Source organism: Sorghum bicolor, chromosome 8, assembly GCF_000003195.3.
Source record: "Sorghum bicolor cultivar BTx623 chromosome 8, Sorghum_bicolor_NCBIv3, whole genome shotgun sequence".
NCBI classification, from domain to species: Eukaryota; Viridiplantae; Streptophyta; class Magnoliopsida; order Poales; family Poaceae; genus Sorghum; species Sorghum bicolor.
The window spans coordinates 37,950,958-38,005,039 of record NC_012877.2 but is presented as its reverse complement, the minus strand read 5'-3'; the positions used below and the strand labels follow the sequence as shown (position 1 = coordinate 38,005,039).

The window sequence follows — 54,082 nt, the reverse complement described above, 5'->3', positions numbered from 1 at the left end:
CTGGGTGTTTCTCTTTTTTAATCTCTTTTCTATAGCTTTTTGAGAAGAGTTTTAAATCCTGTTGTAGACAAAACAAAACACACAGGAGAATAAATAAATCTCAGCATGAATGCACAACCATGTTTATAAATTTATGGTGAATTTTAATTTCAACAAAAATTATTTATTTACTATATTAAATGCTCACAGAAGAAATACTCAATAAATCAGATTAATCCCTATTAATCGCAATCAAAATTTTTGGGTGTTACAATGGATAAGTGATAGATATTGTGTAGGCGAGGTGCCGAGACCGTATTTATCTGTGATTACCCCTTATAGTCTGGAGCTTGAGGTAGATCGTGGGAGTGAGAGTCATGTTGAGTCATTTGTATTCTTTCTCCCAAAGGATTGTAGAGCACCATTATTATGGGAAGTGATTGCTCTATTCATGACCTTTCTTGCTAATATCACTATGCATAGATATAACCTTTTCTAGTGATGACGCTAGGTGTACTTGCACTAATCAATGTATGCTTTGATAGTATAGTTAGAATACTTAGGATTTATTCTTGTAGACTGTCCTAATACCATGCTAGTGTTATAGACTTAGAGTACTCTAATTGAGATGATTTTCACGTTTATCTTATGGCTATGAATTCTTATTTATCATCTGTCACTTATTATTCGTATTCGTATATTTGTCTTATGTGACACTTACCATGAATGAGAGATAGATAAAGACATGGTTAAGGTCTTCATTGATTACTTGCAGTGCTCATTGCTCATTATCCATTGCAAGTCCCTTCCCAATGGTAAAAATATAAATAACGATACCTGCAATACTCTTGGTTATAATGCTACATCGGTATTATCTGTGCGCTTCTACATCATGTTACGAATGACAACCTAGCTTAAGTGATATTAAGTAATTTTGATGTTGTTGCTAGGAATAGGTTTAAAAGTCTATTTTTAGTAATTGTGTTAAGAAGTGTCAACAGCCACTCATCAAGAATCTCCGGATAGAGCTCTTTGATGTTTGAGGGATTGACAATATGGGGCCATTTCTGCCATCAAAGAAGTATGAGTATATCCTGGTGGCAGTGGATTATGTCTCCAAGTGGGTTGAAGCCATGCCATGCAGGAATGCTGACAGTATGCATTCAAGGAAGATGTTTGAAGAAATAATATTTCAAAGATTCAGAGTTCCAAGGATAGTGATAAGTGACAGAGGTTCTCACTTCATGGACAAGCGTTTTGAGCAATACTTGTCGAAGCATGGGATACATCACAATGTTGCTACTCCTTACCATACTCAAACAAGTGGTCAGGCAGAGACATCAAACAAGCAAATTAAGAATATTCTACAGAAGATAGTAAATGAGATGGGGACAGCCTGGAAGGACAAGCTTCATGATGCACTCTTGGTATACTAGACAACATATAAGACACCCATCGGGATGTCACCCTATCAACTTGTCTATGGAAAAAGTTGTCACTTACCAGTAGAGCTAGAACTCAAAGCTCACTGGGCTATCAAGAGATGGAATATGGACTTGGAAGCAGCTGGAGAGAAGAGGAAGATGCAACTCTCTAAGCTAGAAGAATGTAGAGAAAAAGCATATCAAAATGCCAAGATTTATAAAGATAGAGTAAAAAGATGGCATGACAAAAGGATCAAGAAGAATGAGTTCACCCCAGGCGATAAGGTATTACTTTTTCATTCTAGGGTAAAGCACTTCGGGCATGAAAAACTTTGAAGCAAATGGGAAGGACTATTCGAAGTGCTAAGCTCATTCTCGCATGGAGCCATCACGGATCGCAACAATGAAGGTACGTTATTCAAGGTAAATGGTCAATGCCTTAAATTATTTTTAGAGCCCAACAATGAATTAGAGGAAGTAGACATAATTACTTTCTTTCAATTAAAATATTTAGGCCTGACCCTTTTATTATTGAATTATTGGAGAAAATCAACTTTTTTCTGAATAAAAATATAATTAATAAAGTGTATGAAAAAGTAGAGGCAGAGGGGGCTCGAAGGTCGGCCGGCCGCCCAAAACCCTAGGGGCGTGTGCCCCTCCCCTGAGGCCATTCACCGCCACCTTTCTCCATTTACATCCTGAGACCTTCCTTATTGATAAAAAATGAATCTTTTGATTTTCTTCCCATCCGTCATTATTTCACTTCCAAAAATACTTTTCCAAACACCTATATAAGCAACCCATGCCTATGGTCTAATCTTATCCCATCATAGCTCTTCTCTCCTCTTGCTTAGAAGCTAGCAACGCCTCTCTACTCAGCAATGACTAAGAAGAATTTAGAGAGGAGAATGATCCCCTTTGGGATTGATCTCAACATCATCCCTAGAGAAGAGCCTGAGAGCAAAGCTATCATTCCCATAGATGAGCCTGTCTTGTTAGCCACCATACCAGCACAACCATGCTGCTATGGATAATTTTATTTTGCTCAGCCCACTCGCACCAAGCCTCTCCTCTTGGAAGGAGCTCCATCGAAGGGCCCCATCATTGCTCGGCCGACACAGACTAGCATCAACAGAAAGGTGGACGTCATCTGTGCTAAATACAACACCGGTGATCGTACTTACTTTGAGGGGGTTCCCGCTCATCCGTCAAAGGTTAAATTCATCCCCCCAAAGGAAGCTCTGAAGTCCACCATGGCTGCAGCCAAGACTCCACGAAAGTGCCGCAAGACGATGGCAGACTCGGAGAAGGAGCTAGCTGAGCAGTGCACAATAATAGCCTCTCTAGAAGCCTACCAACATGTCCAAAGTAGATGCATCACTTACAGCGATACGAGAATAGTAATGCTAGATCATGATTCCACCGCTCTAAAAGAGAGGATGAAGGCTTTAGAGAACCCTAAGAAGTAGGGTCTATTTATCTTAGCATCTAATATGGCGAGTGTTAGTTTTTTACAAGTGTGTTTGATTTTTTTTAAATTTTCTACTGTAATAATAAGCCCTGCATGAAGATGAATTAAATGATTATTATATATATGTCTTGTCTCTTTGTTGTCTCTCTTTTGTCCCCACCATGTTGTGAATGAAGGATAACATGAAACTAGTGTGGGGGAGACACCCGACGATCAAAACGAATGAATTTTCGCGAAATGATAACAATATTGGAAAAGACATAACCTGAAGACCATGCTCGACGAAGCTGAACCCGAAGGGCCACTGGCCAGGGGCGGCCGCCCCACTCATCCTTGGTCTCCCGCCCAAGTGAAGCCCCCTGGTCTCCGCTTTGAACCACGGTCAGGTATGATTTCTCTATGTTATAAATTGTTATTATTGATGTTGTTTCGATTTGGAATAAAATATCTTTAGTTAAATCACCCTATGCATAAATATTTAAAAGATGTTTTATTCATGACCACAAGATAGACTTGAACCATGATAATTCCTAGAATTCCTATTGTTGTTGGGAACTTTAATATAGAGACCCCATATTACTTAAGTTGTTGTGGAAAGAGAGATATTGTGAATATGAGAACTTGATTTCTGATGTCTAGTCATTTGGAGAATTTTACTTTCCAAAAAATCTTAAAATGATTAGCTATACTTCTCCTTTGTAGCAAGAATTAATGTCCTACTAGAGCCATGCATGATAGATATAAACTAGCTCATAAGCTACTTACTTTGTATTGAGTTTTGTCAAACCTTATTGACCTATGTCGAGAGGATTATCATGCTCCTAAGATCAAGATCACATACACCCACATGTATCTGTCATTCCTACACTAGGAATGCGCATAACATGCCTTTCTATCCACAAAAATGTTTTACTCCTACACTAGGAGAAAACACAAAAAGTGTCTTAGTAATAATTGCTCTAGGTTCTTTAAAAGTCTTTCTCAATATTTTCTGGTTACAGAAGGAGGTATGAGGCTATGCAAAGTAAAAGTATTAAAAAAGAGAGAAAAGAAAGAAGAGAAAAAGGACAAGTGTCCTAGAAAGAAAGAAGAATAAAAGATAGCCCATACCATCTTGTACAAAGACCATCAGTGCTTTAGAGAAAGAAAGACATTTTGAAAAGAGCAATGTAGAATTTGGATTAGCCACTATATATTCCACACACATGCACTTCTTGATCTAAGAGTATGCTATTCCCCTCCATGGATCTAAGTTTTGACTTAGCAAAATATGCAAGGTAAGTATGCTATTTCCTTGAATTACCATTAAGTCCATATAAACCCATATAGAGTAGGATATATATGATGCATATATCATACATGCTTTGGTGAGTTCCACAAATACCACATATAATAAGTGATTTGAGCATGCTACATGATGGAGAAGGGTAAGCTATGTTTTTCTTTGCAAGAATATTATAAAACTCCAAGTGACAGGGCTAATTCTATTTTGTACTGTTCCATCTGCAACATCCCAAAGTTTTATGGTAGACACTTTGAATTCCATAGTACAGGTATGACTTGGAAAAAATCTGGTGACGTCTTGTTTTGAGGTTATGATTAAAATAGTTTATCTATCCTTTTTCCTCAAGGACGAGTAAAAGATAAGTGTGGTGGAGTTTGTTGACGGTAGATAACTCCTAATTTTAACCGTCAACTTAACATGAAAAAGGACCTATTTGTACGCACTCAGTAGATATAGGGTTATCACTAACAGAACTCCAAGAGTTTTGGTAGTTGTCTATTTCTGCAGGTGGTTACCGGAATAATAACAAAAGAAGGTCCATATGTCAAATTTTCATAGAGAGAAGACCGGAACATCAACTCAGGAACAATCTAGAAGACTCCAGGAGCCACCACTTGAAATCTGGGCCCACATGCAAGCTACCCAAGGGTGAGCGCCCCTGCCAGGTAGGCCAGCCGCCTGTGGCTCTCCACCAATTGGAGCAAACCACGCGGATCCTACCTCCACCGACTTTGAGGATTAATCTTAAGTGCACGTTTAAGTTGGTTTGATCCAATGGCTGCGGTGATTCCTAGGGGGCTATAAATAAAGAACCCTGACCCCCCCTTGTATCTAACTGTAAAACCCTAATTCATATTTTTTTAGAGAGAGTTAGACACAGAGAGGTCCCTTGAATGGATCTGTCTCTTTAGGGTGATAGCAACAAGATAGATTGAGAGAGTATAGGGTGAAGATAGGAGTTGAGGAAGCCTGGCCTATCAGTGCCTTCTTCTTCGTATCTTTGGGATTAAGTCTCCTAACCTGAGGCTTAGTTATAGAATCATTCAGCAATTCAACTTCTGATACTAGTAAGTTGTTGTTCTTATTATTCTTTGGTTTACGAGTTTACTTTATTCGCTTTGCATAGGGAATAGAGTAATTACTCGTAGCGTAAGCGTGGTGCTTGGGCTAGCAATACTCATAGATACTCTATGTTTGGCCGGATTTATAGTAGCTTTGGGGGAAGTGACAATCCTCTCGGGTTTCTGTAATCCACGTCGAGGTACGGTAGCGTATATGGTACTAGGGTTAAGCACTCTCTGAGGTGTCTCTATTCCCTAGTTACTCCCCTTAGAATAATATCTACACACTTACCATAGGTTAGAAGAAGACTGAAGAAAGATTTCTCTCTTATAGGATCTCTAGAAGTAAGAGGCCTAGAGGGGGTGAGTCGGCCTGTAAAAAATTAACTCAAAACTCTGTTAGAACATAGGGCGGCACTGTCGGCTTTCTAGGGCGGCACTGCCGGCCTTCAAATAAAATAGCAAAGGTGGTAAAACTTTGCAGGAAGTTAACTTAGGTAGAGAAGAACACAATCCTGCAAAACAAAGATAAGATCCAGTACGAAGACTAGATACCACAGAAAAGTCTCTCAGGACTAGATCGAGCCACCAAACCCTAGAAGAGTATAACTTGAGAAATAATCTGCAAGAAGCACACAAGACTCAGAGATTAATCCCGTGGTTCAGCTCACCACAAAGGCTTGCCTAGGTCCACGTTGTTGAGGAAGCTAGGCTTAGGCTTGCCACAAAGGCTTGCCCTACCCTCATTCTCAAGTCAAGATAGTGAACTCTTGAAGTGAGGGGTAATTTCTTAGTTGCAAAAAACAAGTTTACAAACCTCCCAAGGCTGCCACACAAGAAGGCAAGCTCATGGGCGACGCCTAGCCGGCTAGGAGCAAGCTCCAAGAGTAACAAACCCTAGAGTTTCGATGAACCAAATGCTCTTAGACTTTGGGAAGCACTGGATCTACTCTCCAATCGAGTTTTGCTTCCTTTTTTCTCAAGGATTGACGGTTGGAATCAAAGATTGCTTGAGGGATGGAGAGCAACAATAGAGGAGAGAGAGAGAGAGCTCTGGTCTATCTGAGCAAGAGATAAGTCGTCTGAGGTCCTTAGTGACCGTTGTGAGGAGCGTCCAGTGGTATAGACCTCCCGTGGGTCCCAACGGTCAGAAGAGGGCGGCACTACCGCCCTGGCCAGAGCAGGTTAAGAAGGAAACTGTTTTGCGTGCTGCTTTGGCTGAGAAAAGAGGATGTTGTTTTGTGAAGATGAGCATCTGGTTGCACAGTTGACCAACAATTCTAAAATTCCCCTTTATAGTACGGCTTTTCCAAAACTCAAATAAAGAATACGAAACGACGTAACATGTCCTTGAGTTTGGATCATCTCAAACATGTTTTTAGAATACCAGCAACTTGTACATCATTTCCATAGTTTGGTCCCCTGCTCATTAACTCGATAAAACTTGTTAGTCCTCTAATTTTGTTGTCATTAACACCAAAACCCACAATAGGGCTTGATTGCACTTACATCTCTATATCGCTTATATATCACTATCTTGTCTTGCAACTCGTGGGTAGTAGGTAAGATAAAAGGTTAGTCATTTACACACTTTCTCCTAGTGGTAAAAAATTAAATACGATACTCTAGACTTATCTCCCGACTGAAGTGCTCAGCGATATCCATGCGCTTGTGGATTATTTCTCTTTGATTCTTTTGTGTGCGTAATTAATATCAACAGCTACTCAGAAGGTCAGAAAACATCAAGAACGCGTGTGATAGTGCTGCATCGGACACACCTCAGCATCTGATGCACACAGCCTAAAAACCTCGCTCGCAACCCTGCTGATGGCACGCTACACTGGACGCTAAAACAGTGATCACCCTGCGTTCAACGTGAACCCGTCAGCCACTTCGACGACCGGCATAGAAGAGCGACACTTAGCCACAATACACCGGATGCTGGGCTAGCGTTCGACGCGTCAGCAACTAGCGTCTGGTGGGTGACTCCTCCAAACTTTTTCCATCAGCACAATAGAAAATATGCATTTTATTTTCTTAAAAGCACTGATTCTCGCCTCGCAAGCTCGGTGGGAGGGAGAGAGAAACCCAACTCCTCTCACCTCTTCAACCCTTTCTCAAACACGCTAACCACCAAAAGTTTCACCTTGTGCACGCGTGTTAGCAAATTTTCATAAACATTTTCAAGGTTTAAGTTAGCACACTAGGTTCTAAATGTATGTACATGAGCAATGTCACCTCATGGCACTCGATAGACCGCTTAACCAAAGAATTACCTTTTTTGTAGTACGACTATCTATCCTAAATATGAACACACCTTTTATGGTGTCTTGATCACTAAAACCAAAGCAATAAGCAATACATTTGCCTTGATCTCCATAAGGTTTTATTTTTCTCTTTCTTCTTTTCTAAGTTGAGCACTTGATCACCATGTGGTCATCACCATCATCACCTTAATTATCTCTTGCTCCATTATTGGGCATGTACCAACCTCATCTAATCTTTGCACACTTAGCATAGAGGTTAAAATGTTGGGTTTCATCAATTATCTAAAAAAACTAGGTCTTTTATGTGGCCTTGTCCTCGTAGAAAGCAAGTCCTAATCGTACCCTCTATGTTTCCTATACAAGAATGGATCAAAAACTGATTTGATAAGTGACCAGGTCATACATGGGAAAACCAATCTAGCTAGGTCCCGTACTAGATAGGCCAATTTCATCAGTCCAAAAGAGCTAGCTGGCCAGGTGCAGTAGGAGAATTGGCCTGGCCGGGTCACAAACCGGCGAGGCAGGTTTTGTCGAGGACTAACTAGGGCGGCGACTAGTACATTGGGTAACCAATAATTGCCACAAAGCTCTTTTAACCCTTGGTCAATTTTAGTCATCAACAATATGGCAGGTCTACAAGTTGAAGAGGAGATTGAAATTGATGGGGAGACTGGTACGGAAATTTTTAACTTCACTTGTATTTTTTTTATAATTCCATTTATCCTAAATGTTTTTACTTATACGATTTTGTGCTTGAGCACATCTAGACGGTCAAAGTCTGGTGTGTGATCCATTTTAATGAAAGATATTACACTATTATCTATGTTATCGATTCTACGATACATATCCTCCACCATTGCTTTTAATCCTTAAACTAATGTTGTTATGAACGACGTATAGGAGTATGAAGTAAACGAAATCAATCATAGCAAAGACACACGATTTATGTGGAAAACCCCTTCAATGCGAAGGGGAAAACCACGGGCACCAGCCGACAACAATCTCACTATCTCAAGAGTTTTGGGTTACACGCCTATGGCGGCTTACAAGATAATCAAGTCTCCACGAAACCTTAGCAATGGCATATATACTGTCAGAAGCCCGGCCCAAGCCTCCGGCAACGGGCCTCCGCTTTGCTTCGTCAGAAGCCCGGCCAATACCCTGAAGTGAATTTGGAACAACTCCAACAAACTCCACCTTGAGACAACTTCATCTTGTATCATAAATCAACCCTTCAACCTGAACACAACAAAGATAGAAAACCACTGGTGCCAACAATAGTCTCTTGGACTATCTAATTAAACCAACTAAGCTTGAGCACAGCTCAAACTTATAAGAGGAACTAACTTTGTCATGATATCAGTAGGATTATCATGAGTACTAATCTTGCATACCTTTAGCTTACCATCTTCAATCACATCACGCACAAAATTATACTTGATATCTATGTGCTTAGTTCTCTCATGGAACATCTGATCTTTAGTGAGGTAAATTGCATTTTGACTGTCACAGTGAAAACTTATGCAAGATTCATCTCCACAATGTTCAGCGTACAAACCTTTCAGCCTTATTAATTCTTTGCACGCTTCACAAATAGCCATATATTCTGCTTCAGTAGTAGACAAAGCAACAACAGACTGTAAAGTAGCCCTCCAACTCATAGCACAACTGCCAACAGTAAACACATAACCAGTAAGTGATCTTCGCCTCTCCAGATTAGCAGCATAATCAAAATCCATGTAACCAATAAGGCCCTTATTAGTTCTTCCAAACTTTAAACAGGAATATGCTGTGCCTCTGAGGTACGTAAAAATCCACTGAACTACCCTCCAATGTTCTTTGCCAAGATTAGACATATATCTACTAACAAGACGCATAGCATATGAAAAATCTGGACGAGAGCAAACCATGGCATACATCAAAGACCCAACAGCACTAGAACAAGGAACCCTTGACATGTACTCAATCTCTACATCTCTACTAGGACACTGGGTGGCTGACAACTTAAAGTGAGGTGCAATAGGGGTACTAATAGCCTTAGCATTTTGCATGTTGAAATGCTGAAGAACATTCTTGATACAATTTTGTTGACTAAGAAATAGCAAACCAGATTTTCTGTCTCTACTAATTTCCATACCAAGAATTTTCTTAGCACTACCAAGATCTTTCATTTCAAACTCACTACTCAACAGCCTTTTTAACTTAGTGATTTCAATCTTACTCTTGGAAACAATCAGCATATGATCAACATATGACAGCAAATATATAGGTGATCTATTGACATGCTTGATGTAAACACAACTATCATATTTAGATCTTTTAAAACCGTGTGACAACATAAATGAATCAAACCTCTTGTTCCACTGACGAGGGGACTGTTTCAAACCATACAAGGAACGCTTCAACTTGCACACATATTTTTCCTTGCCATGCACTATGAACCCTTCCGGTTGGTCCATGTATATGTCCTCCACAAGCTCTCCATGCAAAAATGCAGTCTTCACATCTAACTGCTCAAGCTCAAGATCATGTGAAGCAACAATACTAAGGAAAGTACGAAACGAATTGTGTTTTACCACTAGAGAGAATACATCAGTATAGTCAACGCCTAGAATTTGACTGTAGCCTTTAGCAACTAACCTTGCCTTATACTTCGAAGGCTCACTTGGAGATAGACCATCCTTTCTCTTGAAGATCCATTTGTAGCTGATGGTCTTCTTTTGTTTAGGCAAAGGTACAATATCCCATGTGTTGTTCTTCTCAAGAGGCTGCATCTCCTCATGCATAGGAGAAATCCAATTCTCACTGTCACCACAACGAATAGCTTCTTTATAGGTTGCTGGCTCATGAACATTCTCCACCTGTTAGCACAACTCAAAGCATAGTAGGACAAATTACATTCTTCAATGAGACGTTTAGGAGGGACGACTGTCCTTGTTGACTTCCGTTGAGCAATAGGCAATTCCTCCTCTGGCTGCAAAATATGAGGAGTTTGCTGAACATCATCATGAGCATCATCATCAACAACATCATTAGTGTTGGGTATTTTAAATGCAAACAGAAAAATCTGCAAGCGCACGGATACCGATGTAGCCTTCACCCAGGAGAATTCCAGAGTATCGATTTTCCACAGGGAACGTGAGTGTACTAATTAGGATCCAAGATCGCCCAAGGATAACTATATAAATATTTTTGGTGGGAAGAGAGGAAGTTTCCTGAGAGTTCTCTAGTTGATCTAAGAATCAAGAATTACTTCAAGATTATTTATATCGGGACATCAGAGCACTAACCACAGAAAGAGATGAGAAGGGGGCTAGGAAGGTCTGACTACGGTCCTACAAACACCGATCCGAACGTGGTGGAATACGTCGACCGTTAGGGCTGTCACTACCCTAGGGCTACCACAACAATCCGTAGGATTGGGTGCAATTCCAGGTAATTGCAAGACTAAACACCACGTCTAATCTATTAATTACTACTCTAGCGTTATAAAGACTAGAGCACTTGATGCAAGCGGGAATCCAATAAATAACTTGAATGTAAATAAAAGTAATTAGAGAACTCAGGAATTATGAATTGAAGAACCTGGAGAACGATGAAGAACAAACCAGATGCTGCAAAAGTATAATGTTGAGGAAGATCCGACAGATCCGGCTCCTCCTTCTTTGCTCTCCTCTTCTCTCTCCCTATTTTCTAGATTACAACTAGAACTAACTAGAACTAGAACTAGAGGAACTAGAACTAGAACTAGATCTAGATGAACTAGAGGTAGAACTAGAAGAACTAGAGGGATCCTCTCTACTTGGATGAAGAATTGAAACCCTAGCTTTGATTCTGTAGAAGAGGTATGATCTCCAGGGGCCAGGGGGGTCTGGTTTTATAGTCCCTTCAAGTGAATCTGGGCCGTCGGATCAAACCGACATTGATCGTGTGGTTTTCCTTGAAGTATTAGGTCGGTGGAGCATGATCCCCGAACTTCACCCTGATTGGTGGAAAGAGGTGGGCGGGCGCCCTCAGGACTAGGGCGGGCGCCCAGTGCCTGAGCCCTCTCGGCCTCCGCTTCGGTCCCGTGGCTTCTGGAGTCTTCTAGATGGTAGATAATTGTGCGGTACGTTAATATCTCTATGTAAACCCGACGTGTGGGCCTTTCTTCCATAATTCCTAATAACCCCCTGCAGAAATAGACAAACACCAAAACTTGTGGAATTCTGTCAGATAAAACCCTAAGTCTAGATGTTGGTTGCATTTGGATCCTTTTCTATGATTAATTGATAGTTAATTGTGAGCATTAAGGACCGTCAACAAGCTCCCCCAAGCTTAATCTGTGCTCGTCCCTGAGCAAAGATGAACTCAAGAGTTTCTGCAGTGGTTTCATAACTTAAAGATACACATGCGTTTAAACAAGATCTCATTTCTGGTTAGAGTAAACTGTTAAGACTTAAAACTAACTCATTTACCTTTCACCATGGGACTTGTAACCGTCACTTCTGTCTTGAGTAGTTAAAAGATAGAACAGTCTAGTCATGCACCATGTCTCATGTTCTTCGATTAACTATAGCTCTGGAGTTTTTGCAGATTTTCAAATAAAACTCAGAGATTCCTTGTATGACTCTCTCTAGTCTCTCTTTTGTGGTATTTCTGGATCCTTACCAAGGCATTAATGGTGTATGCCTTCTCTCAAAGTATGTGGTATTTGTGGTATAAGGCATAGTGACATTGCCTTCTCTCTCACCCTACTCTAATAAGGCTTTTGATATCTGGAGCTCATAGGTGGGAGACAGCTAATACATACTTACAAGACATTTATTGTATAGTCAAACCAGGGATCCAGAAGAACAAGTCAATAAGTCAAATCAAGATGTACATGTGTGGCGAATGACTGGTGTATGGTTATGATGGTGATAACAATGGTGAAAGTCTAATTCTACTTTTACTCTTTTGAGGGGATACATACCTTCCTTGCTCTTTGAAACTTTTTGAGGAGAATGAGATGCTCTATATTTTCTTTTTCTTTTCTCTCACGTGGGTATCTTGTACCCCTAATTCTACTGTCGGACACTTGTCCATTTTTACCTCTCGTCTCACTTTTTTTTCTTTCGAGGTTCCGGGCACTTGCCCCTTTTTATTTCCTCGTATCTTCTTCTTTTTTTTCACTTCTTTTTTTTCTCTTTTTTTTAGAGCACTCATCTCCTGAAATAATATAGCAAGTGGTAGTAACCAAGATAACTTGAGCATTTATTTCACAGGGGAAAAACAGAAATATTTTTGGGTATTCTCTCCCGGATTAGGAGTAGAATATTTTTGGGTGGTTCTGGAGATGGAAATGGATGGATATATGTGGATGGTACTTCTGGAGTAGAAGTAGCATGTGTGAGTGAACGTGCAAGTGAATCTTGATTTAACCAAATGACAAGCTTCTAAGGGTCTACACAGCTTGACCACACTCAATGCTCATAAGCAGTAAAGTAAATGTGTGGTTCATAGTCTAGCAAGCATGTATATATGGCTGTGGTAGGAATTTACACTCTCATCATACAGGAACTCATCATGCAACATTTTAAAGATTCTTCAAAGATAAATTTCTCCAGAATTCTAGCATCTCTAGGAACAGTTAAACAGCAGCTCAACCTTCCCATATCATATCCGTTAACGACTTAGACTTTAGGTCAAGTACTCTCCCCACAAGTTCAGATTTAGAGCAAATCTTAATTAATAACAGTCATGCCTAGACTTGAGAGAGATTTCAATTTTTAGAACTAGTCATGGTAGAGCAACTATTCATCATTTCCATGTGAGATCTTATCATGAGGGTTCATAACAAACCTTATTTATTTATTTATCAAACTAAGCAAAGATATATATAAGCACAAAATCTTTATTTGGGTTTTTATGATTATGCATCTTTTTATTATTTGAGTAAAGTATAAACATGAGTAGAACACTTAGCTGGATAAATGGGGTGCTCTCCCCCAAGCTGGATTTTGATGTAATTTCTTCTGATGTAGCTAGCAGGTGGCGGAGGTGTATTTGAATGTCAGCAGCACCCTGGCAGCGATTAGGATGTCCTCCGTCTGCTAGTCTTCTTTGATCCTTAAATTCTGCGGAGCTCAAATAGACAACAAAGCTTTATGGAACTAGTTAAGTGTTAGCATAAATATCTAGCCTTTATCATGTTGAGCCTCCTCAATAAATGTTACACTCTTTAGTGGGATCATAAATTTATTTTTATAATTTTATTTTTATAGGACAAGAATATATTTATTTCATTTTTACGCCACCACAGTGAATGTACTTATGGGTTTTATGCCATGAGCATAATCACATGGGGCTCACTATTTTTAACATTCTTATTTTCTTTTCAAGATGATATGAACCAGATTAACTAAGCAAACTATTTTAAGATAATTGAAAAGAAAAGGATAACTACCAAGTTTACCTCTTGGCAAGGCGTTCGGTGTTTTTAAGTCCTCCGAACGGGACTCTCCGTTTTCTCAGTCGTCCTGGGATTCGCTGGATGGCGTAGTCGGTGGTTCCGGTGGAGCCTGCATCTTCATGTATAACTATCTTCTTTCTCTACACCTGACTCGGTGCTACGGTCTCCTCAGGGCAGTTCTGTTCAAGTTGTATGTCTTCAGACCTTACAACTTCTCCTTCATAGTCTACCCATCCGTCCTTGATGATTTGCCTCTCTGGTTGCGGTTGCGTCGTCTTCTTCTTGTCCTGACCTGCTTAGAGTCTTCAACTATATGGTTAGGTTCAGTGAAATAGCAGCGTACCTTCTCAGAGGGGAAATGCATGTGGACTCCGCCGGTTCCAATGTAGATGATTGCTTTAATGGTGCTGAGGAACGGTCTTCCAATGGTGATGGGTGGATTGTACTCGTCTTCTCCCATGTCAATAACCTTAAAATCATGTGGAGCTGAATGTATGTTGGTTGTAGGGATATGGTTCCATACAGGAGCTGATAAGTGACTGCGGCCATTATGTTGACGTTAGATCCGGTGTCGTAGAGTGTCTTCTGAAAAGAATATCCATTGATTGTGCACTCGATGCTTGGGACACCAGGGTCGTCCTTCTTGATCAAGAAAGGTGACTAGAGTTGACGATCTTGACCTCCTTGAGCTATAGTGACCATCTTGGCTGACTCAGTCCACATTTGCTTTTTCCTGTTCCTCTTGTTGGTCCTCTTCCTTGGTTCATGTTGGGATCGCTCTAGGATTTGTGTAGTCTTGTTCTTGAAGGAAAACGTCTCCTTCCTCCCCTTGATGTAGAAATTGATCTTGGCAGCACTAGTGTAGATGACAGCTCCTGAGGTGTTCAGGAATGGCCTCCCTAGGATGATGGGTGCCCTCTCATCAGTACCAGTCTCTATCACCACGAAGTCTGTTGGGGCGTACAAGATACCAACTCGGACGTAGAGGTTCTTCAATATTCCCTTTGGGAAACTTAGTGTCTGATCTGCAGGCTGCAAACACATGGTTGTTTCTAATAAAGGATGTGTAAAGAATTTTTCATAGAGTACCCTAGGCATAATGTTGACACTGGAGCCAAAGTCGCAGAGTGCTTTTCGGAAGTCCACCATGCCGATGGAGATCGGGATGACGGTGCATCCTGGATTGCCTCTCTTGATCGGCAGAAGGTCAGTAATTACTTCCACAACAGGGTTACTCCACTAGTTACGTCCTCAAGCATCTCAGGGCAGTGATTGCCTGAGTGTCCAGTATCTCCAGTGTGTTTGTGCTCGTAGATCTAGGTACTTCACTTGGTGGAGTCTGGGAGTTGTAAAAGTCCTTCATATTTTACTCGAAGTGTACCTGCTCATAAAGACAAGGCAGAGATCAAGTGCATGGGCCCTGTTGGTGGAAAACACCAACAGAACCAAAAGTGTATTTGCTCTTCTCTATCCTTAAGCATAGTGAGCAAGACACAATTGATGGATAATAAGATCATGAGTGTAGCATTTAAAACATTCGTCAGATCAGATCACTCAACCTAATGGAAAGATAATCTATCTATACTTATGTTGTTGTTTTTTTATAAAATATATCTTCCAAAGATTGAGTGTGCAACATTTTAGCTAATATGATTAGGAGTGTGGAATCACAAAGGTGGAAGGACTAAACATGTAGAATCGATTGGGTTGGTTAATCTAGAGTTGTAAATCATACATGTTTGTCTCTTTTATTCATGTGAACGCCAGAACAAAGGAGAAGCTTATAGAAGTGATAGTCAAGTACCTTAAGATGTTACCTTACTTAAAGAGTGATGGTACAGTATCACCTTATAGAAGGTTTCCTTTCTTAGCGGTTGTGCATCGTGATTGTGGCACCCTCCATGGATCATCTCTTGTGAGCTATGCCTTCCTTGTGTAAATTGTTAAACTTCATGTGTCTCAGTCTTTGTCTTCAATGTGAGTTTATCTCAGGACTTCCCAGGTCAATATTGAAAGTTTTCCTGCAGGGGTTAGTCCAACAAAATATCCAATATCTACTATAGCATACTATCGGCTCAAAGATCAACCTAGACACCATGTCTAATTTGATTTAGGAGGGCATTTTAACCTAAGCATCATACTTAATTTAAACTCCCTTGGAAGTAAGATCATCAGCCCTAAACTAAGCACCATACTTAATTAAGAGATAAATGAAACTACTCCAAACCTAGACATATACTAAAGCAAATAAAGGTAGCATGAGAGCATTTATAGAGATCTACTCAAGTGGAGATGAAGTAGTGTGATTAGTATTTAACAAATTGAGCATGTCTCAAAGGTAGGGACAACCAACATAGCAACATGGCAAAGGATGTTTTTATGTAAAGTACTCCCCCAAGCTTGAATTTTGCAAAATTCAAGTTTGGATGAATTTAATTCAATGTTGTATGATGATTGGTTGGACATACCTTGTGCTTGTCATTCATCCGATCTTCTTGCTCCAATCCTGGAAAGGTTAGTGACAAGAATACCCAAAGGAATATTTTTACAATTATCCTTATATGCTCAACACACAAGTTAATGTTGCAAATAATTAAAAGCTCATGTTACAATCTGATCAGTGCTTGTTTTAGGACACTAAGCTTGTCCTTGGGAAACCATCAATTTATGTCAGTGAAGTGGTTTCCCCTCCAACGCTGACCTATATCAAGATCAACTCAACGAGATCTGCAAAATTTATTATAGACATATGCATCGACAACCGCCCTTTTAAAGTTTTTATAAATAGAAAGGATGAGGGGGTTGGAGATCTCGAATGTGGTGATGTTGGAGAGACCAATGGATTGTGAAGATGTTGCATATGAGCATGGAGTAAATAAAGTGGCTATGAAATAAATTCCATGCTCATTAATGCTTAGAGTGAAATCCATGTGGTATGGTGAAAATGATAAGGTGAGTGTGGTAAAAAAGAAAAGAAAAAGGATACACGGACGACTTGGTTCGAAACTAGCACAGCTACCGTTCCCCGGCAACGGCGCCAGAAAGCTTGTTTGGTATTTTAAACGCAAACAGAAAAATCCGCAAGCGCACGGATACCGATGTAGCCTTCACCCGGGAGTATTCCAGAGTATCGATTTTCCACAGGGAACGTGAGTGTACTAATTAAGATCCAAGATCGCCCAAGGATAACTATATAACTATTTTTGGTGGGAAGAGAGGAAGTTTTCTGAGAGTTCTCTACTTGATCTAAGAATCAAGAATTACTTCAAGATTATTTATATCGGGACATCAGAGCACTAACCACAGAAAGAGATGAGAAGGGGGCTAGGAAGGTCTGACTACGGTCCTACAAACACCGATCCGAACGTGGTGGAATACGTCGACCGTTAGGGCTGTCACTACCCTAGGGCTACCACAACAATCCGTAGGATTGGGTGCAATTCCAGGTAATTGCAAGACTAAACACCACGTCTAATCTATTAATTACTACTCTAGCGTTATAAAGACTAGAGCACTTGATGCAAGCGGGAATCCAATCAATAACTTGAATGTAAATAAAAGTAATTAGAGAACTCAGGAATTATGAATTGAAGAACCTGGAGAACGATGAAGAACGAACCAGATGCTGCAAAAGTATAATGTTGAGGAAGATCCGACAGATCCGGCTCCTCCTTCTTTGCTCTCCTCTTCTCTCTCCCTATTTTCTAGATTACAACTAGAACTAACTAGAACTAGAACTAGAGGAACTAGAACTAGAACTAGATGAACTAGAACTAGATCTAGATGAACTAGAGGTAGAACTAGAAGAACTAGAGGGATCCTCTCTACTTGGATGAAGAATTGAAACCCTAGCTTTGATTCTGTAGAAGAGGTATGATCTCTAGGGGCCAGGGGGGTCTGGTTTTATAGTCTCTTCAAGTGAATCTGGGCCGTCGGATCAAACCGACATTGATCGTGTGGTTTTCCTTGAAGTATTAGGTCGGTGGAGCATGATCCCCGAACTTCACCCTGATTGGTGGAAAGAGGTGGGCGGGCGCCCTCAGGACTAGGGTGGGCGCCCAGTGCCTGAGCCCTCTCGGCCTCCGCTTCGGTCCCGTGGCTTCTGGAGTCTTCTAGATGGTAGATAATTGTGCGGTACGTTAATATCTCTATGTAAACCCGACGTGTGGGCCTTTCTTCCATAATTCCTGATAACCCCCTGCAGAAATAGACAAACACCAAAACTTGTGGAATTCTGTCAGATAAAACTCTAAGTCTAGATGTTGGTTGCATTTGGATCCTTTTCTATTATTAATTGATATTTAATTATGAGCATTAAGGACCGTCAACAATTAGCATGGTCAACATGCTCATCAACAGGATCCACCTGCACACCTGTATCATCATCAACATGCTCCACCTTCATGCCCATATGCTGTAACTCTTTTTTTGGAACATGATCTAAGGTTGAACTATTAGTAAACATCACAGATTCATTGAATACAACATTCCTACTTACAAAAGTATTTCCTGTCTCAGGATTCCACAATTTATAGCCTTTGACTCTCGAACTATAACCAAGGAAAAGACACTTGATAGCTCTAGGCTCTAGTTTTCCATTATCAACATGACCATAAGCAATGCATCCAAAGACTTTGAACTATGAGTAATCAGCAGGCATACCAGACCATACCTCAATGGGAGTTTTCTTATTTAGTGGAATAGAAGGCGACCTGCTTATCAAGTAGCAGGCAGTATTAGCAGCTTCAGTCCATAAACGCTTGCTCATCCTTGCATTAGACAGCATGCAACAGGCCTTGGATATGATGGTCCTGTTTATACATTTGGCCACACCATTCTGTTGTGGAGTATGGGGTATGGTATGATGCCTAACAATGCCTTCCAATCTGCAATAATCATTAAAGGCATGCGAACAAAATTCTCCACCATTATCAGTACAAAGAAATTTTACCTTCCTTTCAGTTTGCCTTTCTATCATTACTTTCCAGTTCTTGAAAGTAGCAAAAGTATCATCTTTATGTTTTAGAAAATAAGGCCAAACCTTTCTATAGTAATCATCAATAATTTTAAGTATATAACGAGCACCACCAAGTGAGGGCTTCTTAGAAGGACCTCATAGATTAGCATGAACATAATCAAGAGTACCTTTAGTTGTGTGAATAGAAGTATTGAAATGTAGCCATTTATGCTTCCTGAAAATGCAATGCTCAAAAAACTTGATTTTACTCAAAGTGCAGCCATACAGCAGGTTTCTCTTCATCAATTATGCCATACCATGGTGACTCATATGTCCCAAACGCATGTGCCAAAGGTCAGTTTTACTAGGTTCATCATTTGTAACAGCAGCAACAGCGGAATCAGAACCAGGTAAAGTACACCCTCTAAAGACATAATTTTGTAGAATTAAGGTCACCTTTCAAGCACACAAGAGAACCTTTTGATACCTTTAGGATGCCATCTGAACCAGAATATTTGTAACCTTCTGCATCAAGTGTGCTCAATGAGATAAGATTTCTAGACATCCCTGGTATATACCCGATGTTTTCAGCGTGCATGTCATGCCATCATCAGTCTTGATCTGAACTGATCCAATCCCCACGATGTCACATGGGTTATCATATCCCATCCGCACAACATCCCCTTTCTGCACAGGCTTATATGAACTAAACCAATTTCTATTAGTGCAAATATGAAATGAACATGCAGAATCAAGAATCCATTCATCATGACCAGCAACACAACCAGCAAATACTACCAAACAATCTCCAGAATCATCATCAAAAGCAGCAGCAGCAACAGAGGCCTTACCAGCCAATTTGTATTTCTTCTCCTTATTCTCTACTTTTCTACAATCCTTATTATTATGATTTTTTAGCTTGCAATAAACACAAAACTTTTTATTACTATGCGGCTTGGACTTTGAACGGCCTCTCCTCGTAGCTCTTTTCATTTGAGGATCTGTTTTTAGTTCTGCCTCTCACATGCAAAGCTTCACCATTTGAGGACGACGTCACGTCATTCTACACCATGACTTTCATCTTCTCCCAAGACTAGAGAGCCTCATAAACTTCCTTTAGGGTTAGTTCATCATGGCTCAAAAGTATGGTGTCACGACAATTTGCATACGAGTTTGGCAAAGAACATAACAGTAAAAGACCTAAGTCCTCATCATCATACTTCACCTCCATCGACACTAGGTCGGCCACGATCTTCTTGAATTGAGCAATGTGGGTCATAACTGAATCCTCCTCCTTCATCTTCAGAGTGAACAACCTCATCTTCATCTACATCTTACTAGTTAGACCTTGGACATACAGATCGATTCCAGTTTCTTCGATAGTTCTGCAGCAGTTTTCTCCGTCAAACACTCCTGCAAAATATCATTATGAAGATATAACTAAATTAGGGCGAGCACCTTCTGATCCTTGCGAGTCTCCTCAAGAGTCCACTCGACCTTCCTCTTGACGAAACCGTCCAGCGCCTGGTCATAGTCATGGGTCTGCACCAGAATCCCCCACATCTTGACTTGCCATAGCGAGAACCGCGTGTCATAGTTTAGCAGCGGAAGATCGAACTTCATCGACGTCGTCATGAACCCTAACAACAACCAAAGCTCTGGCACCACTTGTTATGAATGATGTATTGGAGTATGAAGTAAACAAAATCAATCACCGTGAAGACACACAATTTACGTGGAAAACCCCTTCAATGCGAAGGGGAATAACCACGGGCACCAGCCGGCAACAATCTCACTATCTCAATAGTTTTGGGTTACACGCCTATGGTGGATTACAAGAGAATCAAGTCTCCATGAAACCCTAGCAAGAGCATATATACAATGAGAAGCCTGGCCCAAGTCTCCGGCGACGGGCCTCTGCTTCGCTTCGTCAGAAGCCCGGCCAATATCCTGAAGTGAATTTGGAACAACTCCAACAAACTCCACTTTGAGACAAATTTATTTGTATCATAAATCAACCCTTCATCCTAAATACAACAAAGATAAAAAAACCAATGGTGCCAACAATAGTCTCTTGGACTATCCAATTAAACCAACTAAGCTTGAGCACAGCCCAAACTTAGCAACAGGAACTGACTGTGTCATCATATCAGCAGGATTGTCATGAGTACAAATCTTGCATACCTTTAGCTTACCATCTTCAATCACATCACGCACAAAATGATACTTATGTATGTGCTTAGTTCACAGCGAAGACACACGATTTACGTGGAAAACCCCATCAATGCGAAGGGGAAAAACAACGGGCACTAGCTGGCAACAATCTCATTATCTCAAGAGTTTTGGGTTACACGCCTATGGCGGCTTACAAGAGAATCAAGTCTCCACGAAACCCTAGCAAGGGCATAAAAGCTCGGCCCAAGCTTCCGGCGATGGGCCTCCGCTTCGCTTGGTCAGAAGCTCGGCCAATATCCTGAAGTGAATTTGGAACAACTCCAACAAACTCCACCTTGAGACAAATTCATCTTGTATCATAAATTAACCCTTCATCCGGAACACAACAAAGATAGAAAACCACTGGTGCCAACAATAGTCTCTTGGACTATCTAATTAAACCACCTAAGCTTGAGCACAGCTCAAACTTAGCAACAGGAACTGACTTTGTCATCATATCAACAGGATTATCATGAATACTAATCTTGCATACCTTTAGGTTACCATCTTCAACACATCACGCACAAAATGATACTTGATATCTATGTGCTGAGTTCTCTCATGGAACATCTGATCTTTAGTGAGGTAAATTGCACTTTGACTGTCACAGTACAAACTTATGCAAGATTCATCTCCACAAAGTTCAGCGTACAAACCTTTCAGCCATATTAATTCTTTGCACGCTTCACAAATAGTCATATATTCTGCTTCAGTAGTAGACAAAGCAACAACGGACTGTAAAGTAGCCCTCCAACTCACAGCTGCCAACAATAAACACATAACCACTAAGTGATCTTCATCTGTCTAGATCACCAGCATAATCAGAATCCACGTAACCAATAAAGCCCTTATCAGTTCTTGCAAACTTTAAACAGGAATCTGAAATGAATTTGGAACAACTCCAACAGATGTGACATACAATGTTCAAAGTCTTACAGGTTGCCTCATAGGTCAAAATTCAGTTTTGGTGACTACGAACATGCTCAATCTCCAACTGTCTATAAAACTTTTCCATATGACTTCAAAGTTCAAACATCACATGAAAACTAAAGTACAAACATTGCAACTGATCTTCTTTGGTTGTTTACCACGCTGGAGCTCCACTTGTTTATTGAATGGGAAAAAAGGAGACTGACGACGATGTGGTGGTATTACGTGTCTGATTGACTGTTTTCTCCATTTTAGTCTTAAAACATATATATCTATATATATATATGTGGGTATATATATATATATATATATATATATATATATATATATATATATATATATATATATGGTTCGTACTAGAACATCTTCACATGATCCAAGGCTCGCTTTCCATCTAGTTTGTTTGACAAGTGATGCGTAATGTAATCTTCCACCTTCACTGTACTGTACAAAAGCTTTTCTGTTGGAGTGCCCGTAACAGGTGAAACCACCCCATCAAACTTTGGATTGTGGAATGCAGAAACCGATAATCGTTCCTTACGAGGATTAATGATGACCCTATGCTCAATACTCTTGAACTTTCCGTTGGTCATAATCTGCAAGTGATGACAAACTGGAATGAGGAAATATGAGAGGGGCGCATGAATTTAGTATTTGTTAATTATGCAGTTACTCTGCAATTCTGCATCAGCTTAAGTTCAATCTGACTCGCCCAAATGTTTGGGACAAACGTTCTCTCTCTTTAGGCCCATTTAGCCGGGCCCGTAATTTAGATTCTTTAATAATGTATAAAGTATATGTATATATACATATCCGGCTATCAATGAGTAATTAGATCAACTTATTATAGCTTAAAATTACAAGGTGAACTGAGCATTAAAACAAATTTTTACTTAAGACACGATTATAAATCTCGACTGACATGTATGGACTGATAATTTAGATAAGAAAATTGCCTCCTTTGTGTTGGAGCATGATGCCACTTTGCTGATTACCAAAGGTACCTGCAGGTATATACGTCTGTTTGCACGATGACCAAACATTGCTACGGCTTTACAACTAAACTGTAGCCTTACATTTTGTTCGAGACACCATAAAGGACGGTGGGCCAGAAGGAGGCTGTGTTGCAATGTTATATTTCTTAATTGGCTTTTGAATGGATTAACTAAATGTATAACAACGACCGATAAAAGCTAGTAAAAGCACACATTCAGAATTTTCGCATTTGCTGCAGCTAGTTTTCAGCTGCTGCTATTTGTATTTGTACAGTCATAGTAGTACTGTAGTGTCTGAGAGATGAGCTGCAGCCGCTGCAGCAGCTGTTGCTGGCTACCGATTGTTTGTTTTATATTTTGGCTGTTAACCAAATCACACAAGTGTTCATTGGCGGATGCCAAAGTATGAGTTGTTTGTAAGCTAATACTAATATTTATTGTGTATACCCAATGCCCCATAAATCCGATGATGCCATTTAATTTGTTGAGAAATAATAGTTTTGAATTGCATGTTCGTACTTAATAACTGAAAGTTGGTTTTTACCTCAAGGAAATCTCCAACATTCACCAATAATGCTTCTGGGTGTGGTTTCACTGGGATCCATGCATCATGCCTTTTTATTTGGAGGCCTTCGACTGAATTAACTTGTAAAAGGATAGTAAGAAAAGATCCATCTGAATGAGGCGAGAATCCCAAAACCTTTTCGGGCATCGACATGCACGGAGGGTAGTAATTCATCCTTAGAACTTGCACGGCATATTTGTCACTTGTCAGTTTTGGATCAATATTTAGAATTTTTGCTATGGCTTCTACGATGGAATGGGCTACTTTCTTCAATTCATCACAGTAATCTTCAAGGGATTTCCTGACATCACAAAGGAATTAGGGGTGTGTGTCTATATATATACTTCATCGGCCTAAATCTAGAGATATACACATGAGAGTAGAAAATGATTTTTGATATATTTCAATGCATATTTCAGAAATGATATCAAAGCCAGCAGTTGAACTTTTCTTGACCTCATCATAAAATCAAATTTTAACAACCTTTTTCGTATTACTATGCGTGCCCATATTCTAACCTGAAAGTAAGAGGTTCAGTAGGCCAATGTTTCATGTCACGAGCCGGAGGAGGCTGAGTAATGATTACAAACATGTCTGCCCAGTCAAGCTTCTGATCGTTGGAAACAACATATGCTTGACCATATCCTTGAAGATCTCCTGGGGTTTGTGCGTAAGCATTCTTCACATCTAGCGGTAGCTGAAAGAACTCCTGAATATCGCGCTTTACGTTCAGCATAACCCCTTCTGGAACTCCATGACTCAAAACCTGTGAATTATTGCAAATAGTTCAACTTTCAGGAGTAAAATTTTCTTGGGATGAGCTGGTGGAATGGTATAGCATAGAATTGCTGTTCACAACTCTTGACAAACAGCATGATAAACATCAATCTTACATGAAATTATTTGTTTCAAGTTTAGAAAGAAGCTAAGGCATTGGTAATTCACGCAACACAATAACCACTGTGTTACGAAAAGTGCCCACATCCAATACTACACAAATGACTTTTCGAAATTCCTTTATTTTTTTGGTAGAGAGATGACTTTATCAAGAACCGCCATTAAAAATAAGTTTTGAGCTAGTCCAAAAAAAACAATTTTAGAGGCGGTTGAAATGCTAAACTGTCACTAGAAATGCCCGCTATCTTTATAGATATGCTAGCAATTTGTAGATGCGGTTGGCAATTTGGTCTGTCTCTAGAAATAGGTGGAGCACACTGTAAATTTCATATATTTATATCAAAGTTATAGTACTCGAAGATCTTTACAATTGTGTAGTTGATGACTTTTTTATTCACAAACATTTAGGTCTGAAAAATTATGTTTCAAAATTTAATAATTTAAAATTCAATTTGTTTTGAAGTTTTTCAACTAACGTTAGATGGAGAAACTACGTAAACTAAAGTTGTAGTACTCAAAGATATTTACTACTTTGTAATTGATAACTCTTTTATTTGAAATAGTTTAGAGCTCGGACATTCTATTTTAAATGCTCAAATTTTGAAATTCATACTATTTTGAAGTTTACAATTAACCTTGGATGGAGAAACGACCTACAACAAGTAGTCAAAGAGATCTAAACCTTTCAGTTCAAACTTTTTAGTTAAATTTGTTTAATAACTTAAATATATATTAAAATATTTGTTAAAGTGAATATAAATGGATTGTAGTGACCACTTAGTTAGAAGTCTCTAAGACACAGTGATGATAAGGAAGCAAAGCATGAGGAGGTTATGAGTTCCTCGTGACTTGTAATTTGCGACAAGTACGGTAGTTGGCTGGGCTTCTACTTCAGGCTAAAAGAAGTATATATTTTGGCTGATTTGAAAAATCTATAAAACTTTCTAGAGGCGGCTGGATTTCAGGCTTTCAGCCCATTTCTAGAAATTGATCTTTAGGGGCAGCTTAGATTGCGGTCTGCCTCTAAAAATAGATAGAGACAGGCTCAAAATATAAAAAAAATATTAATCTTTATGATATTAGATAGACATCATTACATTAACTATGACATATATTTTTATAGTAGTCTTATTTAGAGATATAAATATCAATATTATTTTTATATAAATTTAGTCAAATTTAAGATTGGTTGGCAAAATATTGTACTTATTTTAGGATAAGGGGAGTAGTTGAAGCTACAGCTCCAATATACAAAGACTACCTACCTGAAAGAAGCCCCACTCCTCACAAGCATATCTGAGCTTGGCGGCCTCCTCTTCCCAGTGCTGTGGGTTGAGGAGTCTTCCAAGGTCAACCAGCGGAAGCTCGCCGGAGTGCTCGTAAAGGACTGCATCCTTGTCGATGTCCGGCCTGATGTACCGCTCCAGTGCCTCAGACGTTAGCTCGCCGCCGGCGTCGCAAGCAGCGAGATCCTGCACGTTCCTGACGGGGATCGTTGTAGCCACCTGTGATATTCTGCTCTCACTGGCCATCACCAACTCTAGGAGTACTCCTATCACAACTCAAAAGATTGCTTTGCTTGTTTGTTCGGTCTGTCAGGGTTGGCATGCATGCCACTAAGACAGTACTATATATAGGCTGTACTGCTATATATTATAATACAAAGTATTCCTCGATTGTAAGTATCGCGTAGCCAATCAGATGCATTGATTCCGTTGGTAAATATTCCAAAGGTGCTCTCATCTATGTGTTTGGACGACCGATCGATGCTGGAGAAAAGAATATATGGCCGGCGCTAAGAGATGGCTGGATTAATCCTCAACATATCGAAGAGTACAATGAGACCAATTTCCTTGGGTGCTCCTTTTCTTGTATTACTCAACTTGATATGATTTGAAATTCAGTTAATTCATATGATATGAAGATGCAAATGTTCTGCTCTTTTAGCACAGACATGCATATATTGTTGGCCTGCTCCGGGCTCCGGCGGCAGACTAGAAAAAGCGGCCACATGCAAATGTTTCTTATATCCCCACTCACACTAGTCTGTACTGGCGGTTGATAAGCTATTTTTCTATAAGCGTTTCTGAGAACCACTAGCGTTAGGAGCAAGTAGAAATAAATCTTTTTACTAGTGGTTAACTGAGAGCCACCTGTTGAAATATATTTTTATAGGCAGTTTGCTAAGACAGCCATGAATGGAAATGAGTTTTTACAGATGGTTCTCTTAGCCAAGGATTCCTCCATTGTAAGTACCGCGTAGCCAATCAGATACATTTATTCCCAAAAAAATGCTGGAGAAAAGAATATATGGCCGGCGCTAAGAGATGGCTGGATTAATCCTCAACATATCGAAGAGTACAAAGATACCAACTTCCTTGGGGTGCTCCTTTTCTTGTATTACTCAACTTGATATGATTTGAAATTGAGTTAATTCATATGAAGATGCAAATCACTACTAAATTAGTGGAGTTTTCCTAATGTTTTTAATTAGTAATAAAACACTACCACTCTTTATAGCACTATGGAATCCTCACTAGAAGACTTTACTAGGAAAAGTTTGTACTAAATTTTAAATACTAAAACACTAGGAAAAGCACATATTACTAGGAAAACTTTTAAATTTTCGTTGTGAATGTTCTACTATTTTAGCACAAACATGCATATATTATAGGCCTGCTCCGGTCTCCGACGGCAGCCTCTTGAAAAGCGGCCACATGTAAATGTTCCTTCTATATCCACTCACACTAGTACAATGAACCTTTGTATTGGTAGTTGGTAAGCCATTTCTACAGGCATTTCTGGGAACCGCCAATGCTAATCTTTCCACTAGCAGATAACTAAGAATTATCTAATTTTAAAGGCGGTTTGCTAAAACAACCGCCAGTGAAAATAGATTTCCACATACGGTATCTAAAAAATATGAAAGCAGGTTTTACAATAGGAAAACAAATTGATTCCCGGAAAGGTCCACTGGCTAGTCGCAAGTCGCATATTTTTTTCGCGGCCAGTACAATTCAAACCTGAGACCTTGCTCTCGCGCATAGCCTCCTCTACCATTCCATCAATCACTCACTTGTGTCTATATTAGAGTACGGTTCCTCATATATTATCCAAAACTGAGCAAATATTGATTGCTTAAGGCTCTAAATGAATTCAAATCAAAAACTTGTCACTTTACAAAGTTTCATAACTTTTCAAGATCTACAACTTTTATATTGATAGTTTCTCCATCCGAGGTTATTTACAAAATTTGAATTTAAAATTTGAGAATTTAAACGTACTACAAAGTTTCATAACATTTTGAGATCTATAACTTTCATTTTGGTGATTTTTTTATATGAAGTCATTTGAAAAACTTAAAAAAATTAAAACTATTGTGACAGGCGGTTTTCTTAACAAAACGCTACTAGAAATATTCTTTTTAGTGGCGGTTTCTTAAGAAAACCGCCTATAAAAATAGTCGATTTCTAGTGGCGGTTTTGGCACAAAAAATCGCCTGTGAAAAATTATTTCCGCTGGTGGTTTTCTTAACAGAATCGCTAGTGAAAATGCACCAAGTAATTTTCTACTGACGGTTATTGGATCGGGCCCGTCGATTTCTTTTCACAAACATTGTTTTTTAATTAAAACTACCTGTAAAAAAATCCACCGCCAAACATACTAGTGTCAAACAGTGCACCACCCTCTTCCTTTGTTTGTTCGGAATTGGAGCGTACTAATTCTCATCTAAGTGACCTGATTTGTTGCACGGAAAAACTTGTGTTACATTCGAATAGTTGTCAATTTTTTAATTCGCAAAAAAGAAAAGCTGTCAAATTTTCAGGTTAAAAGGTGGGATATATGCAGCCTTCAAATGGACCCCATTATTAATTAACTAGGTAGCGTGTTCGTGCGTTGCTACGGGATAGCTAACAATTTGTACTAAAAACATAGGGATCGCACGATGAGATAATAATATTGTAAACAATAAATACAAACATTAAAAGAACATTTAATCAAAAAATAAAGTTTGCGAAATTAATAAAGTCATGGATCCCTGGTCGCATCTGAAACTTGTAAAAGTAGTAGTTAAGCACGAAAACACATGTATTCGCAACATGTTCTATAGGAAGACATTGTTCAAATTAGTATCATGAGTTAGTATAAAAGAGTTTATACTGCATTAATGAAAAGAGTTCAAGTTATCTCCATCATCATTGCCACCATTGTCATGCTTTTTGCGGATTGCTCGAGCTCGCTCAACTTGATTCATAGTCACACCCACTTTTAGAATACAATGTGCCACCCGAGCTCACCCTTTGGAAAGAACAACATGTATGACAATGGGTCATAACACATATTATACAAGTGGATATTGTGTATTCCCTTGCAAGAAAACACTATGCTCGAATTGGCCTAGAGGTTCACTCCCCACAACCCAAACGACGGCCACCTCTGATGTCAATGGTAGGTTTTATGTTCTCTGGTTAAACTGCTAGTAAAGGTTCAACTTGAGAGGTTTTCATCGTGTCTCATACTCCTTACTCCTTAGTTGTTGAGAGTAGGATTTTCCATTAAAGACCCTAACCAAATGCTATATATAACTCCTCTGTCTTTTATGGCTGATGCTCAAGGGATGGATCGCCGTCGTGCCTATGTGCTGGATATCCAAGCGTCAACAAAGATGCAAGGTTAGTATATGTTTGATTGTATATGTTTGATTATTGGTTATCTACAACTTACCAGCGGTAGTGCACACTGAATATCTGAAATATCAATCTTCACAAGAAACGCTGAAATGTGGAATATGTTTGGTTTACAATTTTCCCATGGTCCAAATACTGAAACATTGAAGTAGCATTAGATACTGACAGCGATTTACAGCCACAAACCAAAATCAATATGTCCACTAATATATGACCAGGAATTAAAATTATTGATCTCCTAAAAAAGAATATAAGGTCATCTATGCAGCTAAGATTTTCACCAAAACTGAAACGAACAATCAATTTATTAAGATTCACTTCTTCACATAACCAAATGTTTTTGTCACATAATGAATGTCACATAAATGACTAATCCTTTATGGAAGCGAATCCTTGGTCAATCTTGCTGGCATATGGCGACACTACCTATCTACAGGTTACACATGTACAAAATACCTACCCACACGACTTACACACGACTTACACAGGTGCACCATGTTCTCCTCCCGCCCCTCGCCATCATCCTAGTCATAGTCCCCCACACCTTTCTTGCGGGCGACACCGCCACCATCCTCCTCATCTCCTGAAAAAGTGTTGTTCGATGAAACTCATAAAGACCACCAAAAAAGTATGTAGCCAGAGCTACAATAGTTTTCAGTGGCCAGAGCAAAATACCTGCAAGATCCTTTGATGGATGAGAGAAATCAGTCTTCCAGTCTAGATGACCAGATCCCATCAAAGCAAGATAAAGAATATCAGCGTGATTTGATGCAGCTATCACCCGCAAGTCACACAACAATCCAACGTTCAGTACACAGATACTAAATAAAACATTGAAAAACATCGGTTCATCTCTCGTATCATGATCAATAGAGGTAATTTTTCCTTCTCAGTTTGCCATTGAACATAACCTCAGCCAAAGCATCAATACAGTAATAACTATTATGTTGAAGGTTCAATGCTAACCTTTATCCTCTCATCACTGCTAAATCCATTGAGCTAGTTCAGCAATTCCAACACTGTCCTTTGTACTTCTCTATTGCCACAAACTTTCCTGCGAAATGAAAAGATACAAAGTACTAATTGACTGCAGACAAAGATATATAGTTACACACACTTCCGAAATCACACTCCAAAATCCTACAGTGGCTTGAGTAGCTTGCAGCATATGAGGCAGCGTGGAAGCGGGAGTAGCCTGCTAGGCGCTTGATCTGGAGAAGCTTCAGGGCAATGGTAAGAAAGACATAGAAATATATCAAATATTTGAATTTCTATGCACCCCAAAATTTCTATGCATCCAAGAAATTAAGATTTCAATTTCTATGCACTAAAAAATTAATTTCAATTTTATTCACACTATATCAAAGATAAGCATAGAAAGTATCTTAGTTTGGATGAAAAGGAGTCTATTTCCATGCATAAAAAATTAAGATTTCAATTTCTAAGCATCCAAAAAATAAAATATCAATTTCTATGCATCTAGTGTGTCCCTCTTCTTCCTCCGGCTCCACGCCCGGCGAGCCGTGGTAGTCCTAACCACTGCCGGCAGTGCCAGGCCATTGTGCTCCCATCAACACCTCATGCACATCAACACTACCGTCTTCCTTAGAAAGGCCAGATCGGTACTAACAGTAAATATATAATTTCAACATGTATTGCCAAATCACTAAGCTGAAATCTACTACTACCTGATTCCAATGCCAGAAAGCAGCAGTTACATACATACATGAATAGCGGTGAGTATAAACCATAAGCTACAAATTGGAAGTGAGATCTGACCTGCTGATATCAACAGCAAGTCACCACGGATGGTGTCGGGCTTAGAAGCCAGGGGATTTGGTGGCGCCGATGATCTTGCGGCCAGTTGAGATGACGCTCATGTCCTCCCAGACCATGGCCACAACAGCACCAGAGATGATGTAGTCCACGAGGTCCGAGAAGAAGGGCTTGAAGGACAGATCCATAGCAAGAATATGTGACGCCACCACCAGCTCACGTGGGGGTGTGGCTAGGCTTGTCCCAACAAGCGTCGAGCAACGAGCGGCCGCCGCTAATCCCATCACACGAGCAGGAGGCGCTGGGAGCAACGCGAGTCCCTAAGACAGCGCAGGTCGGGGCCATGGGCCCAAGCGGTGGCAGCACATGGATCCAAGGGACCAGGTCGATGGCGGCCTACAATTCACCGAAGCGCCATCTAGCCGCCGGAGCACCCCTGTGCGTGAGATTCAGGTAGCGGTGCCGCTTGTGCGCCGAGGGAGAGATGCCCAAGCATGTTACACCGAACAAAATAGGATGAATAAAATACTCATATGTGCTTTAGAAACAATCGCACACATAAGTAGACAAATCTCAAATGTACCATTACAGTGTTTATTACATAGCGGAATATAAAATATCACATAGTCTCATACAAAAATGATAGCATGAAGTAAACAACGCTCTCGACGGAAGCTCCACACAGGGACACTGTTGACTGGTTGACTCCAAACCTAGTACTCATAACGGTAATCCTCATTCCAGTCATCTTCATTATCATATCCTGAGGTGTTGGAAAATTGCAAGAGTGAGCACATATCGTACTCAACAAGTATAACCAGGGGTTCATGAGGCTCAAATAGCTGACACTGGTTTGACTGCATTTAGCTTTTAATAGTGGATAGAATGTCCATAATTAAATAGCAAAAGTCAAGGCAACATAAATAACCCAATAATCTCATGATCAGTTGTAAGCATAATTAACTCTTAGCATAAACGATAATCAAATGAACATAATAACATAACAAGCTCATTATCTTAATGTAGATAATAATAACAAATGAACATAATAACAAGCTCATTATCTATTCCCAAACATCAATCAACAACACGCAATCCAATGGAGACAATCATACACAAAGCAAACAAGATATAATTAGAACATTACACCAAACAGTGGTAAAACAAAGATAAAAGTTTATAAAAATGTTCTACGCAGCACTACGATCACACAAACGTAAAGTTCACGAAAATCGGAATTAAAACGGAGAAGTTATGCATTTTCCAATATTTCCTAGAGAGAAATAATTAATTAAATGGTACCAGGAAATTAAAAAGTTTCAAAACAGTAAACTAATACTCCTAACATGTAGAGCTCATAAATACAAATCTAACGAAATTTGAATGGACAAAAACGGAGTTAAAATGAATATTTTATGAGCATTATAAAATCGATGGCAAAACTGTAAATAACCGAAAGCGTAATCTGACTCAGCCAAAACGAAATACGTTTTCAAAAACTAAGAAGCGTAAACTGAGGAAAACCGCAAAGGACCGCGGGTTTAATACCGAAATCTCCAGGGGCTCTTTATGAAAAACGCAGCCGAAGGGGTATGTTTTATTTTCGGCCCTTAGATCTCGATCCGACGGTCACGATTCAACCAGGGAGAAAAGGGCGGTGGCCGGCCGCCGGCTGTTAGCTCCGGCGCGGTGGCGCCATGGCCGGAGCCCTTGAAGCTCACCGGCGCCGCTGATTTCTCGATTCTGTGCACCAAAAACAGAACCGAGTACATGGAAACATAGAGGGGCTTCACGCGAACTCACCACAACACTTCACTCGAGCGAAGAGGGGGCAGGGAGGGCGTGCCTCGGCGGCGGATGGAGCTCGACACGGTGAGATCCCGGGACACCTCGACAGGTGCGGCTAGGGCCCTGAACTTGCGTCGGGGATGGAAAACAACACACGGGGGCGACGCTGGGGGTTTTATAAAAGTCGGTTTTCGCGTTAGGCTAGGAAATCAGGCTCCACGGATTCGATTCGGTGAGGGATCGTTTTCTGCTCGAGCACGGCAGGGAGGAAGGGGGAGGAGGGCTGACGTGTGGGGCCAGTGCGGCAAAGAGAGAAGGGATGGGGCCTGCTCGCCAGCCAGAGAAAGAAAAGGGGGGAGGGGGATCAGCGCGGTTGGGCCGACTCCTGGGCCGAGGTGGGGGGGAAGGGAAACAGGCTGAGGGGGGGCTGGCTGGGCCGCCTGCTGCGGCGCTTCTTTTTTTTGTTTTTCTTTTCCATTTTATTTTTCCAAAGCCTTTTTCCAAAGAGAATTTTGAATGCAAAAACAAATAAAATAAAAATAGAAACAACACACAAAAACACCATGCTCTAGCATGAATGCAAAACCATGTTTCTAAACTTATGATGAATTTTAATTTTTACAAAATTATTTATTTGCTAGATGCAAATGCTCACGAAAATAGTTAAATAAAACAAATTAAATCCTATTAATTACAAATCAAATTTTGGGTGTTACAAACTCTACCCCCTTAAAAGAATCTCGTCCTCGAGATTAGAACAGTGCTTACTCAAACAAGTATGAGTATGATTTCCTCAGATCATCCTCTCTTTCCCAAGTTGCCTCTGCTTCCGAATGCCGATTCCACTGTACTTTGCACATTCTGATGACCCGACTTCTGGTGACTCTCTCAGCTGTCTCCAATATTCTGACCGGGTACTCATCATAGGTGAGATCACCTTTAACAGAAAGTTCTTCCAATGGTAGTTGCTCCTCAGGTACACGCAAACACTTCTTAAGTTGTGACACATGGAACACATCATGCACACCAGACAAACTTTCAGGCAACTCTAACCGATATGCTACTTCTCCACGCCTTTCTAATACTTTAAACGGACCAACATACCTTGGAGCTAGCTTTCCCTTCATATTAAACCTCTTCACACTCCTCATTGGTGACACTTTCAGGTAGACATAATCACCTACTCCAAAAGCCAGCTCTCTCCTACGCGTATCTGCATAGCTTTTCTGAATGTCCGCACTTGTTGTTCTGCATGTCTAAGCACATCTGTCCCAAACACCTGAGTTTCTCCTGTCTGATTCCAAAACAAAGGTGTCCTGCACTTACGACCATACAGTGCCTCGAACGGTGCCATCTTAAGACTCTGTTGATAGCTGTTGTTGTAGGAGAATTCTGCATATGGTAAACTCTTGTCCCAACTAGTCCCATACTGCAAAGCACAAGCTCTCAACATATCCTCCAATATCTGATTGATCCTCTCAGTCTGTCCATCTGTCTGTGGATGATATGCTGTACTGAAATTCAACTTTGTTCCCAAAGAATCACGCACTGCTTTCCAAAAGTGAGATGTGAATTGAGTACCCCTATCTGACACAATCTTCTTAGGTACCCCATGCAAACAAACAATTCTCTCCATATACAGCTCAGCTAGGCGTTCTCCAGTGTACTTAGTTTTAACAGGTATGAAGTGAGCCACTTTAGTCAAACGATCTACTATCACCCATATTGAGTCATACCCTCTCTGTGTACGTGGTAAACCCACTATAAAATCCATACCCACTTCTTCCCACTTCCATTCTGGAATCTTCATTGGTTGCAACAGTCCAGCTAGCCTCTAATGTTCAGCTTTCACTCGCTGACAAGTATCACATAAAGCAACATATTCAGCCACATCTCTCTTTAAGCCATCCCACCAGTACTTCTGTTTCAGATCTAGATACATCTTAGTGCTACCAGGATGAATGGAATATGCTAACTCATGAGCCTCTCTCAGAATCATATCACGAATAGCCTTCACTTCAGGAACACATATCCTTTTTCCAAACCACAATACACCATTGTCATCTATTCTGAATCCTGGTGCTTTGCCTAGTACCACATTCTGTGCTATCTCCTTTAGTTTCTCATCTTCCATCTGTCCTTTCAATATCTCTTCCTCTAGAGTAGGAGTGACCTCAATTTCCATAGCATTTACTACAATTCCCAAGTTCAAGTATGCAAATTCAGCACACAACTCCTCAGATTCAGGTGTCACCCGAAGCTCATTAGCATACTTCTTCCTGCTAAGTGCATCAGCTACGACGTTCGCCTTTCTAGGATGATAATGCACTTCCAAATCATAATCCTTGATCAGTTCCAACCATCTTCGTTGCCTCAAATTCAAATCTTTCTGGGTGAAGATATACTTTAGACTCTTATGATCAGTATATACGTCACTCTTATGCCCAATCAAATAGTGTCTCCAAATCTTCAGTGCATGAACCACAGCTGCTAACTCTAGATCATGAGTAGGATAATTTAGTTCATGTTTTCTCAACTGTCTAGATGCATAAGCAACAACTCTACCTTCTTGCATAAGAACACAACCCAAACCCAGACGAGAAGCATCACAATAGATAGAGAAACTCTTACTCAGATCTGGCAATACCAACACAGGTGCAGTAGTCAATCTCTTCTTAAACTCCTCAAAACTAGCTTGGCACTTATCAGACCATACAAACTTAGCATTCTTCTCCAACAGAGCAGTCATAGGCTTTGCAAGTTTTGAGAACCCTTCAATGAATCTACGATAGTAACCAGCTAAACCAAGAAAACTGCGAATTTCACTTACATCTGTAGGTGGTTTCCAGTTCAGCACATCTTTCACCTTACTAGGATCCACTACAATACCACCATTAGAGACAACATGACCAAGAAAAGAAACTTCCTCCAACCAAAACTCACATTTACTACGCTTAGCATATAGCTTATGTTCTCTAAGCTTCTGTAAGACCAATCTCAAATGCTCAGCATGTTCTTCCTTGGTTTTAGAGAATACCAGAATATCATCAATAAAGACCACCACAAACTTATCAAGATACTCCATAAATACTTTATTCATCATGTACATAAAGTAAGCTGGTGCATTGGTCAAACCAAAAGACATAACTGTATACTCATCCAACCCATACCTTGTTGTGAAAGCTGTCTTTGGTATATCTGAATTCCGAATCTTCAATTGATGATAACCAGAACACAAATCAATCTTAGAGAACACACAAGCACCTCTTAACTGATCAAATAAGTCATCAATCCTAGGCAAGGGATATTTATTCTTGATAGTGATCTCATTAAGTGACCGATAATCAACACACATCCTCTGACTACCATCCTTCTTATCAACAAAGATAACCGGTGCAACCCATGGTGATGAACTAGGACGAATGAACCCTTTATCTTGCAATTCCTTAATTTATTTCTTAAGTTCTTCTAGTTCATTAACCCCCATTCTATATGGTCTTTTAGCTATGGGTGCAGTACTAGGTAGTAATTCAATAATAAATTCAATGTCTCGGTCAGGTGGCATACCTGGCAATTCATCTGGAAAGACATCCGGAAACTCATCCACTACCAGATTTTAAGGATCAACATCATCATTCAGTAGGTTCACCTTGGCTGTGCGTGGTGCTTGCACTGTTACATTAACACTGATTCGTTCTCCCTTAGGGGTTGTCAGAGCCACTACTCTCTCCTTGCACTTAATATCTGTGTCATGTTGCTTCATCCAATCCAAACCCAAGATCACATCTATGCCTAAAGTTCTCATTACCATGGGACTGATAGGAAAATCTACCCCCCTTAAAGAAAGACTTGCTGAGGGGCAACATAAAGAAACTGGTATAGTCCCACCCGGTGAATTAACTAGCATAGGGGTTTTCATTGCAACTAGTGGAATGCTATGAACTCTAACAAATGCTTGTGATACGAATGTATGCGAAGCTCCAGAATCAAATAAAACTGTAGCAGGGATAGAGTTGATGCTGAACGTACCCATCATGATCTCTGGTCCCTCCTGAACTGTCTCTGTAGCCACATTATTCACTGTTGCCGTATAAGCTGTAGACTTCTGGTTGTTGTTCTGCTTGTTAAACTTCTCTGGACAATCGTATGAATATGCCCCTTTCCCACAACGGAAACACCTTGTAGGAGTGTTAGAAGCACTTCTTTTCGTGGAGGTAGCATTTGAGTTCCCTGAGCGAGGTGTCTGCTGACCATGCTGCTGTTGGTTATGGTTACGTTGTTGGAATGGAGGACGTTGGTTCCTACTCTGTGACTGATTCTGGAAACGCTGGGGTTGCTGATTGCGGTTCCACTGACTAACTGGTCCCTAGAACCTCTGCTGATAGCCTTGCTGAGAACTGAAACGCTGGCGGTTGTTGCTCCCAGAACCTTGTGCCAGCATCAGTCTCTTCTTATCCTTACCCTTACGCATATTATCAAGCACGATAGCACGATTCACAAGAGCTTGGAAGGTAGGATAGGTGTTTCCTGCCAGCTACAACCTGAGTTCATAGTATATGCCTTTCATAAACAAGCGCTGCTTATCAGCATCTTCCCTGACATCGTTTGGAGCATAGCGAGCCAACTGTTCAAATGTGTCATGATATTCTGCCACAATCATGGAGCCCATCCTGAGTGATCTGAATTCTTCTTGCTTGAGCTCCATCATTCCCTCATTTATATGTCGAGCTCTGAAGTCCCTACAGAATTCCAGCCATGTGACAGGAGGAGCATTGTTGGGACGAGCAGCTTGATATGACTCCCACCATGTTTGAGCTGCCCCTTGAAGCTGTCAAGAAGCATACAACACCTTCTCCAAGTCATTGCACTGTGCTATGTTCAGTTGCCTCTCCACAGCACGTAACCAATCATCTGCCTCTATGGGATCAGCTGAGTGTGTAAATACCGGAGGTCTTCCCTTCATAAACTCCCCACGCTTATCCCTCAAATGAACAAGTGGTGGTGTTGGTGGAGGTTGCTGCTGTAGGTGCTGCATGAAAACGTGCATCATCTCATTTTGAGTTTGCATGAGTTCCTCCACAGTGATTGGGGCATTGCCACCATTGCCATTGCCACGGCCTCTGCCCCTGCCTCTTCCTCTTGCTGCCATCTGCATTCCAAGGTATATAAACACATCTTAGTAATGTCCAACATGACAATTACAAGAGTTAACGGAATCTGAAATTTTCTGGGTAACATCCAACATCAGCAGATTGGAAATTCAATCATATCTCGGGTTCCTGAATTCAAAAGGATATATGCTGTACACCGTTGGAAAGATAAAGAAATTGTCTACAACTTTCATTTAGATCATATTAACATATTCCAGAGTTAGGTTAATCAAAAACAGAGTACAACCGAAACTGTTCCAGAATTCCAGACTGCGCAGAAACTTCAACTTTAAACAGTCATAACTCACAGCTCATAATATATAATATGGTCATTCTTGCGGAATTGGAAAGATATGAAAGTCTACTTGTTCGCAGAAAAATTTGATGAACATTGCACGAACAGAATTTGATTTATACCAGAATCTTTGCAGACTGCTCCAGAAAAACAGCGAAGGACAGAAACAGGATATGACCCCAAACCACTATTTATTCATGTTCTTACTTAAGGTTCTTAACTAGGGAACTTGTGGATATGCCCACAAGGTTTCATCACTCATTACAAAAATCCAAATCAAGCATAAGCATAATAACAAACCAAACCAAGCATCAAAAGTTCACACTTCAAGCATTGACTCAACTTGCGGTACTAATGTTCTCTTCCTATTATGGGTGAAGATCCTATAACTCCTATTTCAATGACGTTAGAAGGTGGTAAGAAAAGTTCTAAAAGCATATCAAGCAAGGAGTGGGGATGAGAACAAGTCTTTAAAATAAGCAACAAGGTGAAGATGAATACCAATGGAAAGGATATAGTATAGGAGAAAATATGAAGGTTTATAGAACAAGGATTTTATAGCAATTTCAAAACCTTAAGACGGCCAATTTCTAACTAGGCTTGCGTCCGACAGTCAACAAAGCTTTGATACCAATTTGTCACACCCATATTTTAAGAACAAAATAGGATGCATAAAAGACTCATATGTACCCCAGAAACAGTCGCACACATAAGTAGACAAATCTCAAATGTACCATTGCAGTGTTTATTACATAGCGGAATATAAAATATCACATAGTCTCATACAAAAATGATAGCATGAAGTAAACAACGCTCTCGACGGAAGCTCCACACAGGGACACTGTTGACTGGTTGACTCCAAACCTAGTACTCATAACGGTAATCCTCATTCTAGTCATCTTCATTATCATATCCTGAGGTGTTGGGAAATTGCAAGAGTGAGCACATATCGTACTCAACAAGTATAACCAGGGGTTCATGAGGCTCAAATAGCTGACACTGGTTTGACTGCATTTAGCTTTTAATAGTGGATAGCATGTCCATAATTAAATAGCAAAAGTCAAGGCAGCATAAATAACCCAATAATCTCATGATCAGTTGTAAGCATATTTGACTCTTAGCATAAACGACAATCAAATGAACATAATAACATAACAAGTTCATCATCTTAATGTAGATGTCCCCAAGGCCACTCCTGACCGTGAGCTCGTCTAGTATACCAGTTTTACACTCTGCAGAGGTTGTACATCTTTACCCATGAGTCATGATTTACCCTTTCGCCCGAGGTAGCTAGTCTCCTAACCCCCTTCCTAGGGAGGTCGGCAGGGATCACTATGAAGCCTTTCAAAAGTTCGTCTAACATGTTAGGGCCGTAAGGTTTCCTTTGCGCGTAGATATAGATACCCCCCTTCCGAATGGCACAATGACGCGCAGCCTATACACATAGGGACAGGGGCTCACACTATACCCAAAACGGTTCAGCCCCTCCGCCCTTTCGGGTAACCTCTAACAAGCTAGAAAAGGTCTTCATACTGAGCTAAAGCCAGAGCCATTATAGCCCTCATGGTTGCACTGTTGTCCCGGGTGATCACGTACAGACTAGACAAGATCTCATACAGTTATTTGTCATTCTTTTATGTCCATTGCATAGCTAATAATCATCTTACAAGATCATGGATTATATCAAGCACTAGCACATCTACACCAAATGCATATCAAGTAGGTAACAAGGAATCCAGATAACAATCATCTATGATTTTGCTAAGGTCGACAAGGTGATAGCATGCATATGACATATATGTGTAGTTAATAGTGAATAGGTAACAAGGATGATCCCAAGTTATACTTGCCTTGCTCAAAACTCTCCTAAGCTTGCTGGTGCTCAAAGGCTTGGTCTTGCTCACCAACGTACGGCTTGGTCTTGCTCACCAACGTACGGCTCACCGTCTATTCCCAAACATCAATCAACAACACGCAATCCATTGGAGATAATCATACACAAAGCAAAGAAGATATAATTAGAATATTACACCAAACAGTGGTAAAACAAAGATAAAAGTTTATAAAAATGTTCTACGCAGTGCTACGATCACACAAACGTAAAGTTCACGAAAATCGGAATTAAAACGGAGAAGTTATGCATTTTTCAATATTTCCTATAGAGAAATAATTAATTAAATGTTACCAGGAAATTAAAAAGTTTCAAAACAGTAAACTAATACTTCTAACATGTAGAGCTCGTAAATACGAATCTAACGAAATTTGAATGGACAAAAACGGAGTTAAAATAAATATTTTATGAGCATTATAAAATCGATGGCAAAATTGTAAATAACCGAAAGCGTAATCTGACTCAGCCGAAACGAAATACGTTTTCAAAAACTAAGAAGCGTAAACTGAGGAAAACCGCAAAGGACCGCGGGTTTAATACCGAAATCTCCAGGGGCTCTTTATGAAAAACGCAGCCGAAGGGGTATGTTTTATTTTCGGCCCTTAGATCTCGATCCGACGGTCACGATTCAACCAGGGAGAAAAGGGCGGCGGCCGGCCGCCGGCTGTTAGCTCCGGCGCGGTGGCGCCATGGCCGGAGCCCTTGAAGCTCACCGGCGCCGCTGATTTCTCTATTCTGTGCACCAAAAACAGAACCGAGTACATGGAAACATAGAGAGGCTTCACGCGAACTCACCACAACACTTCACTCGAGCGAAGAGGGGGCAGGGAGGGCGTGCCTCGACGGCGGATGGAGCTCGACACGGTGAGATCCCGGCACACCTCGACAGGTGCGGCTAGGGCCCTAAACTTGCGTCGGGGATGGAAAACAACACACGGGGGCGACGCTGGGGGTTTTATAGAAGTCGGTTTTCGCGTTAGGCAAGGAAATCAGGCTCTACGGATTCGATTCGGTGAGGGATCGTTTCCTGCTCGAGCACGGCAGGGAGGATGGAGGAGGAGGGCTGACGTGTGGGGCCAGTGCGGCAGAGAGAGAAGGGATGGGGCCTGCTCGCCAGCCAGAGAAAGAAAAGGGGGAGGGGGATCAGCGCGGTTGGGCCGACTCCTGGGCCGAGGCGGGGGGAGGGAGGGAAACAGGCTGAGGGAGGGCTGGCTGGGCCGCCTGCTGCGGCAGCGCTGGCTTCTTTTTTTTGTTTTTCTTTTCCATTTTATTTTTCCAAAGCCTTTTTCTAAAGAGAATTTTGAATGCAAAAACAAATAAAATAAAAACAGAAACAACACACAAAAACACCATGCTCCAGCATGAATGCAAAACCATATTTCTAAACTTATGATGAATTTTAATTTTCATAAAATTATTTATTTGCTAGATTCAAATGCTCACGAAAATACTTAAATAAAACAAATTAAATCCTATTAATTACAAATCAAATTTTGGGTGTTACAAAGCAGCTGTTGGACGGTTGCGTGCGGAGATAGAGGATCTCACCACCAAGGCCGAGGAGGGGCCGTCAAGGCCGGGGAGCCGCGCCCACGATGTGAAAGGGGTTGTCGTCGTCGCCACCGCTGCTAGTGGGGAAGCAGCATTCTAGGACCAAGCCAGTAGGGGGGACGCCGCCGGGAGCCGTGGTAGGGAGGAGGCGTCGCCGACGGAGGATGTCGCCAGGGGAGGGGTGCGCCGCGCCGAGCTGAGCGCCACAGACCCATGACGGCGAACTCGACTGCCTCGTCCTGGGGCTGCTGCTCGACGGGCCACCAGCACTAGAAGCCGCCCGGGCTCCTAGCACCGTGCCGTGAAGGGCTGTCGCGGAGGCAACGCGTCAGCGATAAGGCCAGATGCCGGACGGAGCGCCGCTGTCGAAGCAGAAGAAGGCCTATCGCAGGACGAGGGCGAGAAATTGGGAGAGTGCAGGACTTGGGGAGGAGATGGGTGGCGTGGAATCAACGGCGTAGAGTGGCATCGCAGGGAAAATGGAGGGCAACAGCCATCGCGGAATCAACGACGCCATCGCGCGAGGGGCGCAGACGTTTCCTAAAAGGGAGACGTAGTTGCAGGTGAGGAGGCAGACAGACGAACCAAAAAAAGTTGCACTAAAAATATTCCACACTTTGGTCTTTTTAGTTGTAGCAGATTAGTTAGTCTAGAAGGCGGGGGTATCAGAATTAAAACCCAATAGTCGATGCTGTTATGCAATTGAAACTTGCCATTTGTTGGAGTTTGCCAAGTCCCTAAACGTTTTGCCAAAAGAAAAATAAGTCCATCTCCAAGTGTTTGGCATTTTTGACTTGGCATTTCCAAAAATAGTAGACCCAACTATTTTTGTCTGGGAATCTTTCATCTTCGCGGGAAATTCTCTCGCGCATCGCGCGGGCGCTTTTTTCGCGTGCAATTCCTTCGCCCGTCGCCGCCAATTCTCTCGCGCGTCGCGCGGCCGTGTTCATCCCGCAAGTCCACATCGCCGCTTGGTCCAGGGCGTCGAGATCCGATCGAGGCAACAGTCCCAGGTAGCACTGCGGCATCATGGTCCCTAGGCTTCCGCAAGGAGGGCTTCGAGGTCGCCAAAAGAGGTCGCTGCTTGATCCAGGCCGGCGACATCTGCTGGAGGTAGCCTCACGTTGCTGCAAGAAAAGGAGGCGGCGATGGATCTCCTTCGTCCCCGCGCGAAGAAAGGAGGCGCCGCGCGGGGGAAAGAAAAGAGTCGCGCGTGGGGAGGAGTCGTCTCGCGGGAAACTACCGCGACGTGGGGAGTATGGGCACGACAAGGAGTCTAAGATTCTCGGGATATTAAAATTGCCAAGCCATTGCGCCTATGCAAAAATGGTAAGTTTGGTCCATCAAATGCCAAGTTTGCCAAAATACATAAGTCAAATGCAAAATTGTTGGAGAGTAATTTTTAAGATTTTTGGCAAATTTTAAGAATGCAAAGTCCAATTCTATAACTGTTGGAGTCCAAGGTTCTGCATTTGAGGTTTGCATTTTAATAATTTGCCAAAAAGCTCCATAAAAGGTATCCAACGGTTTTGCATATAGAGTTTGCAATTTGGGCAACTTACCAAATGAGGGAGCAAACTTTGCAAAAATGTCAAGTTGTGGACGGCTTTGCAAACCCGATCGCGCGAGCAAAGTCATGCGTGAGGAAAGCGCGCGCCTGGAGACCTCCTATTTTTATCCTTTGTCAAGTCCAAATGTCAATTCGCTTGGAAATGATCTATTTTTATCCTTTGCATTTTGTTATGGGAGTTTGCAAACAACTACAAATGCCAAGTCAATTTGCCAAAGTCTTTGAAAATGCTCTTATATTAATTTTCAAAACAAAAACGCTGGCATTGTGAAAAGTTAAGCCGAGACTATCTATTATTTCCCTTCCCCCTAATTCTAAATTATAGGACGTTTTTCCCGTTCTATAATCAATAGCATTTACTAAACACTTAAACATATATATTATTATATCTATATATAAGTAAAAACAATATATAGAAAAATAAAATATCTTATAATCTTAAACAAAAAGAATTATATATAAATAGACAGCGTATGGAATGAAAACCAAGCTTAGTGCAAACTATACAAACTCTAATTAAGCCCACAGAATTCTAATGTGATAGCTAGAGAGAAAGGTGGGTTAATTTGGCACTTAAACCACCCTACTCATCCCATCTAATCCTAGGTTTCGTTCCGTCTCATCGTGCGCAGTCCGTCTCCTCGCGTGATCGGCTTGTCTGCGCGTTGCTGCCACCGCCACCTCGCGATCCCGCCATGGAGATGCAGGACAAGGCGCAGTCCAATGCAGGAGGAGGAGCAGCAAGAGATAGCTCCATCATGGACTCGGCGTCGGTGGGCATGAAGATCGGCATCTATTGGTGAATTACTTCATTCTTATTGGCTACAAATACAATTGATTTACTGATCGTCAATCATTGTTTCTCCGTGTCCAGATTATGTAGCTCATTATCTTGAATCTCATGCAGGTAGTAGTCTGTACAGAAAAAAAATATAAGATACAATGAAACTTCTATTGAATAAAGATGGTTAATTGAAGTATCCCAATAGAAAACAATTGCACTTGCACATATCTGTCTAACCTATATAATCCTGATCCTTAAATATCAACAGGCTGCCGCCATGGAGACCCCCACTGCCGCCATGGAGACCGCCGCTGCCGCTGCCCCCATGTCTTAGCTTGCCGTTGATCCCATCATCGCCGATGATCACGCCGTCATCACGATCGATGCGGTCGACGCCGGAGTTGGAGCCCACCTTAAACAGCCATGCACACCTAATCCCACTAGTACACAGATGCTCTAAGTCGGCGGGGGCAAAAACTTTGCACAGGCGGTTTTAGTTATAATGCGCCTGTGTTGTAAATTTGTACAAACAGAATTAAAAACTGCGTATATAAATAGGTCAGTATAGGCGGTTATTGTAAGAAAACCGCCTATGTAAATGGTTCATTTATACACGCAGTTCAGTTACGTGAACCGCATGTGCAAATCTATTAACACAGGCGGTTCACGTAACAGAACCGCCTGTGTTAATAGATTTACATTGGCGGTTTCTTAAGTTAAGTAAACCGCTTGTGTTATTCTTCATATAAATACCCCCTACCACTTTCTTCCTCCTCGGGCAGAACTGCAGCTCGCAGCCACCTTCTATTAGAGCCCATCTTGGAGATCTAGATTTTCCAAAATACAAGGAGAAGGTTTTGATCTTTATTTCTTGGAAGGAGGTGGCTAAGAAAGGTTAGTTGATGCCTATAATGCCTCTTTTTGTGCCCTCTTTGCTCAATTTGAGCTACTTTTTGGATCTAGGGTTTCACCATGAGAGAGAGGGTAGAATAGCTAGGTATGGGCTATATTTGCTCAAATGAGGTTGCTTAAGATGGTTAGATGATGTCTCTCATCTCTTCTTTTCTATATTTCCTTCTCTAAATAGTGAATCCAAGAAATATATATGTAGTGGTTTCCATGAATGGTGTTTCCATGCTTGGGAAGAGAGAGAAAGATAAGTTTTTTTTAGTTTTTTAAATTATATTGTTTAGGATGTTATTTTTTATGTAAATTTGTTTTAATTATCCAATAAGCATTTTTCATGTATGAGGTTGCTTAAGATGATGCTTCTCCTCTCACCATTTCCATGTTTCCTTCTCAAATCTATTTTAGTGAAATAAAGATATATATTTAGTTTCCATCAACGGTGTTTTTCTATCTTGTCAATTTGATTTAGTTGTTAGGTGTTCTTTTTTGAATTATTACTTAGGGTTTTGTCTTTATTTTTTATACTTGTTCTATTTTTTTCTATTTGATTTAATCGTTAGGTGTTCTTTATATTTTATAACAAATATTTCTAGATAATATTTCAATTAATTTACTAATTTTTCAACAGCTCATGATGGAGAGGTCCTTATGGATGTATAACTTATCAAGACTAGATCCATCATATATACCCGAGGTGCATAGGTTTTTTGATGTCGCTACGAACCATGCTTTGAGAACAAAGACGAAGCACATATATTGTCTATGCTACGACGGTAGAAATATTGTTCTATTCGAAGATACTGAAGTAATCATTTCTCATCTAGTCTGCCGAGGATTTATGAAGGATTACTTGATTTGGACAAAGCATGGAGAGGGTAGCTCGACGCCCTATACAGTTGGGGACCCAGCAAACATCGACACTGATGGTCTAGGCATGCCTGGTGATCAGTTTTGTTTTTCCACGACACACCCCAGAGTGAACATGTTGTGCCAAATGTTACCACTGGTGGATTTGCTAGGGGAAATGATGGTGCCAAAACTCATGCCTTACCAAATGATACGGTTGCGAAAGATGCAGAATTCTTGGAGGCAATGTTGCGTCGTCATACTAAACCATCAATGTTATTAATGAAAGGGATGGAGGCCTTGAAGAAGGCTGCAGAAGAGCCTTTGTATGATGAGTCTAAGGGTTGTACCAAAGAGTTCACAATGTTGTGAGCTGTGCTAAAACCGTTGATGGCAAAAACCAGGTATGGTTTGTCTGATGCTGGATTTGATGCGTTCTTGAGTATTATCGGAGATATGCTTCCAAAGGAGAACAAAGTGCCTGCTAACATGTACTTTGTAAAGAAGGTGATCAGTCTGCTGACTATGGGTGTCGAGAAGATCCATGCGTGTAGAAATCATTGTATCCTATACCGAGGTGATGATTACAAGGACTTGGATAGTTATCCAAAGTGTGGTTCAAGTCAGTACAAGACAAATAAAGACTATCGAGAGGATTGTGCTGCATCCATGTGTAAAGTAGGGAAGAAGTGAATGAAGGCCCAAAAGAACACCCAACAAAGTTCAAAACCCACGAGCAAAGATAAAGAAGAGGTTGACTATTATGCGCAGAAAAAGTTCCTACTTTAGTGATATGGTACCTTCCAGTGGTAGATCGACTAAGGAGTTTGTTTGCTAACCCTGAGGATGCAAAACTTATGAGTTGGCATGCCTCTGATGAGCACAAAAATGATGGCAAGCTTCGCCATCCAGCCAATGGAAAGCAGTGGCAAGATTTCAATGACAACCACCAAGACTTTGCCAGCGAACCAAAAAATATTAGGTTCACGCTGAGATGAGCAGCAAGCATAGCACATGGCCGGTGATTCTCACAATCTACAACCTCCCTACAGGGTTGATGCAAAAGCGAAAATACCTTTTACTAACCATACTTATCTCTGGACCAGTCTAACCTGGAGTTGACATGGATGTTTTCTTGGAGCCTTTGATAGAGGAGATGAAAATGTTATTGGGAAAAAAGTGTTCAAATGTTGGACGAGTATCGCAAAGATTCATTCACGCTGAGAGCAATTATTTTTGTTACGATCAACGATTACCCTGCTCTCTTTATTTTATCAGGGCAATTCAAGGGAAAGGTTGGTTGCGTGGTGTGCATAGATGGAACCCATTACATGTCCCTTAATGCATCTAAGAAGATAGTGTACATGAGGCAAAGACGCTTCTTATCAAAAGGACACAAGTACCGCCTGAAAAAGATGGATAAGTACTTTGACTATAATGATGAAAGGAACTCAGATGCACCATTAGGTAATAGCAAAGGCCAGAGTGTTTTCAAAATAGTGAGCAATATTAAATTTGTGTTTGGAAAGAAGACAGAGGACAGAAAAACAAGAAAGATGTCAAATCAACTCCAGGGGCAACATTCAAGAAGAAGTCCATTTTCTTTGAGTATTTGCCATACTGGAAAGACTTGGATATACAACACACGATCGATGGTATGCACATCCAGAAGAATGTGTTCGAAAGTCTAATTGGCACATTGCTAGACATCAAGACCAAGACAAAGGAATGACTCAATTCACGCTTTGACATGGTGCAGTTAGGCATAAAAAAAGAGCTTCATCCCGTTCTTCAAGAAAATGGGAAGTACCATCTCCCAGCAGCAAGCTACAACCTCAACATAGATGAGAAACATGCGTGTCAGTGGTTGAAGAAATTGAAAGCCCCATCTAGATTCTGCTCTAGCATACGGAGTTTTGTGTCAATGAAAGACCTAGCACTCTGTTGGTGCAAAAGTAGATCTGCAAACATAAAGGGCTAATACCCGATTTCAACGTTAAGGCGTGCCAGTCGATTTGACCTTACAATCGACAAAGGTGATAATTCGAATACTTTGGTTCCGACTACAGCGATGCGCCCGAATGCCACGGCCAAGAGGTATTCACGCAGAACTCAAGAACTCGTCGAGTATGACTCGAAGAATTCTTAAAAACTCGTAAGTAAAAGAAAATATGCGAGTTGACGAAGTCATCGAAAGTAGATGCAAGAATAGATGTAAAAACTTTGTGTATGATTGGTGGATTGTCTTCTTACATCGCTACTAGGCCTATATTTATACTCTGTCCTAAAGAGTTACAACTAGATACGACTAGGATTCTAATTCCAAATCAAATAGAACTCGTATATAAAATAAACTCTAACAATTATAGAAAACAACAATTTATCTATCCTAGACGATCGGCACACCACCATTGTCCCCGCCGACGACTCCCACGTCTTCTTGCACCATCATCGTCATCTTCATCCTCCATCGGCAATCGTCAACATCGACCGTCGGTACAGATCAACCACTGTTCCTAGACTTAACCATATCTTCCTCCTATCATCGGTATCATAGGTCATCGGCAATTTCCTTATCGGTCAATCATTACTTTTCTAGCTGTCGATCCAAGTTCTATTAACTTTCCTGATACGTGTCCAAAAACAGTGTCAACACATGCCCCCAATTTTAGAGTATAAAATTATTAATGCTCCGAAATTCACTCCTGATAATGACACCCTTTTCACAATTATTTCCTTCTGACAGCAATTAATTGCCAAATCCAAACAACATTAATTTGGGTTTACAACATGCACCTCGAATTTTTGAACCACCCGAACCAAATCTCCTAAACACCCGCTCTTGTTAGAGTTGACTGCCGATGAGCCGACCAAGAAATCTTGCACAGTGAAATATCTCCTAAAATCATGATTACTTGCTACCAAATCACCAACACAATCCCTTGATTATCGTGCAAATAGTTACCATATCCACCTGAACACCCTCGACTTTCACGGATACGGCAAAGAGATAAGTCAGAAATACCCCTATTTACTTTATCATATAAATACTTCCTTCCTCGGCACTCTTTCTTCACCTTGCCATCTTCCATCCCTAGATTCATCCTCTGACGGCGGCCCTGACAAAGAACTCATGAGCCCGTGCAACAATGGCCGTCAACTTCATCGTGCCTGAGGTTAATCCATCCTATACTTTTATAGGGCATCGGTTAAGAGCTTTCATTAGCATAGAAGAAAATAAAAGGAGAGTGGCTAAGTGGTATGATAAAAAGGTGAAAGCTAATTTGTTTGTCGATGGGGATTTAGTTTGGAAATTAATTCTACCGATTAGGACTAAATGTTCGAAATTTGGAAAATGGTCCCCTAATTGGAAAGGTCCTTATCGGATAAGTCGATCTGCCCCTGGCAACGCTTATATTTTAGAAACTCTTGAAGGGGTTGAATTTCCCAAAGCATTGAATGGAAAGTACTTGAAAAAGTATTACCCTAGTATTTGGGTCGATGCATGAAAAGTTAAATGTCGACAACAGTCCTATCGGCTGGACAAAATATCAATGTATCTGGGATAACGCATAAGGAGTTTAAATGCCGATAACAATCCTATCGGCTGGATCAAATACTGGTGTTTTCAAAAGAACTAGTAAAACATGCTACCAATGAAAGAGTTTATATATTTAGCAAAGCTTGGATGGCCGATATTGCACGCAGGCGAATCTGGTTGGCCTCCTCTATCTCTCGGGTATCTTCATCGGCAGAACCTTCTACTAGCTTCAGTTTCTTTTTCATCTGCAGTGCCTTGCGAGCTTGGGAGTCCCTCTCCTACTGAAGATTTCTGAGTACATCGGGCAATTGACTTTCTTCCTGTTGGGCCTGAGTCAAAGCTTCTTCCACTTGTTTAAGTTTAGTAAGCAGAGCCTCCCTCTTTGCCGATAGATCAGAGATTTTCTGTTTTAGTTCAACGCCCGAGGATTGTAAAGTGTTGATGCTCTTGTGCTTCTCATCGGCAGCGTGCTTCACTTGCAGCATCTCCTCTTTGGTTCGGCGTGAGCAGCTCTGTTGGCAAGGCGCTGAACGGCCTTCTGGTACTAAAGCTGGAGGCTCTCCAGGTGGGCAGCTTGAAAAAGTATCTCCTCAGCATCGGCAGGAATCTGACCACGGAGAACCTTAAAGATAATCTTGGCCGGATCAGTCATCCACTAGCTGAGCTGTGTCCTGCTGCAATAAAGTCAGTAGATCTTCTAGTTTGGACTTGATCTCCACTGATGCAATTCCGAGCGCCATTGAAGAACTTGCTTCTTCACCTTCCTCATCAGAGATGTCGAGGGTAAAGGAGAACAAGCTATCAGGAGAGTCATGTTCCTGGAAGCAAAGGAGAATGAGTTAACCAGAATAAAGTACTGATGATACAAAATTCAGCAGATCGGTTAGCTTACTTGTTTTAGAGCAATTTCTTGCCTCTGGCTTGGAGATATGGCTTGCACTATAACTTGATTGGCTGGAGCTGCCGATGGAATATCTTCAACTGAAAATGCCAGGGGTGAAGATGATGTTTATAGAAAAGTTATCGGTAATAGCTTTGTGATTGATACTTTACCTTGAGGAGGAATAACGATTGTTTGGTCAGGAGTAACAGCCGATGACGTGCCTTGATCAATTGGATCGGTGATGGAGAGCTTGGGTCTGCTTGGGTGCATCGGCCAGGTCTGCTTGGGTCTGGGGCACTGGATGAGGTGGAGATGATGGTATTGTTTGAGTCTGAGGCGCCGGCTGAGGCGGGGAGGATCGTACTGTTTTCTGCCGCTTCGGCTGACTCTTGGTGCTCTTTGGGGCTTTTCTCTTAGGGGGAGCTTGACTGGACTGGGGGGCATTGGCACCCATTGATTGAGTACCTTTGGTCTTTGCCGATGCGCCAGTTTGCTATCAGAAAATTCAAAGTTTTATGAGTTAGATATAAAAGGAGAAGAATATTGTCAGAATTTGTTAAAGAATAAGGTGTCTGGTGCAAAGCAAAGTTACCGATGACGTTCCAATCATAGCCGATGCACCCTGAAAAAATAATATAAGTATGGGATGAAATCGGTATGATTATAAAATTGAAAATTTACCTTGAAAGCCTGTGCTAGAGTGGCGGCAGCTACCTATGGAGAGGTTTTTGACCGTTTGGTGGTCATCTTCTTGAAGCGGACGCCTCAGTGCATCAGGGCTGCTAAGCTTGGGGTGTTATGGCCGATCAGAGAAACTAGAGATACCGGGAGAAGGTTGATCAGCCGCCCACTTCTACTCACTGTTGGTGCTGGATCATCGACCTGTTAAAATGAAGAAGTAAGTTGCCGATAAAATTAAAAGAGAAGAAAAGGTTAAGTATTGGGAAGAAACTTACAACGTCGTCGGGAACTTCATGCTCAGGGTCAATCATGTTTCAGTACATGTGGGCGTGTTCGTTCCATTCTTCCCACCACAACTTATATGATTGGGTAATGAAGGAGGCTGGAACCCAGACCGACAGATCAATGTCTGCTGTATCGTCATCTACCTGAAGCTGAGCTACCCTTATCCATTCGAAACCACTGGTTATTGTTTCCCTGGGCTTAACCACATCGGCATAGCAAAGTTTGATAGACAACTGACCAAAAGCTGGTTGGCGGGATAATGCCGATGGGTTGTAGAATTCATAAGTTGTGCTGGTATTCTTTCCACTGCCAAAGTTGTTCACTAGGATTGCTCTAGGAGTGATGATTGCCATCATCAAATCATCATCCTTGTTGAGTGCGTCATCGGCAGGATGAAAGGTGAGTGGGAATCTGGATTCTTCATCTTCATAAGGCATCCAAGCCCGCTGATCCCTGGAAAGACCATTATAGAATGTTTGGAAGAATCGGCTAATCTGGTTCTCATTTGCATCGGTCCTAGGAAGAACTATAATAGCTTTGCCGAAATTGAGGGGCGAGTGTGTTGCCGATTCATCCTCTGCCAGTTCATAGTCCTCGGCAATATCCCGTGGAAACTGTTGTGCGAAGAAATCCCACTGAAGGCATTTATGCATATGGGCATTGAGCCACATATTAATAAACCACCAAGGGCCTCCCAAGTTGCCGATATGCCACATATGGGCACGATGCACTCTATCACCCTGACTGGTTTGCCCACCGTAACTCCCTCTCATTTATTCAATCTCTCCCTTTATAACATTTGCTTAAGATAAAAATAATAAAAGTTCACATGCTTAAATGACATATAACGTGAGTCATGACATTTAGAGGTCAAAAGTGACATATAGCTCAATTCTTACATGTTTATGCCCATGGGTACAAATTATATAGGATGTATTTTGACTAAGTTGTTGATGAGAGTGATATAGTTCTAGGCTCATGAATCGCACCAACTCTGTTCAAGGTACTTAGAAATTTATTTTCAAAATGCATAAACCCATAGTGTTATTCACTCCTCATTGGCAAGACAATTCCTACCAGAGCCTATATACACCTATTATCAAAACAACCCTTGAGCGCAACTTGCATATGTAATGAGTTTGTCAAATCATGTCGAACCTAGTGAGAGTTTTGTAATAATCCTAAGCTCAACATCATACACACACACCACATCTTCATGGTACTTCTACACTGGAAGTACGCAAAAACCATGCTTTCCACATCCACTATATATAGATGCTCCATGTTTTAAAAGCCACATTATATCTTTCTATATGCTTGATCAAAGAGACACAAGGCTATGCAAAAATAAAAAAATAGATGGGCACATGAAGGTCCGTACAAAACAAGGAAAGAAAGAAAAAAGTAGCCATGTTTCAAATATATAGAGGGAAATTCTATCAAATAGAGGAGCATCTTAGTTCATCATTTCCATACACTTGCACATTTTGATCTTGGACTATGACACTCATCTCCTTGGATCCTTGCTTTGACTTAACAATAAGTACAATGCAAAGTATGCTACATTGTTTTCCCTACCAAGCTCCACATATGCCTAATAGATGTAGTATGTAACAAGAAGGGCTAACATCTATGCCTTGGTGAGGATTGCTATACACTTTGAGTGATTCAAGAGTGCTAGGTGAGGAGTTAGAATAACCTATGTGCTTTCTTTTTAAACTATCATAAAAACTATAAGTACCAAGGATAAAATATTGGGAGATAACTGTGCCTTAGAACTGTTCCTTTTATCAACTTCTAAAGGAAATTTGCTAGACACTACCGCAAAACCCATTTGCATGAACTATGTCGTGAATGGACTTATGATCACTATGATCTTCAACTTGTCATTGTTCACTTCTCTAACCTTTACTCGAGGATGAGCAAAGACTGGGGGTCTTCCTGATGGTATTTATGCCTAGTTTTGCACCATCATAACTGTCAACATTTCACTCACATTGTGGAAGAATCCACCAAACAAGTAGTGACATAGGTACATGTTAACGGTAGATAAGTATCATTTTTATATCAACAAGAGAATGGAGAAAGGTCTTAAAAGCAATCACAAACATAGATATAGGGGGTACACTGATAGAATTCTACAAGTTTTGGTGAATGTCTATTTCTGCAGGGGGTCATCAGGAAATGACCAAAGGAGGCCCACATGTCATGTTTACATAGAGAGAAACGAGCCAACATGTAGACAAGTATGATCTAGAAGGTTCGGGAAGCCACTAGAACAAAAAGGAGAAGGTGAGCAGAGCCCGGGCTAGAGCCAGCAAGCAGGGCGCCCGCCCTCTCCCTCCAACCAATCAGGAGCGAGTTCACAGATCATGGATAAACCGACTTCGAGGCTTAAACTTCTCCGTTAATGAAGGTCGGTTTGATTCGAGGGCTACAGTTCATCCCACCTCCCTATATAAGGAGGGCCCTACCCCATGGAGCAGGGCAACCCCTCAAAACCTAATTCATTATTTTGAGCTAGGATTAGAGCCAAGCATTCAAGAGTAGATTAGCCATGTAGTCTCTTGAGAGATTAGGGTTAGTCTTGTAGAATTAGAGAGAGATAGAGTGGAGGGAAGAGTTGTGGAGGAAGCTCCGGCCAATTGGTGTCTCCTTCCTCAGCTTGTACCTCTGGGATCAAGCTCCTTCATGGGGTTTGCTTCTAAGATTCTTTGGTGCATCAACTTCTAATACTAGTAAGTCCATTGTTATTATTGTTCTTTGGTTTGCGACTCTTAGAGTACTTTGATTCTTGGTTATTCTTAGATTGGAGTTGCATGTCATGTGTAGACGTGGTGTCTAGACACAATTGCACATAGATATCCTCCTACTAGCCAGGCAAGGATAGTTCGTAGGGAGTGACCCAATCATCCCGATGAATTTATAGCTTCCTGTCACGCTAGTTAGCACTGGTAGGACGTAAG

At 41.0% G+C, this 54,082-nt stretch overlaps 1 protein-coding gene and 1 long non-coding RNA gene across 5 annotated transcripts; both read right to left on the bottom strand.

Annotated features, from left to right (window-relative positions):
* On the bottom strand, positions 22,378–26,450 carry LOC8061249 (S-norcoclaurine synthase 1). The gene is made up of 4 exons (XM_002442057.2): positions 25,744–26,450; positions 24,100–24,347; positions 23,561–23,882; positions 22,378–22,617 (listed from the first exon to the last, which is right to left on the bottom strand). The coding sequence occupies exons 1-4, from the start codon at positions 26,008–26,010 to the stop codon at positions 22,378–22,380; spliced, it is 1,077 nt and encodes a 358-aa protein (XP_002442102.1). The 5' UTR covers positions 26,011–26,450.
* LOC110437668 lies at positions 28,580–31,421 on the bottom strand. Of its 4 annotated transcripts, none has more exons than XR_002455580.1 (7): positions 30,946–31,421; positions 30,311–30,386; positions 30,133–30,220; positions 29,842–29,883; positions 29,651–29,749; positions 29,200–29,301; positions 28,580–29,120 (listed from the first exon to the last, which is right to left on the bottom strand). It is a non-coding gene; the product is annotated as an uncharacterized LOC110437668 (long non-coding RNA). The 4 variants fall into 4 exon arrangements; XR_002455579.1 differs by having other exon boundaries at positions 29,204–29,301; positions 30,311–30,377; positions 30,946–31,419; XR_002455577.1 differs by having other exon boundaries at positions 29,204–29,301; positions 30,946–31,418.

Bases quoted from the DNA above. Each gene is read 5' to 3' on its own strand.
- LOC8061249 (XM_002442057.2), bottom strand. From the start codon at position 26,010: ATGGCCAGTGAGAGCAGAATATCACAGGTGGCTACAACGATCCCCGTC. The intron at 24,348-25,743 runs GTAGGTAGTCTT...AATAATTCACAG, and splicing joins AGGAGTGGGGCTTCTTTCAG to GTTTTGAGTCATGGAGTTCC. The intron at 22,618-23,560 runs GTAAAAACCAAC...CATCACTTGCAG, and splicing joins ATGTTGGAGATTTCCTTGAG to ATTATGACCAACGGAAAGTT.